General features: G+C 38.7%; 4 protein-coding genes across 7 annotated transcripts; all 4 read left to right on the top strand.

The window, feature by feature from the left end:
• The first annotated feature begins 3185 nt into the window (after positions 1–3185).
• On the top strand, positions 3186–13944 carry xpc (xeroderma pigmentosum, complementation group C). Its single transcript, XM_027134036.2, has 14 exons — positions 3186–3499; positions 4650–4913; positions 5020–5131; positions 5654–5738; positions 5936–6093; positions 6673–6793; positions 6920–7009; positions 7117–7926; positions 8223–8383; positions 8649–8730; positions 9030–9161; positions 10343–10512; positions 11269–11362; positions 12412–13944. The coding sequence occupies exons 1-14, from the start codon at positions 3385–3387 to the stop codon at positions 12730–12732; spliced, it is 2715 nt and encodes a 904-aa protein (XP_026989837.2). The 5' UTR covers positions 3186–3384; the 3' UTR covers positions 12733–13944.
• A 2887-nt stretch (positions 13945–16831) lies between these two features.
• Positions 16832–31855, top strand: arih2 (ariadne homolog 2 (Drosophila)). Of its 2 annotated transcripts, none has more exons than XM_027134033.2 (15): positions 16832–16989; positions 18555–19013; positions 20592–20659; positions 20753–20825; positions 21897–22038; positions 22354–22475; positions 25379–25488; positions 25978–26095; positions 26215–26265; positions 28826–28847; positions 28948–29099; positions 29554–29697; positions 29797–29865; positions 30375–30488; positions 31127–31855. In XM_027134033.2, exons 2-15 carry the CDS (start codon positions 18765–18767, stop codon positions 31196–31198), a joined length of 1506 nt encoding a protein of 501 aa, XP_026989834.2. In that variant the 5' UTR covers positions 16832–16989; positions 18555–18764; the 3' UTR covers positions 31199–31855. The 2 variants fall into 2 exon arrangements, with proteins under 2 accessions (XP_026989834.2, XP_026989835.2); XM_027134034.2 differs by lacking the exon at positions 16832–16989 and adding an exon at positions 17132–17154.
• A 3289-nt stretch (positions 31856–35144) lies between these two features.
• Positions 35145–46447, top strand: impdh2 (IMP (inosine 5'-monophosphate) dehydrogenase 2). Of its 3 annotated transcripts, XM_047799876.1 has the most exons (15): positions 35148–35503; positions 37122–37170; positions 37527–37628; positions 37795–37869; positions 38573–38779; positions 38872–38959; positions 39720–39919; positions 39997–40087; positions 40773–40868; positions 41974–42045; positions 43894–44037; positions 44250–44394; positions 44715–44858; positions 45012–45095; positions 46114–46447. In XM_047799876.1, the coding sequence occupies exons 1-15, from the start codon at positions 35406–35408 to the stop codon at positions 46133–46135; spliced, it is 1617 nt and encodes a 538-aa protein (XP_047655832.1). In that variant the 5' UTR covers positions 35148–35405; the 3' UTR covers positions 46136–46447. The 3 variants fall into 3 exon arrangements, with proteins under 3 accessions (XP_047655833.1, XP_047655832.1, XP_026989831.1); XM_047799877.1 differs by lacking the exon at positions 44715–44858 and having other exon boundaries at positions 35145–35503; XM_027134030.2 differs by lacking the exon at positions 41974–42045 and having other exon boundaries at positions 35151–35503.
• Positions 46448–53673: 7226 nt separating this feature from the next.
• On the top strand, positions 53674–62012 carry dalrd3 (DALR anticodon binding domain containing 3). Its single transcript, XM_027134037.2, has 13 exons — positions 53674–54075; positions 54611–54915; positions 55048–55343; positions 56331–56389; positions 56637–56738; positions 57031–57095; positions 58449–58507; positions 58617–58699; positions 58880–59006; positions 59437–59495; positions 59612–59728; positions 59905–59973; positions 60199–62012. The coding sequence occupies exons 1-13, from the start codon at positions 53839–53841 to the stop codon at positions 60316–60318; spliced, it is 1698 nt and encodes a 565-aa protein (XP_026989838.1). The 5' UTR covers positions 53674–53838; the 3' UTR covers positions 60319–62012.
• Positions 62013–71257: the final 9245 nt, after the last annotated feature.

Below are 71257 nucleotides of genomic sequence, written 5' to 3'. Positions count from 1 at the left end.
TCTGCCAGTCGAGTTTACAGACAGCTCTCTAAAGTAATCCTAACACACACACACACACTCTCTCTCTCTCTCTCTCTCTCTCTCTCTCTCTCTCTCTCTCTCTCTCTCACACACACACACACACACACACACACTCTCTCTCTCTCTCTCTCTCTCTCTCTCTCTCAGGAGCCGGACATCTGCTGCAGAGCTGCATAAAGACAGATGTTCATTTGCATCAAGCAGCACCAGGTACACACACACACACACACACACACACACACACACACACACACACACACACACACACACACACACATACCAATTCTAATAGACCTCACTGGCTGTTGCTGAGCTTTTAATGAGTAAAGGTGCAGCCTCTGGCTCAGTGAAGCAGACCTACAGGGAGCTGATTCATGTCAGTGAGAGTTAGTTTAACAGACAGAGACATTGCTTTTAGCACCAAAGCCACAACTGAAATTTCAATTTATTTGCACATAATTTATGACATTCACCCACTCATCTGTTCTGGTGGATTATTTCAGAGCATCTGATTTATAGCACAATGCAAGGGTTTTTGACTCTTACTATTACACTTAATGACATTTAAACTAACACTGAATATCTTTTAAAGATCACAGAAGTGTAAATATATATGCGACAGGCTGAAACCTGTTTTCTTCAAACCCTGTAGCCCATTTCACTATAATTGTATCTCTGATACACTTGACTGGGTTGAAAAATACATGTTATTCATTTAGCACAATTATGGATATGGATATTTTACTCATCTTCATTCCTTATATACTAAGGTATTAATTGTTAAATATTAAATGTACTTTAACATTATTAAAATAGTTCCAGCTGACAAATCACAGGTTTATACTGATGCACTCATAATACGTTATCATTCCGGTGGTAACACTGTTTTCACAGAGACTTGCATAGCAGATTGTTCACAGAATGTGATTTAAAAAATGTGTGATTAAAAAAAATTGTGTGATTGTTTATTCCACATTTTTTTTTATGGTTTTTTTTTGTTGTTATTGTTTTTTTACATTTTTGGATGCTCTGGATTTTTGGAAGAATGTGCACTGTCAAAGTTTTGTAAATCTATAACTTTACATTTTCTCCACAGGAATGTCAAAGCAGAGGAACTTGTGCTTTGCAATGTCTCACTAACATTACACTATGCAATCTTTTGCCTTATTAACCTTAAGAAAGAAGAAAAAATGAGAAAAATAACTGTTTATAGCTGCTCTAATGTGTGTGATAACAGAAACGTATCTTGTTTCATGGACCTTCTACATCAAACATAACTTTAAAACAGATTAAAAAAGGAATAGAATAAAAATGTTAACATTGGAAAAGTGTTGTGGTATAAGAGGAATAAAACACTTCAGGGTGTGCTGTTTTGGAAAATAATCCCTTTTGTTTCTTGTTGAGTTTTATTCCTTATTTATTAAATTTTCTTAAATACAATCAGAAAATTGCTTTCAATGTGGATCCCTGTTATGCATATACTGTACAGTATATATCAATTCATGCATTTATTTATTCTATTAATACATTACAGCTTAATGCATTCTGGAAAACAGTCAGTCTTGGAGTAAACCGTTGTTAATATTTTAGATTTTATATAGTATAGTTGAAACTGTACTGAAAGGATTTAAAATGAATTTCTCCCTGTGCCCAGAAAATACAACCTAATGTTCCTCTGTACATAAAGCTTTAAATATTTACATGTTTATCTTATTTACATTTTTTTCCAGCTTAGTCTGTGTTCCAAGAACAACTATATAAAGCCTTTATGATCACTTCATCATCATGGGTATTTAATTCACAGTGACATCTGCAGGTAAACAGACCTGACAAGATTAGCTGAAATAACAAGGCAGTGCGGAATAAAAACGCAGCTCAAACACAACCGAAGCTAGAGCTTAATGTGTCCGTGGTCTTGCATGTATTTCTGTGTCTCCTTTTATATCTAGTAATTTCACAATGTCAAAACAACACCAAGATTTGAGTTCGTTTTGTGAACTTTATTCAATGTGCAGCTTTTACTGCTTTAATTGTTTTTTTTAGAACATTAAATAATAAATATGGACGCTATCTGTTTGTGCTCCAAAGTTCAGATCTGCAATCTCCCAGCATCATATTAATTAAGTTGCCAAAAAAAAAAAAAAAGAAGTGTGGGTGTTCACACATTTTCTCTTGACTATTCTCATGCTGGTTTGTTTTATAGGCAGATATGTAAATTGTACTTCATAAACAGTTTATCTATTGTCACAGACGTTTTCTCTCAGCCAAATGTGGCAACATGTAACAGTGATTTAAACAGAGCTAAAATTGTTCAAAGGTCAGTTTCATAATTACATGTTCATTACTGGATAAATGAAAGTTGTACAGTTCGGCAAACAGCATAAGGCCTCACTTTTTGGATGCAGTATTGAAGTACAAAATATCTGAACAACAGGAACAAGGAGCATAGATGTTCACACTCTCAAAACTACTCATCTTGGACCAAATGGAGCTTGATGTGTTGACAAGGATTCCTCTGGTGTTAATAAAAGTATAAAGTGTACTTTAAAACTTTAGAAGAAATGACAGACGTGTGACCTTATGAATGAAAGCTTGACCATGGTTTGGGTTCATTTCTAATCTAATTAGTTCATCTGCTGAATACAGTTCATATCATTCTATATAAATCCTACTAACATTTAACCAATTTTTCATCACAAATCACATCAGACTTATTTAATTGGACAAACAAGACTAGAACAGGATGAATCATCACACAGTTCCCAGAAGACATCAAATACAGTATAAAGTTTGATTACAAGAGAATTAAAACTATTTATTACACCTGCTACAGCTTCAGACACGATTATAAACGTGTTTTATAACTGTATTTGTGTATTACCTAATGGTGTTTTTTCTTTCTTTTTTTTTTTAACTAAAACATGTCAAAGCGAAAAAACTTGTGCAGACAAAAAATAAATAATGCACAACATCGCACTCTAGCGTTTTAGTAGTGACTTCCTGAGTCTGAAGTCTACTGCCTGGTTGCGTTATAATAATCAACTCGCTTCTTATGTACAAGTGCACTACACTGAGTGTGGTAAAAAAAAAAACGGCACGTGCGTCCCATGTAGTGCACTATGCTGCGGACAAGAGGCTAATTGGGATTTGGCCGCTGTGCCGAACTGGAAGTGACGTACGGCGGCATGTTTCAGTGTTATTCAACAAGACTTGCCCGGCGTTGTATAACCGTGGTTACTGATTGAAGTTACATAAGCAGCTACACACACACACACACCACACACACACACCCTGCACGCTGAGCACGCCACGCTGTTTAACTTTAGAACTTTACAGGAAACGGATAACTAGCCGAAAGCTAACATGGCTAAACATAAACACAGGGCAGGTGCTGTTGTGACTGAAAAGGAGCGCACAAAGGAGAAGACTCGTTGTGTTAAGAAGAGAAAAGCTGCTACAAAAACGCCGGGCATCAAAGGTATACAGGAAAATTTAACTCGGGCCTTACAGAGTTTTAGTAAACCTTGATTAGAAGCTAGCTTCATGTTATAAATAGCTGTTTACTTGCTAGATGATGTGCAGCTGTTTGTACATTTCAGCAGCTGCAGTGTGCAGATGTGCACTTTTGCATGGCTGCTCTTGTAGATCTGACTGTATTCGATAGAGTAACTGGTGCACCATATGCGTGCAAGTCAAATTACACTCTGAGCATGCAAGAGATAACTGAATAACGGGTCTCCACCTTCCTCTGTTACAGTTCAGTAAGATGTGTTCAGGACAGGCCCACTGTAGGAAGTGAGAGAGGGTGTGTCCTACTGAGCGGAAGGGGAGTGAGAGAGGGTGTGTCCTAATGAGGGGAAGGGAGGTGAGCGAGGGCGTGTCCTAATGAGGGGAAGGGAGGTGAGCGAGGGCGTGTCCTAATGAGGGGAAGGGAGATAAATATGATGCCAACAAAATGCCTATATACCATATTATCTTATACTGTACTATATTACTTGCTTACTTGGGATGTAGGTGTTGGACTACTAATCAGAAGGTCATGATTTCGAATCCCGGGTCCACCAAGCTGGGCCCCTGAGCAAGGCCCTTAACTCTCAATTGAAATAGCCCAAACATGTAAATAAAATGTATGTCATTCTGGATAAAGGTGTGTGCTAAATGCCAGAAATGTAAATGAAATCTGCTAATTGAATAACTGATGCCATGGACAAAGCACATGTTATACTGTGTATTGTTGTGTATGTGACAAATAAAATTTGTATTTGAAGTTTCTCTCTGCAAGCTTCTGTTACTGACGTATGTTAAGCATTGGTTTGGACCGAAACGTGGAACACACTAAAATGAGTAAAACTCATTCCTCAGTAAACCAGCAGAGTTGTAGTGAAGTAAATCGAATATTTGTTAGTACTTTCATTTAATCAGGTACATCTTACTGAGTAATAATAAAATCAGGCAATGTTATAGAAGTTCCGGACTGAAGACTGTCTGTTGCTGTCTGTTGCTGTTTGCTGTTGCTACATTTCCCACAATGCCCAGAAAAATAGATTGAGATGTTCTTTATTGCATTAGAGTCTGTATCCTGCTATATGATCACTAACATTTATATTCCTGATGCATGTGTTTATCAGACAAGGGTACCAGAGCCAAAAATATTGCCAAGTCCACCAAGCCCAGAGGCCAAGCATCAAAAAAGGCACATAAGCCAACGGATGGACAGAAGAGCAAATACTTCAGTGAGCCATTAAAGGAAGAGCCTGAGGACTTTGAAGATTCAACCATGTCCCTTCCAGAGAGTTCTGTGCTAAAAAGCACCGATTACAAGATAAAAGAAGAGAAAAAAGAAAATGAGAGTGAAAAGAGTGATGAAGATGAGGATTGGGAGGAAGTGGAAGGTGTGTGTGTTTAAGTAAAAGTGTGATTGATAACTAGTCACAGTCCTTTTGAGTTATTAGGTTCAGAAATATTTATTTGTGTGTGTGTGTGTGTGTGTTTTCTCAGAACTGGCAGGACCATTAGGACCAGCAGTGGAAGACCAAGAACCTGCAGTTCCTTCTCAGCCTGTGGAGATTGAGATTGAGACAACTGAGGCCAGACACAAAAGACAGAAAAAGTGGGTGCATGCGTGTGTGTGTGTGTGTGTGCGTGTGCGTGTGCGTGTGTGGCTGGTAAATGAGGCATCTCCTAATGTGGTTTCTTGAGCATTATAAATTAAGGTTGGGTTGATTAAGTGTCAACCAAAACCTGTTTCGAAAACCATAAAAAATCAGTATTGAATAATAAATTACTTTAGAAAACAGGAAAAGGCACAGAAGCAGCTCTACGTTCACCTTATCTACGTTCCATTTATATTCTATAAATATGCAAATTTAAACAATTATTTTAATGGAATGTATTTGCATATTGCAACATGATTGAACAAGGTATCTTATGATGCAGTAACTTTTGCTTGCTACATTTTTAATGCTAAGTCTGATGTCCCAGTAAGGTCTTCAGCCCTTTTTTTTTTACTCATTTGTTGATAAAATGTTGCACTCAAATGCAAAGTGTTACCTGTTACACTGTCGGCCAATCGATTGAGTAGTTGACAGTGATTGACAGCTAGAATTAACGTTACTATGGTGATTCTTTCCAGGGAGAAGCAGAAAGCTGAGTTTGAGACTTACCTGCGCAGAATGATGAAACGTTTCAACAAGGATATACAGGAGGATACACACAAGGTGTGTGTGTGTGTGTGTGTGTGTGTGTGTGTGTGTGTGTGTGTGTGTGTGTGTATGTGTATGTGCACAAGTTTGTGCATTACTGCCATTGCTTGTCTCAAATTTGACCTTCATAATTATGTACATTTTGTTTTACATATTCGTGATGTTTACATATCCATGTTTCATCACGTGGTTTTCATTTCTCTGCCACTCAGGTCCATCTGTTATGTTTATTGGCTAGCGGACTGTTCCGGAACCGCATGTGCTGTGAGCCTGACCTACTGGCCATCACCTTGTCCTTAATTCCTGCCCACTTCTCTGTGATTATTAAAAAACGTATCAACACTGTCTTTCTGGAAAGTCTTCTGAAGTGGTGAGAACATGGAGGAATTTGTTGCAGAAACATTAAAGGGGCAGTTTGTAATTTTCTGCGAGGTCAATCGCAATTACAATGAAACCACTGGTTGACGTTGAAGTGGCACCAAAGTAAAGTGTTCACACTGTTGTCTGGAGATCGCAAATCTAGATAGAGTCAATGCCACAGCTGGGAGTCCAGGAGAGCATAATTGTCTGTATGCTGTAGATCAGTGTATCAACAGTCAGTGAACTCATGTATGTAGAAGAGATCGGTTCTTCCAAAGTTGTCTGGCGTCAGGTGTCTCACTAGCTTTCATTTTCACTGGTGGTAGCTGTTGTGTAAAAGGTAGAGCTAAATAGTGGGTGGGAATTTGGAGAAAAAGAAATAAAACAAAATTTGGAGAAAAAGAAGTAAAATTTTCCTCTTTGCAACCAAACAAGTTGTTGGTTGATGAAATCCCACCAAGTTGCTGCCCGTGGGTCCTTGAGCAAGGCCTCAACTGCTAAGTTGTATAAAATAAATGCTGTAAATGTAAAATGTCAAGTCTTCTGAAATATTTGAATAATAAAGCGAGTATTACATGTTTGCTTCCAGGTTTAAAGAGACGTTCACACTAAACCGTGCCCTCCCTGAAGAGAAGGACCTGGGACTGCGAGAGCTGCTGGAGAGACGTTTGGGAAGTCTGTCAGCACGTGACCATCAGGAGATGACCTATGTGAGAGACCTTTCTTGTCATAGTTTTTGATACTTGTCATAGGCTTTGATAAAAATATTAAGGTTACGTTTATATTGCTCACACACATACACACACACACACAATAAAAGTGATTTGGTTTTCTAGCTGTTCCTGCTGGTGCTGAGATCACTGCACATCTACTGTCGATTGGTGCTGTCACTACAGCCATTACCCTTCAAGCCACCAACAAAAAAGGTAGATTTGTGTGTGTATTGACTTTTTGGATGGACAGCGATGTGTGAGCTCAATTGGATTTTGGCATTGCTTAACTAGATACGTGTGTTGTATTTTTTATTCTTCAGGGAAAGGCAGAAACCTCCAGCAGTCCTCCTTCTAAAGAGAAGTCAAACGAAGCTGATAAAAAGCCACCAGAACCCAAAGTTTCCACAGGGTCCAAACGCCCATCTGCTTCCAGTACTGGGGGGCAACCGAAGAGGGGAGGAAAGAGACAGAAAAGGAATGTTGAGGATGGAGGTGACAAGGAGAAAGAAGCAGGAGTGGGACAAAGGCCAAAAAACACCAAAAGAAGGAGTACTGCATCAAAAGTGTCATATAAAGAAGATAGCAGTGAGGGGGAAGAGGAGCTTAGTGAAGAGGATGAGTTTCATCTGTCCAGCGAGGATGACAGCGATAATTCCGATTGTGGTGGAAAAAAGTCCAACAAGAATTCAAAGGCTAAAGGAAAGGGCAAAAGTCCTGCTCCACGACGATCCAGCAAGATCAAGAAGAGAACGAAGGAGGAGGAGGAGGAAGAAGAAGAAGAAGACCTAGAGGAGGAGCTAGAATGGAAAAAGCAGCGAGGGAAAAGGAGGCAGGGGAAAGGAGATGATGAATGGATAGAGGTGTACCTGAAAGGGGCAAAGAGATGGATATGTATTGATGTTGATCAAGGGGTGGGGCAACCAGAACTCTGCTCTAATCAGGCCACTCATCCAATTACATATGTAGTGGGTGTAGATGAACACGGTTACCTGAGAGACGTGAGCAGCAGATACGACCCTACCTGGCTCACAGCATCACGGAAACGACGCATCGACTCAGAGTGGTGGGAGGAGACGTTGCGCTTTTACGAGTCTCCCGATTCTAAACAAAAGAAGGAAGAAGATGAAGAGGTACAAGAAGACAACAAGAATGTGCACATATTCACACAGTAATTGCTTAAAAGATTTAGATTTATTATTGCGTTTAAACTGTGGGAACATTGCTTTAATGGGTAGCTAGTGGGTAGTGAGTGTCCTGCACAACTGGAATTCCCATCTAGTAGGACAACAAATTTAGTATTAAAAGAACCATAATTTATATCACAGACTGCTTATGTACATCTACATATTCTGAATTCAATTGTTCTCCTCTCTTCTGCTTTGTCAGTCTCTATCTGTAACCCCACATGCTTGTTTCTCCACCACAGCTGCAGGAAAAGTTGATGGGTCAGCCATTGCCAAAAGCCATATCTGAGTACAAGAACCATCCTCTGTATGCACTGGAGAGGCACATGCTGAAGTACGAGGCCCTGTACCCTTCCACTGCTACCATTTTGGGCTACTGTCGAGGAGAAGCTGTCTATTCACGGTAAAGTGTGTGTGAATGTGCGAGAGCTGCTTGGATTGTCAAATGGTGTCACCTTAACTTAGTTCTAGTACAGAGTTCATGGACCTGGGCAACTAAAAACCTCCAGAAATAATCAGGACCTTAATGGGATTTGATTTGAGTAACAGTTCAGTGGTGTAGTACAGCACGTGGGTGGTAATATTTATTTTGTATAACCAATGTAGAGGAACGTACATGTATTTAAATCCATTAATCCTCTGTGATGAAATTCGTGTTGCATTTTCAGGGATTGTGTTCACACACTGCATTCGAGAGACACATGGTTAAAGCAAGCGCGCACTGTACGACTCGGGGAGAAGCCTTACAAGGTGAGAAAACAAGCAGGATTTCTAAAAAAAAAAAAAAGAAATAAAAGAAAGTGCAAAGTATAAAGGAATCTTTGTGTTAAAGGAGAAGATACCTTTTTACTTTTGCATTCGTGTTCATGTTTCGTCACTGACTCACAGAGGAAAAGGGCTTCATTCATTATTAAAAATTAAAAAAGATTATAAATCTGATCCAAATGCCAATACCAAAGCAGGTATTCAGCCCTGTACTGCAATTTAACTTGGTAAAGGTATGTCAAGTGCTAAGGCTAAAACAGTGTGTGCACCCCCTGTTGGTTCAGATGGTAAAGGGATTCTCAAACCGGTCCCGGAAAGTCAGGATGTTGTCTGAGAACAAAGATGAAAAGGACCTACCCCTGTTCGGCCCCTGGCAGACCGAGGAGTATCAGCCCCCAGTAGCCATCAACGGCAAGGTGAGCATGTCAGAATGAGAGAGAACTTCATTAGTCAGGAAAGATTTCACCTACGATGAATTTGACCTGGAAGTTACTCCTTTAACTCCTGGCACAGCAGGTAGAGTTACTGCCTCTGAGTAGATCTTTTTACACTTGACTAAGTTTAAACAAGGTTAATGAGTTAATCATTCACATACAGGAAAAAAAGTTGAAAAAAGTAAACATTTGGACATATGTATTAAGATAAAACAGATGGGTAAAGACCCATGTTGTTGTTCAGCAGCTTGTGCAGGTTTATATTAATGCAAATGATCTGATAAGTTCCCCTGCATGGCAGCCACTCTGCATGGTCTAAGCCTTATAATCAACAGATTTTTATTTCAAATGTGTCGTTTAATAAAGAGAAATATGAAATCATTTAAGTTCTTTAATCTTTGAAGTTTTTTTCTTAGGAGACGTCTATGTAACGCGAACATGGTGGACCTTGTCCTTCAGGACAGAGGAGTTTATCCTTTTCAGTTTCTCAGTAAAATGACAAGTTGTGGGATTGTTTTGAGAGAGAGAAAAGAAATGCCGGTGAGAAAATGATTATCAGTGCTGTAACATAAGCGATAACAGGAACTAACTTCTCACAGACAGTAATTAAATAGAAAAGTGTGATGTGTCTCACAAGACATACATTTGTTGTCGTCGTAAAACGTCTGACGTGTGTTGTATAAGTGGAACAATATAACCACGCTGTTATACGGAAATCCGACGTTTCAGGATGGTTTTACTGCACAACTTTATTTTTGTACAACTGCACAATCTGTCATGTGTTTATTCCTCACGTATCATGTAGATATGTTCAGATGTAACAATACGTACATGATTTATGAATCCTGTGCCATATAATGTGTGAGAGAGTATTAGTTTGTTACCCAGTGTGATAATTCAGCAGTGTGTGGGTTGGTGTTAATGTAGTTTTTCCAGAGAGTTATTGAGCTTGGGGGAAGAAACCGTTTCTTTGTCTGGACGTTTGTTGTTTTTTATAGCCGGATGTCTGGACCCTGATGGAGATGGATGTCAGCGCTGCCGATCTGTAGTCATTTAGATTTGTGGGGGCTGGAAAATAATGGCACCTTTGGAACAAGCTGTAACAATGCACAGGGCTAAAGAGTGGTGGTGTGTGTGTGTGTGTGTGTGTGTGTGTGTTGCAGATTCCACGTAACGACTTTGGAAATGTGTACATGTTTCAACCGTGTATGTTGCCAGTGGGATGTGTGCACCTACATCTGCCTAATCTGAACAGAGTGGCTCGAAAACTCAACCTGGACTGTGCTACTGCCGTAACAGGCTTCGATTTCCATGGAGGATATTCACATGCTGTGTAAGTGTGTGTGCATGAGTGTCTTGTTCAGTGGCAATGTCTCAGAGTATATTAATTGAAATGACAGCCCACACTCTGCAGACATATGGAAATTACAGAAATGCTAGTCACAACAGAAAGGAAGAGGTGATCGAAAGTGGCAGAAACCTATATTTATGCCAGACTTTCTTTGCAGTGTGAGTTTTCTCCTCTTTACACTGACATTGCATTTACATTTATGCCATTTGGCAGATGCTCTTATCTAGAGAGATTTCTGGAAGCGCTTGTGTAGTTGAAGAAAACATCTCCTTATGCTAGTGCAGTTCAGCCAATTAGACTCAGTTGTATATTATCTTTATACTGCTTTTGGCAACGTCACCTTGAAAGTTTTAAGGAAATCTGCACTTAGATCCTTAATGAGCAAACCAGAGATGACTGTGATGAGCAAAAACTCTGAGTCCATAAGAAGAAATTTTTAATAGGAAGCAGCCATAAAAAAAACTACTCTTTTTCTACTGGTGAGAACTTTACTAGCATTACTTTACTTTAACATGAAATAAGTCCTCAAGGAGCTTAAAGTACAGTATTCATGTACTATTTCAGCCAGTTTATATGTTCATGTAAATGTGAAAATAGTTTGTGTTGTGATTGTGTTTGCAGCTAAATTTGCATTTGTTCTGTCAATGAATTTGTATTTGTATGCGTATGCAGCATGTTGGTAAAATGTTGCAGGAGTTTCCAAATGCATGGCATCTAATCAGTGTCATTGTGCTGCAGAACTGACGGCTACATTGTGTGTAAGGAACATGAAGAGATTCTGAAAGCTGCCTGGGAAAACGAGCAAGAGATTCAAAAGAAGAAGGAACAAGAGGTGTGTTTGTGTGTGTGTGTTTGTGTGTTTGTGCCTGCCTGTGTGTTTGTGTGCCTGTGTGTGCCTGTATGTGTGTATTTGTCTGTGCCTGTGCGTGCGCCTGTATGTGTGGCTCCGTGTGTGCCTGCCTGTGTGTATGTGCCTATGTCTGTGCCTGTGCTTTCGTGTGCCTGTGTGTGTGCCTATGTGTGTGTTTGTGTGTGCGTGCGTGCATGCCTGTGTGTGTGTGCTTCCCCGTGTGTGCTTGCCCAAGTGTGTGCTTGCCTGTGTGTGTGCCTGTGTGTGCCTGTGTGTGTGCTTGCCTGTGTGCTTGCCTGTGTGCTTGCCTGTGTGCTTGCCTGTGTGCTTGCCTGTGTGCTTGCCTGTATGTGCGTGCCTGTATGTGCATGCCTGTGTGTGTGCATGCCTGTGTGCATGCCTGTGTGTGATTGTGTGCATGTGCCTGTGTGCGTGCCTGTGTGTATATTTGCTTGCCTGTGTGTGTGTGTGCGTGTGCATGCCTGTGTGTTTCTGTGTGTATGTGTGTGCCTGTGTACATGCCTGTGTGCATGTGTGTGTGTGTTTTTAACTAAACTGTGATATAAGAGCAGTTTTGTGCCAGTCTGTAATATATGAGCGGCTGCAGAGACTCTGACTGACTCATCCTTTATGAAGGTTCATTATTAAAATGAGAACATATGGATTATTTCAGCACACAAACTAATACACACAGTAATATGGATTACTTTGGGACTCTCTGCTTTTCCTGTGTGTCTTTGATGAATGTAGTTTTATCCACCACAGCCTTGTGATGTATTATAATGTCTACACAATAGAATCTATAAGCAGTATGCTGTTTAAGAGATTAATGGTGTTTAACTAAAGACTGGGAGCAATTATTGAATCTTTTATCTAATGCTTGCACTGAATATGTAAGATACATATGATCTTTATTTTGATGAATCTAGACCAATTCAGACATTTTAAAATGTTTTGACTTTTAAACTTTTGCTTGTGTTTGTGTCTACAGGTTGTTTAGTATACTGTTTGTGTTTTGTCTGTCGAAACAGAAGCGTGAGAAGCGAGCGCTGACTAACTGGAAGCTGCTGGTGAAAGGGCTGCTGATAAAAGAGCGGTTGCAGCAGCGTTACGGACAGCAGGGCATGGCCAAGGACACGGGCATTGCAAAAGGCGGAGAAGAAGCAGCAGAGGGATTCTCATCTGGAGAGGAGGATGAAGGTGGAGCTCAAACGGCTCCACCATCTCTGACCGTTTCATGGCCACAGAATAGGCAAGAGGAGCCGGAAGAAGGAGGAGCTAAAAAGTCTGTCAGTAAGAGGGAGAGACGTGGCCAGCAGAAACATCTCTTCCCTTTTGAAAAACGTGTGTGATGTGATTACTATTGCTTGCTTTCTCTTGCCTCTCTGTACATCAGTCTGCTTTCTTTTTTATCTTTGTATACACAACTAAACACATGGATTTGTTTCCTTTCCACAGCATTGTGTCTAACAAGTGCGTCTTTTGTTTCTTTGTCTCTGTCCTTGCCACTTATCCAGCTCAATCAAAAGGAAACAAACCAACCAAATATCCCATGCAAGAAATTTTATGCATTTCCATGAACAGAAAAGCTGTTTACCTGAAACTTATTTACAGGGAAGGGCTAAGGGCAACCGTTGATGAAAAATCTAATTCGTAATGGTTATATTCCAACAATAAATGTCTTCAGACGAGATAGAAATTTAAATAGCATGTAATTCTGATTTATTCAGAGTTTATGAAATGGATTGGTGATCCATGTGAATGAAACTTTTTAAAATACATTGACAGCATTCATAATTTCCTCTGAAATGTGAGCCCCATCTCTAAAAAATAAGAGAATTATACAGACATAGATCCTCACTATTAGAAAAACTTGCCCCAGAAACTGAGCAATGATTTCCAATACTAGTGAGATTCAACTAAACAGTTTTTAGTATGTGGAAGCTTGTAAAATTTATTGTTTCTGTTAATTGCCCATATATTTTATGTGGTTAATAGAGGGTAGGTTTAAAAACTTGAGTGTTTATGTAAAGATCAACTACAGACCTCTTAATCCAATGGCACTTATTTGCCGCTATTGTTTCCGGACCTCAAAAACTGTCGTGTTACGAGTCTCAACAATTTAAACGATTTAAGTCATTATTTACAGTGATTACATGCTGTCTGATTGGCTGAGTGCACAACATCCAACTTCCTCTTACTTCCCCTAATCACTGCACTGTGCCAGTGACAGGAGGCCAGTAATATGTCTATATTTCTTATGTCTAAGAAACCTGATGGATGATTCCTCCACCAAAAATACTGTATAACTGTTTAGGCTTTGACACTGAGTTCTTATAATAAATATTCATAGCTATTTTACATTTGAATATTAAGTTTTCATCTACAACCTGTACTGTTAAATCTGCTTTACAATCCATATCCTATTAAGACTTTTACTGTAATAATCTTGTTAATGACATGTTTTTTTACTCTTAAAAAATGTTTTTTATTCAGGGTTATTTTCTAGAAAACATTTATTAAAAAAATGATAACCTTTTTAAGAAATAAAAAAAATGATGTTAGTGGCCTCTGAGTGCTTAATTATCCCATAATCTAACTACATACAAACATCAGAAATCTTGACACCCTCAATTGTGTCTGCTCTAAGAAAAATAAGTTCAAATAAGAACTTGACTGTTTTAGTTAACGACACTAATATATACTTAAAATTATATGTAGCAAAATGATTGACTTATTTGAGAACTTGAAGCCACACACTGCTTTTAAATTTTTCATGATAAGCAAGGCACATGGTTATTGACCTGCTCAATTGAGATAATGGATATAAAACACATAAGATGTTAGAATACTATAATTCCAGAAATTCCGGCAGGAAACAACAGGTGAGACTGGGAGGTGTCACCTCCAGCATTCGGACAATCAGCATTGGCGCTCCTCAGGGATGTGTCCTTTCCCCAATTCTATTCTCCCTCTATACTAATAACTGCACTTCAAGTGACCAAACTGTTAAACTCCTGAAATACTCATGAAATACTATGCTCCATCGGTCTCATCCAAGATGGCGATGAGTCTGCATACCAGCAGGAGGTGAAGCGGCTGGTGCTATGGTGCAGTCAGAACAGTCTAGAGCTAATTGTCCCCCTCACAATATCCAACAGCCCGGTGTCATCTGTGGAGGCCTTCAAGTTCCTGGGCACTACCATTTCCCAAGACCTGAAATTGGAGTGCAACATAAACTCCATCATCAAAAATGCCCAGCAATGGATGTACTTTCTACACCAATTAAGGAAGTAGGGTCTGCCACAGGAGCTGTTGATGCTGTTCTACACTGCAGTCATTGAATCTGTCCTCTGCACATCTATCACCATCTGGTTTGGTGCAGCATCAAAACAGGACAGGAACAGACTGCAACGCACAGTAAAAACAGCAGAAAAAATAATTGGTGCCCCCCTGCAAACTTCACAGTATGACACAACAACCAGAAACCGGGCAGGAAAAATCACCACTGACCCTTCGCACCCTGGACACCACCTCTTTCTGCTCCTCCCTTCTAACAGATGCTACAGAACTTTGCTTACTGACTGCCAGACACAGGAACAGTTTCTTTCCCCCAGCAATCACCCTGATTAACAACTCACCATAATTATATTTACTGCTTCATATCTATAAATACTGCATTATCAGGACTGTCAGTCATCACATCATCTGTATATATTACACACACTACTGCTGCTATATATTTTACAAAAAGCATAATATTGCACAAAATTGTTATTTGCACTTCCCACACTTTATGTACATAACTGATCAGTCATATATTCTATACTCATATAATACTCATTCTGTCTATATTGTATCTCATCGTCTGCATTGTCTTGTATAGTTTGTATAGTATACTGTCTGTACTTTTGAGAGTCACAAACAACTGGAACCAAATTCCTTGTATGTGTCAAAACACTTGGCCATTAAACCTGATTCTGATTCTGATTCTGAAAATACTATTAAGCATAGTTGTGCCCATGATGGGAAAAAATGGAAAATATGAAAAGATTTAAATATTTTAAATAAATGGAAGCACACAGTGTATAAAGATTTGGGTGTTGTGTTCATCTGCATGTGTGGGGAAAGTTTGAAGATCATATACAAGGTAAAGTCCTCAAAGTTGGAGTAATTTTAGGATCTTACATAAAGAATGAGGACAAAATTAATTTTGCTGGGCACCAGAATTATTTAGTCTAAAATCTGGTTTAATAGTTGCCTTATAGTTGAGCTTAAGTTGGAGGGAACTTTTAATAATAGTTGAAAAGAAATGTCAATTCAAGAGTCAATTCAAGAAGCTTTTACCATATATAGCTGTTGCAGTATACAGTGAAATGAGACAGCGTTTCCCCATGTCCATGGTGCTACATAGAACAAAGACAGAGCTAAGGACTTAAGTAAGTTAATCCTAGTCACATAAAGTGTGTCTGTGCAAACTGGTGCAAACAGTGCAAGACAAGACAAACAAGACAGTGCAGGATAAAAGACAAAAAGACAGTGCAGGATAATAGACAGTGCAGGACAAAAGACAAAAAGACAGTGCAAATAAAAAATACAAGACAATACACAAAAGACAATACACAAAAACAGTATTTACAAGACCAGTGTAAATACTGTATATCCAATCAATATTACATGTGCAGAAATATTGGAATGAACACATTAGTATTATGGCAGCAGTTACATGAGATATTGTGAAGTATTTTGCATACAGCAATCAGCTGAAATGTGAAAGACAGCATGTGCAAAGAGCAAAAACAGTGTGCAAAACAGCATGTAAACAGTTTTATATGGTGGTGGTGTAGACATGGATGTATATTGTATTATATGTCAATATCAACATGAAAATAGCACAAATTTTAGAGTTAATTCTACTTAATAAGTGAGTGTCCTAGACAAAAGTTTGCTTATTTTCTCCTAGGGATTTGTCTGATAAACAGTCCAGACTTAAATTATACTCCAGCTGTACAATTATACATTAGTGTGTTGTGAGTTTTAGTATGTTGTGAGTTTTAGTATGTTGTGAGTTTTAGCATGTTGTGGGTTTTAGTATGTTGTGGGTTTTAGTATGTTGTGGGTTTTAGCATGTTGTGAGTTTTAGCATGTTGTGGGTTTTAGTATGTTGTGGGTTTTAGTATGTTGTGAGTTTTAGCATGTTGTGAGTTTTAGCATGTTGTGGGTTTTAGTATGTTGTGGGTTTTAGTATGTTGTGAGTTTTAGACAGTCACTTCATTTGACTTCTAGAGATAATCTTTTATGCCACAATGAGTTAAACTATATTCTGTGCCTTTGATATAGTTCTCGGGTTCCATCCTAAATTGCTGTCTATGTAAAACCCAGTACACTACATATTGTACAGAATCCTTATCATCCTGTCAGTGCACCCATTAGTCATGCGTTTGATACCGGGCCGTTGGCTCAGGGGGACCCGGAAGTGACGCCACGAACTAAGCCCCCGCTTGTATGTTCCGCTGTGCGTCGGCTCTGCTAGCTGAACAAGACAGGAGCACTTCTACCGTGTGAATATTTCATCCAGCAGAAGTCGAGCGTTTTATCGTATCATTCTGGTAGGTAAAACCAATTCGGTGTGTTAGTAGAGAATGTGGGTTTTCACGTGTTTTACACGTGACTTCACGCAGAGTTGTAAAATGGCCTTGTTTACATACGAATCCTCGGACTGAAGTGCGAGCTGGTGACGGCGTTCGGGTTCATCTGGGGGAGGAAATGGTTTTGTATGAAAAAAAAATCTTACTTACTCGAGCTAACAAATGATACAAACGCTGGAAAACATCTATGTATAACTTGTAGTTTTCAGTAGATCTGATACAGACTGAAAACAGGATAGTTTACACGTTTAACTAGCAGCCAGTCTCCTGCGTATCTGCTGCTTTAGCTTTAGCTTGCTAAGCTAGCTTTTATTAAGTCAGACAACAATGCAGCGTTCGCGAGTGTAAACAAACCCAACTAACGAGTTCAGGTCAACGGTTTACAGCCTCCCATCGCTCCCCGCTTTAACTGTCTGAAACTGTAATCTCCAACCAGGCACTTTGTGTGTTATTATGCGTGTGCTGTGGGTTATTAATAGTAGTAAGAGAAGAGGAAAGCACAGCGAGTTGTTTTTCGTATCTGGAAAAAGTGCAGTCTTGAGCTGGACTGGTGATAGTCTTCATTTCAGACACATCTCTTGGTCTATATATGGTGCTTTTGGCACTGATTCAACAGTGTCCAGAGTCCCAGTGTACACCGAGACATGGGTGAGATTTGGCAGTGGTCACATCAACTAACAAGAGCTAATCTTTCTTGTGATCTCTTGCCCTATGTTTAATCCGTTAAACCTCAACAGAAGCCTTTCATTCCAGCGCAGTTTTGTCTTTGCACCATTTGTTCATTTTGACCATCTGTGACTTGAGCAACATGGGGTGAAAAAAAATCAGATGTTTGGAAAACGACCTCCAAAAAGAAATGACCCATAACACCCACACTTTTAACCTCAAAGTGTGAATATCCAAGGCCTGTGTTTCTGTAGATAAGACTCCAGGCCACCTTGACCAGCAGATGTGGGTTAGTGAAGTCGATCCAGCGAGATAAACACGAGATGTGGTTGTGCACCAAACCAGTTATGAATTCCCAGAATTCTTTCCAAGTATTTTATATGCGCTTGTGTATTATGTTTACGTGTGCTGACGTAGTTTATCAGCCAGACTTGATACTACCACTATTGGGCTTATCTTAGAGTACTAGGTAAAGCGATCTTAATATCTATTTACATCTCCTGATTGCACATGTACACTGTTAAATCTATTTGATTCGAACCTGGTGTGTGTGGCTGTGCATTTGAGAACACAGCAAACACATTCAAGTGTGGACCAAAATAACCAATAAACCATGACAGCCAGGCGATCTCGGTCCACTTCCAAGTGCGATTCAGTTACAGCAATAAAAGAGATTTGACTCTGAATCAACTCGCCCGCAGCAATGAACCCAACACGCCTTAATTGTAGAGGTTTAGAACTGTGATGAAGAATTGAAAAACGTCCCTACTCCAGTCATATATTGAATACACTTGCTTTAACTTGTGTAATAAAAATACATTACTGATCAATAACACAATTTTTTGACTGTGTCCCTTCAGTGTCTCTCAGTTCTCTCAGCTCGTCCCTATTTCTGATTTCCTCATGAGTGACGGGGAGTGCGACTTTTTCTGCTTCTTCCGCTGCTGCTGAGTTCGGCACAGCCCCCCTGGGATAAGCAATCCAGTCTGGGGCAGACAGCGGCAGCATCGAGGGCCGCTTCCTGGTGGAGAGCGGCATTTGAGTCGGCGCACGGATAAGCCCCAAGGGCTATGTCTGTGGACATGAGCAGCCAAGCGTCCGACAGTAATGAGGAAGATTTTGAAGAGGAGGAGAATGAGGGCGCTGAGGAAGAAGATCAGGGTGATATGACTTATTATTATGAAGGTGTGGCTGGTGACGTGGAGCAAGCGGAACCAGACACTTTTGACCCGGAAGAATACCAGTTCACATGTCTGACCTATAGAGAAAGCCAGAGACTGCTGACTGAGGAGGTCAACCATGTGTCCTCCTCCCTTAAGGTTTGTATTGGTTGTGTGTGTGTGGATTCTTTCAGAAAGCTTATTAGGATGCAAAATGGCAGATGTTTTCTTTTTGTTGCATTTTGATTCGAATTGAAAGCCTTTCCCATGTCATGTTAAATGAAGATCTATATGGTGACATGCTGATGGGTTATTAGGTTACTTCCACTGAGTAGGTTTTAAGTGATCTCTCTGCACTTAACAATGTCTTTTAAACAATTAGCTCCTCTTAGATAGCTGATTATTTATATACATTGATTCTTGGGTCAAAATAGTTTTTTTCTCAGTATTTTCTCAGTACCTCAGATTGGGGAAGTGCTCCATATGAGCGCAGTTTGTGAAGCAGGCTTACACCTGCCTTGTTCAGTATGCAAATAATTAGATCATAGTGTATTCTGACAAAAATCTTGCAGCATTTCACTGATAAAGCATGCATGTATGACAATGCAAATCAAAACGTAGATACTTAGAGAAGCTGGTCTTTGTGATTAAAACAAGCAGTTTAGTAGCTGTTAAATTGGTTTATCTGCGTGTGGTACAGCAGAAGAACGTTTATATATAAAACGGCGTACAATACTCGTTCTGTAAATGCTATCGAAAAATAAAGCACCAGATTCCGTTGCGATCCATTAAAGTTTCATTTATTTATTTACCCCACATGCTTCAGCACTGTGGGTGGGCAGAATTGACTCACTGAACCGTCTGAACTAAATTCACTGGAAGGAAACCCTGCTGTGTTCATGCGTGTGAAGGAGAGAGTACAGGGAGAAAAGGCTGTGTGGTTCTGCATAGTTTAATGTGACCTGGCACTGGTGTGACTGTGTGGGCTGCAGTGTTACAGCTGCTTCTCCTAAACCTGGAGAATCATTATCGGCCTCAAATCTTTCACGGGCAGCATGCAGAGAGATGCTTCCTGAAGTCAGCAGCCAGGCTTTTACTAAGGCTACATTAGTGCGAGCTTTTCTTCATCCTGTCTGTCTTAAGAAATTGCACACTAATACTCGGATTGAGTTATTTTTCTCAGTAGGTCCTAAAGAGCAACTGTCGAACTTCACAAAAATGCATTAGGAACATAATTTATTTTGTGTCTTATTTTTAACAAAGGTAATGTTGTATTCCAAGAAGGTGGGAGTTGGTCCTGGGGTCATTTAAATGTACTGTGACGAGGTTTATTTGATTCACATACAATGAATTCTCGTCTTTGCTCTGGTCTATTACACACACACACACACACACACACACACAACACACTCTTCTTCCCAAGGTGAGTGAGAATGAGGCATCATAAACGTGTAGATTGTGTAATTGTGTAAATATGGGAGGCCTAAAGGTAGGCAATTTTAAAATCTCATCAATGAAAAGGGCAAAGGAATGAGCTGATTGTGTTTATGTAGTAGGTGCTGTTTTTTTTTTTTTTAATTTAATTTATTCAGATTTCGGTTGGTGTTGTGGCTGATCATTGCTTTAATTGGCCAAAATTGGTATACCAAATGACTGTCTTTCCTACTGCTTTACTAAATGCATCATTAATTCTTTAGTCAGAAATGATTCACTTGTATTGTTTTTTTCTTTCACTAGGTGTCACCGGCTGTGGCCAAATTGGTCCTTGTACATTTCCACTGGCAAGTGTCACAGATACTAGACAGGTAATAGAACACGCACATAAACTACCCTGATTAAATATGGGGCAAGTTTACAAACAACGAAAGGGAAGAGCTGATTTTCTCTGTGTGTTATAGGTGCAAGTCAAACTCTTCACAGTTGCTTTGTGAGGCCCAGGTTCAGCCCATAACCACCTGCCGATCTCTCACTGTGAGTATCTTTTTGTTGTTGGAGTTGTTGTTGTTGTTTTCCAGTTTACTTCAATTCACTGGCACGGCATTGCAGTAGTTCTGGTCTCACTAGCACTAACTCTGTTTGCATATTTTTTTTTAAAGTTATAAACAAAAACACAGCTGTATGGAAAAGCAGCAGCCATCAGCTGGTACCTAAACTAAAACCTGCAGTCGGACATGCTTTCAAGTTGGCCGCATCTGGGACATTTCTGCTTCCTCGAAAGTTGTATTGTTGTTTACAAGTATAATGATTGAGTGTGTGGTTGTACAGTGCGTTTCAGAAACGTACATCACAAATCTCTTAGGAATATTAAAGTGTGTGTGTGCTTGAATGTCGTCATTCTGGCTAAAGAAAGGAATCCATATAGTTATAGAGATCAAATATTTATGAATAGTAGAGCAGTGTGGTAGGTCTGCATGGTAATGGCTAAAATGAAAATCAATGTTTTGTTCAATATTGAAATCAAATTATTTATATTATATTCATTCAGCCAGTTTAATAACAAAGCCGTTTTATTGCACTTTGTCTTATCTCTTATTATCATCCAAAAAACCCTAAAGGTTTTCACACAGTAGGCTACTGTATATTCCTTCAAATGTCTGTCTTCTCAATCAATACTTCTCAGTCCCATTAATTGATCGTATCTTCTGGTGCGTGTCTAGAGATTTTTAGTTTTGCTTGTAATGCTGAATGAAATCGCCGTTCCCTGCAGGCTTACTGTGTTTTAGATAGCAGGCATTCAACTAATTTCAGAAAAGCTCAAAGGTAACTGATGTTGATTATGATCAAGTAGTCTAAGGTTGGGTTGTCCAAGGACTGGTGTGGGTGCAGGTACAAGGCTTTCAGTAGACTCAGTCATGGCTTCTGCTTGGCTAGAATGAATCCTTTACCCACACTGGACCTTTGTGGATTAAACTGCTCTTGGAAAGCAAAAACTGAGGACAGGATTATAATGTGACTAATTGTTCAGCCCTTCTGTATGTGTTTTGGGTAATACTGTTCTCTCATGACTAAAGTTTTCATACTGTATGTTTACTGTGTTTTTAGGCCATGGCGTCATTGCAGTGCGGTGTGTGTCTGCAGTTTGTACGGAGAGATGCACTGCTCTCTCTACCCTGTCAGCACTCCTTCTGCAAGTCCTGCTGGGAGCAGCACTGTACTGTGCTGGTCAAAGATGGCATAGGAGTGGGTACGTACACCCACAGATCTATATGCACAGATGAGGTTAGGAGTTATTGGCGTGTGTGTATTTCTCTTCTGGTCTTTAACGCTTTAACACTTACAAGAGTGTATTGTTTTGTAAGAATGTCTGGGTAAGTGAGAAATGCTAAGGCTTTCATTTGTTTGTTGTTTGTTTGTTACTAATCTGATTTTATATAGAAGTTTTTACTCCGGTAAATAACAATTCCTTTCTTTAAATCAAGGTAAATTTGAACGTAACAAGAAATTTCAGTTTGACCTCGGAAAAATAAATATTGATCCAACCGTGTGTGCATACTTGTAGGGATCTCGTGCATGGCTCAGGACTGTTCTCTTCAGATGCCAGAGGATTTTGTCCTGCCACTGCTTCCCAGTGAAGAACTAAAGGACAAATACAGACGCTACCTCTTCAGGGACTATGTGGAGGTATTGCATGTTTGTTTTGTAATAAAATACACACAGAATTACAAGTGGACAGATTAGGGATGTCATGACACCACAATGTTGTTATCGCAGCTCTGGGTGAAAAATAAAATAAATAGGTAACTAAATAATTTAAACACGTTTTTTTTTTTTTGTTTTGGTAGTGTATTAGGCACTTGGTGTAGACCAGTGGGGGGCAAGATACTAGTCTGGGTGGGGGAATGTTAGAGATGCTGTATGACCTGCGCTAATAACTCACAGCTATGTGATCAAATTGCAGGGTCTTGTAAAACTGAATTTGCAAGATGTGTGTTCTTTATTTGTTTTTATTTATATAAAGAAAACATGAGTGAGAAGGCAAAACAAATTTAGTTTATTTCTTAAAGGACACAATTTAATATGTAAGGCATAACAGAATGGTACAATCATCAAACAAAATAAGGAAATAATCCCTGTTAAAAATTTTCACACATTTAGAATCAGAATCAGAAAGAGCTTTGTTGCCAGGTATGTTTTCACATGCGAGGAATTTGTTTTAGTGACAGAAGCTCCACAGTGTAACAGAATGACATACAATATACAATTTGTATGTACAAGTGTGAAATGTGCAATTGAAATATAAATAGTATGTGTTTTAAGTAAATAACGTGTAAGTATAGTGTTGTGTGTTCCGTGTACGTTAAGTGTTCATCAGATGGATAGCCTGAGGGAAGAAACCGTTCCTATGTCTGGTCGTTCTGGAGCTCAGGGCTCTGTAGCGTCGAACAGATGGCAACAGTTCAAAGAGGGAGTGTGCTGGATGTGAGGGGTCCAGATTGATTGTCTTTGACTTTTTGCTCACTCTGGAGAAGTACAGATCTTGGAGAGTGGGGAGAGTTGTGCCAATGATTCGCTCAGCAGTCCGGACTACCCTCTGTAGTAGGGCTGGGCGAAAAAACGATAACAATATGTATCGCAATAGACACGTGATCGATAGCGATATAAAATGTGCTCGATAAGACGATAGATATTTTTTATTCTTCGTCGGAAGAAAACAGAAGTTGCGAAGCAATTTTGGTTGCATTAACAAAGGCACGTATCACGTTTGCTGGTGCTGGATTCCTCTTCAGTAACCGGCGAATGATGAGCAGAAAATGAGCGCCGCAGTGAGCGAGGAAAGTGTAAATAAAAGAGGAAAAGTCAGCTCGCCAGTATGGCAGTTGTTTGGATATTATAACTAGGGCTGAAACGATTCCTTGAGTAACTCGATTACAAAAATAGTTTGAGGCAAATTCCTCTGCCTCGAAGCCTCTTTTATTTAATTTTAAAGCTCACATCACGTTATTGTGCAATTATTTTGTGGGCGTACGCGCACGCGTGTGTGTGTGTGTGTGTGTGTGTGTGTGTGACAACGCACTTATGTAAAAGCGTAAGGAGACGCGTGGAGTTAGCGGTCTTTTTATTTGAGGGTGCGTGCGGGCTGCAAAATGGAAGGGCGCGATATCAGTCAATGAGCAAAGAGAAGTAACAAACAGGAGAAAACGACAGAAAATGTCCAAGTTTTGGGACACTATTAGAGCGTCTGTTTTCAGCAGCAGGAAATATTTCTTCAAAGCGCAGGGCAAGCCTCAATTCTGAGCATGTTGATACCTTAAACTGTTGCAATCACATGCTCCCTTAAAGCATGAAGGGACTTCACACAGCTCCAGTGATAAGTTGAAGATCCATGTGAAAATGGGGGCCAGTTGATCAGCACAGGTTCTCAGACAGGCTGGTGAAACGCTGTCTGGGCTATGTGCTTTTCTTCTCTTGATCTTCCTGAAGACCTGACACACATCATCCTCACTGAACTGAATTTTAGGTGTGGCAGAGTCAGGGGTTCCAGGAGGTGTGAATTGGGCTTTTTCAAACCTGCAGTAGAACTCGTTCAGGTCGTCTGCCAGTTGTTGATTCACCACAGTGTGGGCGGATGGTGTCGTGTAGTCAATTAGTTCTTATTATTGTGTAATAATTGTGCCTGAGGTCCTTAATTCTCTCAGGTCATAAATGTCGTATAGCTGCCCATTCTACTTGGGAAATGCCTCCAGTTGCTCCAGTTCCTCCAACCAATTCTTTTGGTTGTCTTACACAAACTGCATGTTTGTGGACTCCCCAAAGTGCAATAATGATATTGAGGTCAGGAGACTCTGATGGCCGCTCCAGAACCTTCAGCTTTTTCTGCTATAGCCATTGGAGGGACAACCTTGTCTTGTGCTTTGGATCATTGTCATGTTGAAACATCCAAGAGCGTCACATGCGGCGTTTTTGTGCTATAGAAATGCAAATGGTCTGCCAGTATTTTCTGATAACATGCTGCATTCATTTTACCATCAATTTTTACCAACTCCCCTGTGCCACTGGAGCTCATCACCATGCTTTACAGAGGTGATGGTGTACGTTTCCCCGTAGGCCTTGTTTACTCCTCTTCAAACATAGCTTTTATGTTTGTGACTCAAGTTTATCTCATCACTCCAAATGACTTCTCTAGAAGCTGTGAGGCTTGTCTAGGTGCCGTCTGGTGTACTGAAGGAGGGCCTTTTTGTGACCAGCATCTTTAAGCATCTTGCTCATCAGTGTCAAATAAGCAGACACACTTGTTTTTTTTCCTATATGCAGGATGGTATGTTGTTTACATAGCAAGTATTTAAAAATTATAGTTTTGGATTATATACTAGGTTGTGGTATTGAAAATGCATCAACCTTTCAGTTCCTCACACAAGTCGATCTTTCTGTCCTGCTTTATGCTTCAATGATAATTAATTTTTAGGCTTGCAGTGTGGTTTAAAAGAATATTTTTCCATCATGGATGAACATCAGGATTTGATCTGAGGATCTGAACTCAGGATTTTATAAAATAAATAATTGTACTGTTCCGTTTCATTCTACAGAGTCACTTCCAGCTGCAGTTGTGTCCTGGTGCAGACTGTCCAATAGTCATAAAGGTGCAAGAGCCCCGAGCTCGCAGAGTTCAGTGCAGTCGTTGTGATGAAGTCTTCTGGTAAATATAAAATCATTCAAGTATACAGAAACCCCACACTCAATCACTCTAAACGTAAACCGACATGTGCAGATTTGCTTGTGAATACAATTAACGCCTTTAATATAATCTTGTCAAGTCAAGAAGCTTTTATTGTCATTTCAACCATACCTAGCTGTTGCAGTACACAGTAAAATGCGGCAACATTTCTCCAGGATCATGGGGCTACATAGAACAAAGACAGAGCTAAGGACTTAGTAGGTAGTTCTAGTCACATAAAGTGCAACTGTGCAAACAGTGCAGGACAAAAGACAGTGCAAACAAAAAATTACAAGACAACACACAAAAAACAATAATAAAAAGACAATAAACAGACACAGCGCCGACCAGTGTAGATACTGTATGTTCAACAGTATTGCGTGCAGTAATACTATAATGAACACAGTTTCATAGCAGCATCCTACCTGATTAGTGGCAGCTCATTGAATGTGCTACTGTCTGTCTCTCAAGTTTTAAGTGCAGACAGATGTACCACGCCCCCACAGACTGCGCTACCATCCGCAAATGGCTCACTAAATGCGCAGACGATTCAGAGACGGCCAACTACATCAGTGCACACACTAAAGACGTGAGTAAATTTACCAGCTCTAACACATCTGCACACGCATGCAGCACATTTTTCGTACGGATGCCACTTGTGGTTGAGTTGTTTGGTGTCGAAACTGATATTTTTCTCTTGGATTGCAGTGTCCTAAGTGCAATATCTGCATTGAGAAAAACGGAGGCTGCAACCACATGGTGAGTAGCGTGCACTCTGGCTGCACTCCATTCTAATTCCTGCATCTTCACGGCTATTTAAAAACATGTTGTGCATACATTCAATTGCACTTTTATCCATATACGCACATAGACAAAATTGTTTGTACCCTTCGGTCAATGAAAGAAAAACTCACAATAGTCACAGAAAAAACTTTTATCTGACAAAAGTAATAATACATAAAAATTCTATGAACGTTAACCAATGAAAGTCAGACATTGCTTTTCAACCATGCTTCAACGGAATTATTTAAAAAATAAACTCATGGAACAGGCCTAGACAAAAATGATGGTACCCCTAGGAAGGACTGAAAATAATGTGACCAAAGGGACATGTTAATTCAAGGTGTGTCCCCTAATTAGCATCACAGGTGTCTACAATCTTGTAATCAGTCAGTGGGCCTATATATAGGGCTCCAGGTAGTCACTGTTTTGTCTGGTGACATGGTGTGTACCACATTCAACATGAACCAGAGGAAGCGAAGGAAAGAGTTGTCTTAGGAGATTAGAAAGGAAATTATAGACACGCATGATAAAGGTAAAGGCTATAAGACCATCTCCAAGCAGCTAGATGTTCCTGTGACTACAGTTGCACATAATATTCAGAAATTTAAGATCCATGGGACTGTAGCCAACCTCCCTGGACATGGTGGCAGGAGGAAAATTGATGCCAAATCAAAGAGACGGATAATCCGAATGGTAACAAAAGAGCCCAGAAAGAGTTCTAAAGAGATCCAAGGTGAACTTCATGCACATGGAACATCAGTGTCAGATCACACCATCCTTCATTGTTTAAGCCAAAGTGGACTACATGGGAGACGACCAAGGAGAACATATCATAAAAAAAAAAGCTAGACTGGAATATGCCAACCATGTTGACAAGCCACAAAGCTTCTGGGAGAATGTCCTATGGACAGATGAGAGAAAAATGGAACTTTTTGCCAAGGCACATAAGCTCTATGTTCACAGATGGAAAATGAAGCATATCAAGAAAAGAACACTATCCCTACTGTGAAACATGGAGGAGGCTCTGTTATGTTCTGGGGTTGCTTTGCTTCATCTGGCACAGGGTGTCTTGAATCTGTGCAGGGTACAATGAAATCTAAAGACTATCAAGGGATTCTAGAGAGAAAAGTGCTGGCCAGTATCAGAAAGCTTGGTCTCAGTCGCAGGTCATGGGTCTTACAACAGGACAATGACCCAAAGCACAGCTAAAAACACCCAAGAATGGCTAAGAGAATGCCACATTAGAATAGTTCAATGTTTTCCTATGAGCCCTGACCTCAATCATATTGAGCATCTTTGGAAGGAGCTGAAACATGCCGTCTGGAAATGACACTCTTCAAACCGGAAACAACTGGAGCAGTTTGCTCATGAGGAGTGGGCCAAAATACCTGCTGAGAGGTGCAGAAGTCACATTGACAGTTACAGGAATTGTCTGATTGCAGTGATTGCCTCAAAAGGTTGTGCAACAAAATATTAAGTTAGGGGTACCATCATTTTTGTCTAGGCCTGTTCCATGAGTTAATTTTTTTTAAATAATTCCATTGAAGCATGGTTGAAAAGCAATGTCTGAATTTCACTGGTTAACATTCATAGAATTTCTATTTATTATTACTTTTTAAAAGTTAAAAGTTTTTTCTGTGACCGTGTTTCCGACCGAAGGGTACCAACAATTTTGTCCACGTATGTAGGCTTTCAAATATGACCGCCTGTCAAGTCATGGAGATTGTAGTTTACAAAGAGGAATTACTGGATTTAAAAATCTGTCTGCCCTATGATCCCGAGTATTTGATTGATTGATTGATAGATAGATCTATAGATCTATATATATATCACACACATTTCATATAAATATTTAAATATACCAGGCATTTTTTAGTTTAGACAATTAATTATTTCCTGATGCTTGATTGCTAGGAATGGACTATTACCAAATTAATTATAACAGTTATAATAGTCATAAAAATACACTACGGCTATAAAAAAAATCTGAAAAGTGCATTTATAAAGTAGGCTGTGAGTTTACTGCATAAAGGACAAACAGGGTCAGGTCTGACGAGCGGTGGCTACAATTTGATTGCAAGAAACACCTTCGATCAGAAAAATGCAGGAGTTCTGTGCTCCTGCCTGACATACATTAGATAAATTAAAGCTTAAACAACATAAACATTACAAACAAAAAGCAAGATGCAATTGGCCAAAATGTCAAATATAAATAAGAAACTTTGTGCAGTGCTTGTGCTCACTAACTAAGGCTTAATTGGATTTGGTTTTGGTCAGAATAGATCAAAAATGCTTTTGTTTCTTCATATTTGATTATGGTCAAATTATATCAAATATACTTTTAATATCAAATTGATAGAGGATGAGTTTTTAAAAAGAAATCTTCACCTTTTTCCATACTTTTAAATAAAGAAATTAAATCTCGGCCTCAAATTGTGAACATTCTTAAATTTGTTATGTTATTTAAGTGTTGTTTTTAGGCTTCCTGTAAGTGTTTATAAGTGTTTATATTTTTCTCCTCTCTCTTTCCATGCAGCAATGCTCCAAATGTAAACACGGTAAGAGCCTAACCGCAGTTCATGTAAGATTACCTAATCAAATGAACGCAGCTAGAACATGCAGTTTTCTGGCATAAATTCAGTGCATGTTTGTGTGTAGATTTCTGCTGGATGTGTTTGGGAGATTGGAAGACTCACGGCAGCGAGTATTACGAGTGCAGCCGCTACAAAGAGAATCCTGACATCGTGAACCAGAGCCAACAGGCGCAGGCTAGAGAAGCCCTGAAAAAATACCTCTTCTACTTTGAGAGGGTACAACATGCATACATGTAAACAAAACGTTTCAGAGAAGCTGTGAACAGCCACTAGCCTAGTTTTAGGTTATTACCCTCATGCCTTTTGTGTCTTATAAATGGTCCCTAAAACCCAAGAGTTGTGTTTAGTAGTGCAAATGGGATTTTTTTGAACATTGTTTATTACTGTCAATTTCACCAAATCTGTCAAATTTATACAGGCTGATTCTTTTGACCAAGCAATATATAGATTGGGCCCTGATAAAATTAAACACTAAACAAATGGGGACCGTCTAATGCATTACACAATAATAAAGAATGTCTGAAATATTTCACAAGCTCATATTTGGTGCTTTTACCTGCAGCCAAACTGAGTTACAACCAGTACAAACCTTAGAGTTCCAGTGAAGTTTGTATTCTTTCTGATTGGACAGCAAACGGACACTAAAGTGTGCGTTTGTGAATGTGTTTAGTGGGAGAACCACAATAAGAGTATGCAGCTGGAGGCTCAGACGTATCAGCGCATTCAGGAGAAAATTCATGAGAGGGTTATGAATAACTTGGGTACCTGGATCGACTGGCAGTACATGCAAAATGCTGCCAAGCTACTGGCCAAGGTATGTACACACACTGCACACATTCTTTCTGCAATGTTTTCATAGGTTATGCTTCACAACTGTTTTTGCCCTGTGCTTCTCTGTCGTTTCTCTTCCTAGTGTCGCTACACACTGCAGTATACTTACCCCTACGCCTACTACATGGAGTCTGGACCCCGCAAAAAACTGGTGAGTGATCTTACCAGCCATGTGCAGATTTACATTCAGACTCGTGGACAGGCTGCACATTTATTACTTATTTTAATGTTGCTTTTCTGTTGTCAACTGATGTGATGGTGGAGATCATGCTCAACTACAGTTAGTATTTTTAATTTTTTAATGAATAAAGGTAATCCCATTCAACTAAACTTTGACTATTAAAGTGAAGAACCTTATAGAGCTGTTGATACTTTGACATGGCATAAAAATTTTTTTGAATGACTGAAAATATTTTTCCCCCACAATGTCTTAAAGTTAGTACAGTTTGTGTGATTTTAAATGTTTTGAATCTTTTAAGATGTTCAGAAATCAAAAGCATGAATAGCATCATTAAATTAATAAAGTACATACAGAAAATTCATAAAACTATTGACTATTGTAGAAGCGTAACATCATTTAATGTTTAGCAGTTGTTTACATTGTCTGTGTGTGTGTGTGTGTGTGTGTGTGTGTGTCTGTATGTGTGTCCTCCTGTGCAGTTTGAGTACCAGCAGGCGCAGCTGGAAGCGGAGATCGAGAACCTGTCATGGAAGGTGGAGAGGGCGGACAGTTATGAGAGAGTAGAGGGGGAGCTCAATGCCACTGATAGAGGGGTGAGAGGTTTTTGTTGTTGTTGTTGTTTACAGCACCATCTGCTCCTACCACACACAAACCATCATGCCTTTACACCTTCAAATGATGACTCCCAGCCATAACTCCCTATTCTTACATTCTTACATTACAGTGCTAGATTAAAAACCTCAATACTCAAGGGGGTAGAGTAAAGAGCATGTGGTATTGTTTCACTAGACACGTTAATAAAAATGCTTCATACTAGATTTCCACTCTAGTTTCATCTTTATTTGTTGACTTGATGCCTAGGAAAAATCCTTCACATGGTCACAATAATAATGTCGTCTATATTTAGTCGTCTATATTATAAGAGGGACTAAGCCTACGAGTGAATGTAGCTGATGTAGTCACATGACATGACTATTCTCAATTATTATTGTACAGTGCTGTGAGAAATAGTACACAATATTCTACAGTATATAATTTAGCTGTACACTATGCTCATCAGAAAGAAAAATTAATAGCGATGATCTCCTGTAGTGTGTAGCATTTGTAGGGTTTTTTAATGTTCCTTTTCTGTTTTGTTTATTCTTATTTGATTGATTGATTGATTTGATTGATTGATTAATTAATTAATTGTGAATTGATTCTTTTTTTTTCCTTTTTCCCCCCTCCATAGGATTTGGAAAATCAGATGCACATCGCTGAACAGAAGAGACGCACACTGCTGAAGGACTTTCATGACACTTGAACGCTTGTCTGATATGATCCCAGCATTTGGCTCTCTTTTCTATCATCCTCTCATCCTTCTCCATCTGTCTCTCGCTCCAAAGATCCCCTCACCTCCCCATCCGTCACTTGTTTCTTTTGTGCTGTTTCTCATGTGTCTCTCTTTCTCTCATTCATACATTTGGTCATATTTCTTGTATTCTCTCCTGTCCATGCGGAAACCTCCCTCCCCCCATCCCTCTTTCTATCCCTTTCTCTATTTTTCCCACCCATCTGTCTCTTAGCTCCAGAGTTTCATCAGAGCGCAATTGTCATAGCATGATTCATGCCCCAAATTATTTAATTTTTTTTGAACAACTCCATATCAACACACAAATACACACACAGTTTAAAATATACATAGTCAACACTCCTGAAACCTGGACTACCTGCTGCTCTTCCAGCTGAATCCTCCCAGTAATCACTTTTTGGGGGGGTTCTCTTTTTGTTTTGTTTGTTTGTTTGTTTTATCTTTCACCCTTTCTTTTTTCGCTTTTCACTCTAGGTTGATTTATTTTTTTTCTTCCTGAAAATGGCTGTTGATAGTTAGCTCGCTTAAAAACAAATGAAACATGCTGTAATTTTCAACGGTTGTACATTAATACAGAAATAGTTACTGAGAGAAGGTTTTTAAACCAGATATTGAGTCCTGTGTTCTGTACACACACACACACACACACACACACACACACACACCTGTCACCTTATTGTAATTTTATGTTTTTAAAGTAATGAAAATGTTCAACAAATTATCAAACTAATAATGTTATTCTCTACTGCGTAATGCTTACCGTTCTTACATTTATCTTTTAGAAACTTTCATGACTGTTATATGTGCCTTTTACTCATGACCACTTCTGTTTGTGTGCTCACATGCTTATTTGGCACATGTAACCACTGCATGTTCAGGTCTGGACACACAAACCAAATATAGCCAGCCCTGTGAGCCAGAGATAAAATTAACCCCATGGGGTGGCCCATACACACATGCAACCAAAAGATAGAGAAAACACAGCTACACCCAGAACATCGCTGCACTATACCTATTACGCAAGAGAGTCTGTATTCTGAAAATTAGCTTTTTTTTCCTGATTTGGAGAACTGAGAAAATGGTTCTTTAGGAAATAGAAGATTTTTAGGAGCACTCGGATTACAGCTATAGGTGTAGGATTACTGTTATTGTAGTTCAGTGTAAGTGAAAAACAGGCTATGCCTCAAACTGCATACTGTAATTATAAGTATTAGTACTCGAGATATATATATATATATATATATATATATATATATATATATATATATATATATATATATATATATATATATATATATATATATACTATTGGTTGTAAACTTTCCAGACAATACGATATGACTTCAGTTCTTAAGGCATTTAGTCGATGTTGGACAATACCACAATACCTGAATCCTCTAGGATAATACAACAGAACCAGCTATAATACAATACCATACTTTTATATTTAATCTCTGTTCATTCAAGATTCATAACTTAGTGAAGGACAAATTTAAGTATCTGACTTAATGAGAAAATAAGCTTGTAAGTTCATTTACACATCAGTTTATAAATATTACTTAATGACTACAGGAATGTTTGTATGCATCATTACTCTGGCCCAACAGGCAGTTGTATGACCGTTGCCTCTGTTTATTTCAATGTTATCTCTTCAATTTAAATCCATTATTGAGTACAGTTGTATGGTATTTTAGGGGTGTTCTGGGGGAAGACAGTGGGCTATAAAGCATGATTAAATAGTGTTGGTTATATTACATCCACATCAATTGTAGATGTAACTTGGAGAAATTAAACAACTCAAAAAGTTCATATATCTTTAGTTTTCTCATGGTCCGGGTTGTTGGGAATATGGTAAAAGCAAGGCATTCACCCAATCTTTTCACATGTGCTCAAGTCTTTCTTATGGAAAAATGCATCTCAACATACTTTAAATATGCACTTGCATAATTATTCAACCCTTACATATGTATAACACAAAAACAAATGTGGTGAATCCCATAAACTATAAAACCACCAGCTCTACAGGAGAACAATTAGCATGTGAAAACTAAGTATTCTTTTTTAAAAGTCATGTGAAAATAACACATGAAAATTTCCCAGTTCATGGAAAAATGTGAAGTGTCACAACCCATTTGAATTTGTCATACGTGAACGAATTGTGTTTTAATGATCCGTGTTTTTACAAAGAGATTTCTATCTATAGTGAAAGAACCTAATCTTCAGTATGAGTGTCTCTCCACCTTCATCTCAAGTCAAGTCAAGAAGCTTTTATTGTCATTTCAACCGTATATAGCTGTTGCAGTACATAGTGAAATGAAACAACGTTTCTCCAGGATCAAGGTGCCACATAAAACAAAGACAGGGCTAGGACTTAGTAAGTAGTCCTAGCCACATAAAGTACAACCTTGCAGGTTGCAAGGTTGTACTTTATGTGGCTAGGACTACTTACTAAGGTGCAAACAGTGCAAGACAAGACAGTGCAGGACAATACAGACAAGACAATGCACAAAATACAAAAAAGACAGTACACAAAAGACAGTAAGAAAGTAAACAAAAAACAGCGCCGACCGACCAGTGTCAATACTGTATGTAAATACTGTTAAGTTCAGTATTCAATATTCCGTGCAGTAATACTAGAATGAACACAGTTTCTTAGCAGCAGGTCCCTGAGATAGTGTATAAGATTGTGCAAAAACAGCAACAACTGAAATATTGTACAGTATGAGCAAAATGACTGAAATGTTAGACAGTGTGTGCAAAGAGCAAAAAAGAAAAAAAAGTGTGCAAAACAGCATGTAAACAGTTTGGTGAATGTAAGCAGCATGCAAACAATTTGATAGATGTATATTAGAAGTGTGTGTATGTGGTGTAGGTCTGAAAGATTTGGTTCAATGATTTCTGTAAACTGGCTACTTTTCATGTAGGACCCAGAAAACTGTGGTGTGGTCTGGGTATGATGGTCTCTCTCTCTCTCACACACACACACACACACACACACACACACACACACACACACACACACACACACACACACACACACAGTATTCTAATGTGTGTAACATCACAGGGATGAATCATTACTAGTACTACTACTACTAGTAGTAGTTATCCTGGGAACAAAGTGTTCGTCGGTGGTTCCTTTGGAAAGCGACCATTAAAATGTCACTGGAGGTGAATTTTAATGAGAAACGTCCAAAGTCGATTTTCCTTCAAATCGCCATTTTAAGGCCCTCATTCCAGTAATTTATCATAAATTCCTGTTCCTAACTTTAGTAATTAAAGCAAACTCAAAAAGTGTCTAGAAGTCACAGATTATTATTCTGCATTATTTATCAGACTTCAAATTACAGTTCAAGAAGAGGGAAGGATTATTTAGCTTCGGATATAATACAATATAAAAAATATATAATATATTATAATATATTATTATAACATTATATTATCTAATTATATATATACACAGTATACAGAAAATGTAGAGAATAAAAAATCTAAATATCTTTGTTCATGGCACTGTGTTTACAAAATACATAGTTCTTATTAAGAATGCATTGAACAGTGAGCAGTAAATAAGAAGTGAAAGGTGAGAAATCATGAAGAAAAAAAATATTTGTTACTTTAATATATTGTTATAACAAGAGTTTTAAAGGACCGAGTAAAACAATAATTATCGGGAATTGGTCGATTCATTAATGTGCTTAAAAAGTTTCTAGATTAGTCATTAGGCTTTTTATTTTATTTTACTATTAAAAGATCTAAAAATATATATATATATATATATATATAATAATAACTAGTATGTAGCGTTAAAATCTGTTGCAACATTGCAAAGGACCACGGGTTTGAAATCTGGGCGTGGCCTAAAACAGGAAGTGACGACAGCCAGACTTTATTTATACCCGCTGACCACAAGGTCGGTCTCCAGACAAACACGTGCTTGTAGTTAGCACCACGGAGCCGAGGCCGGTCCTCAACCTGGTGAACGGATGAATAAAGGAAGCCCGGTTCTGAGTAACAACCATCAGTTAACACGACCTGATATCGGGGGTTAATTTCCAGCGATCTGTAGCAGTGAGTCCAGCGCAAGCTAGCTGTAACGTGACTGTCTCACATTGGGACACGTTTCTGTTCCGGAGTTTTCACCCTAATTTCCTGCTCCATGGCGGATTACCTGATTAGTGGACAGACCGGCTACGTGCCTGAAGACGGTCTGTCCGGACAGCAGCTGTTCGGGTGCGGTGATGGCCTCACATACAAGTATGTAGCATGCAGTCGGCTAATTCTACACAATATACACTGTTATACATCAACATTGTGGACAACTGGCTTCTGTTAGGAGCTGAGACAGAAACCGGTGACGTGAAAAGCTTCAAACTTAAAAAAATAACTTCCAGAGGTTTCACTTGTAAATGAATTATTTAGTTAAAATAACCTACCAGGGAAAGAAAAAAAAACAACGAATCTGTAACTCGATAACACAAGATAGTATTTCTGTCTCTATGGTGACAAAATAAAGTAAATCCGTTTCACCTGAAGCCTTTTTCTTTATTTCTTTTCACACAAATAAATTCATAATGACTTCTAAACGTATAAAACTCACCGTCTGTGACACCTAGAACAGCTTATAAACACTTGAACCTATTTAAGGTGTAAACTATTTATCACTTTCCACTGATGTGCCAGTAATGGACCAGTGGTATCTCCAATACAGGTGGTTACTTGTGCTACTGTAAATCCCACAGCAGTAAAGGCAGGTCAGAATAGTGAGTTACACCACCCTACAGTGACACCGTGCAGTTTTAAGTTACACATTCCAGGTTTATTCCAGAAAGAGCTTCAGGGCTTAGAGACACCTTGTTCCTCTCACACATAGACACTGTGTTCCAGACACACCAAGTTTTTTTAAAACCACATACCCAAATCTCCACACTGTGGTGTCAAAAAGAGAAAGCAACTTTTTTTTTTTTAATCAGTGTCCATTTATACACTTAAATATGGCTACACCCTGTGGTTACGCCATGAAGTTTTGCTCACTGCTCCAGAAACCACACAAATGGGCAAAGTTTCGAAGCATAAACAGACTTGCTCATCCCACATGTGAAAATAAAATTCCTGTGGTCTGTGTTTACTTTGACGTCAAACTGAAAGGTTGGCAGCAAGATGAAGTACCAAAAATTGCCTCTATTTTAACCTCCAGGCTTATTTTTTAACTCCCAGAACTGTTTTTTTTCCTGATTTACTTTAAAATGAATGAGCAATGAGGGTTTAGTTAGGTAACAGTTTTGCATATCATTTTATTTTCTCATTACGACTACACGTTGGAATATCAATTTATTATAACAAACTTACGAATGTAATAAGTCAGTGATCATTTGGTCCCTACTTGTAGTGGCTGACAGGAGCCTTTTGCCATCACTGCAGTTTGTCAACACTAAATAAAATGTAATAAAGTCCATGTATAGAAAGCTACACCACATCAACGTTTCAGTGACTTTCTTTCAATCTGTGTATTATTAGTGTTGTATCGTGTGTAGCATCCACCATGACAAGGTTGCAAAAAAGTAATTATTGTATGCTTTATAAGCCTTACATCTGCCACTACTGTCTGAATTGCTGTTATTGAAAATGAAAGATGAATTAATGAACACATTCAAGTGCACTTTGATGAATAAAGAAGTGACTACAGAAGCTGTATTGCAGTTGTAGTGTATGTGTGTTATTTAAATGAGAGGTGGGGGCATGTTGGCTTGGTGGTTATTTGCCTCACACCTCTGGGCTTACAGATTTGAGTCCTGCCTTCGTTGTGTGTGTGGAACGTATGACATTTATTTTGCTTATTCACTTGATTCACACGATTATTTTTTTTCTTTCTCAGTGACTTCCTGATTCTTCCAGGCTATATTGACTTCACAGCTGACCAAGTGGTGAGTAACTTCTAACTCGGACATTACGGAGCAGGATAGTGGGTATTATAGTTAATCCATGGTACACAAGGGAAATAAACCTCAGTGATGTGCGTTAATGACCGTGTTGTTGTCGCAGTTGAACGTCTGATCCGTTCAGGATACTCATTTGTGTTATTTAAAATGTCCCGCTTTTTAATAAACAGGACAAAGCTGTACTTTCACCATTGTGTCGACTATATTTCACTCACAAATATCGCGGTTACAAATTCACCATCATACCCGCATGCATATCGGTAAAAGTGTCATACAGTGAAATAGGTTGACTGAGTCATTTTATTCATGTGTATTTTTAAATTTTGTTTTTAATCTTGTAGGACTTGACATCAGCCCTGACCAAACAGATCACTCTGAAGACGCCGCTGGTGTCATCTCCCATGGACACGGTGACCGAGTCGGGGATGGCCATTGCTATGGCTGTAAGTGACATGGTCCTGCTTATATCGCCAATTCTATTATTATTTTAAAGACCTGTGGTATGTTAAGATGTAATTGACAAAAGGCGATGATATTCCTGCCTTCACTTAGCATTTTATATCTTTTAAGATGATCTAGTGAGTTGAATTGTTGTTCTGTGACCTTTAGCTCACCGGTGGGATCGGCTTCATCCACCACAACTGCACACCAGAATTCCAGGCCAATGAAGTGAGAAAGGTCAAGGTAAATCTCTCCTCTCCTGTCACCTGCACACTCATAGCTGTGTGTTTGTGCTTCATGCAACTTTTGTCTTCTGGGGCCATGGGTGATAGGACCATGTAATGTAACGTGCATCTGAGGCTAATCCCTGTCAAGCGGTGGTTTCTGATCTTTTGGACGATGTTTGCGATTGCAGAGAAACAGATTGAAAACTTAAGACGCTTTTAAAATAGGCCACTCTTACCCAAAATATTTACATTTAATCTACGGTTATCATCCAATTATGTACCAGAAATGCTCAGAATTTCACCTCTAATGGTTGGTGTAGTTTTGCAATAAATTATTTGGCAGGCCAGTTAAATCAACTCCTAATGAAATTGTCAGTCTCATTTGAAAATTGTGTGCCCTCTGCTGGGAATGACGTGATCCCGACAGTGCTGCACAAGATGATGCACACTGATGTTGAGTGTTGGGCAGGAAATAATATGAAACCAGGGTGAACAATGAGAAGCAGTTGCCATGACAACCATGCTATAAACAGAGGGGAGAGTTCAGTCCTCTCTGGTAGTCCTCTCTTCTGAGTCTAATTTTTAAACTGTTTCATTCTTTGATTTACTGTTTTAAATCTCAGATTTAAAGTAAAGCCATTTCCTGCTGTTTTTTGTCCTTCATCACACACACTCTTCCCTGTTCCTCTTTCTCCCCTTCTGCCCTGTGCATCTCTCAGAGATACGAGCAGGGTTTCATTACAGATCCTGTGGTGATGAGCCCCAAAGAGCTGGTTAGAGACGTCTTTCAGGCGAAAGCACGCCACGGTTTCTGCGGCATTCCCATCACAGACAACGGACAGATGGGCGGACGCCTGGTAGGCATCATCTCATCTCGAGACATCGACTTCCTGAAAGAGGAGGAGCATGATCTTCCACTCAGTGAGGTGGGTGGAGCTTAAGATTCTGTTCAGACTTCTGTACATTGAGTTTTTATCGTATGAGGCTTCACACGGATTGACGCTTTAAACACATATAGGTGATGACCAAGCTGGAGGACCTTGTTGTGGCTCCCGCTGGTGTGACGCTGAAGGAAGCTAATGAGATCCTTCAGAGGAGTAAAAAAGGTAAAATCAGTGTAAAGTTTCTTTTCTGAGAAGAAAATGATTAAATGCATTGCTGTTTTGTGCATTTTAGTCATTCTTATTAATGTTCCTATGTTAAAATTTCCTTTTTTTGTGCAACATTCTGCCAATGATTCTCCAGCATTCTTCAAATGTACAACATTTTAAAAGTGTATTTTAGGTTTTCAGCGTTTTGTAAGAAATCCTAAAAAATCTGTACATTCAACGTGAAAACAAATTGTGAAAAAAGTAACTTATAAATAACTTTTATCTTTACTAATTTTACTAAATTTTACTGACCCAAATAAACATCAATCTAACTTGTATTAATAAAATAAAAAAAATCAGGTGTACATTATATTTGTGCATTTTATTTTAGTACCAATGAAATCCTATGTGAAAATATCTTTAGTTCACCCAATATTATACATAACCTGCGTTTTCTGTGTCTGAGTCTGCACAAAATGCACAATTGAAATCCGTTCTAAAATAAAGTTCTTAAAGTAAGAATGCATTTTAAAAATAACCCACAAGGTCTAAAAATCAGAATAGAGACTTGAATTGCAGTGAATATTGCATGATCTTTATTACCTGCTGAAGGAGCTTGTGTAGTGTACAAACACATGTACTGTAGGAATACAGCAATGTGATGCCCATTCCTTTATAGTGAGTAAAATACGGCAGGTTTTATTGACGTATTAAATTGGGCTTTTTTTCTCTAAAACGTCTGCTTAACACTTCACTGGCACTAATGTTCCCTCAGGTAAACTGCCCATCGTGAACGAGGAGGGCTGTTTGGTGGCCATCATCGCTCGCACAGACCTGAAGAAGAACCGAGATTTCCCTCTGGCCTCCAAAGACTCGCGCAAGCAACTGCTGTGTGGTGCTGCCATAGGAACACACAACGACGACAAATATAGACTCGACCTGCTCGTGCAAGCTGGCGTGGACGTCGTCATACTGGTGAGTGTCCATGTGCACTTTGACTTTCTTTTTTTCTTCTTCTTTTTAAGCCCTAATGCTTATTTTGTCTCTAACAGGATTCTTCCCAAGGAAACTCCATTTTCCAGATTAACATGATCAAGTACATCAAGGAGAAATACCCCAACCTGCAGGTTATAGGAGGCAACGGTAGGTGTCGCCCAAAACAAACACATCTGCACACACACCATTTGACCTATGTCAGGGATTCACTGTTCCTGCTTCACAGAAAGCCATAATTTCCAATCAAGAGAACAAAAACAGGGCAGTTAATGAGTTACTTATCCATCTTACGCAATCAGAAATTGGAAAAGGTTTGGAGACAGTGGGGTGATCCAAACGCATGACTCAAGTTAGGGTCTGTTATTTCTTCTTCTTTTTCTTCTTCTTCTTAGTAGTAGTAGTAGTAGAAGTATTCATAGTATTAGATTTTTTTTTAAAAACTTATTTACAGTAATCTCAATCAGGTACTATTAAGTTATTGCAGTCACAATGTTATAATAAAGTTTTTTTTTTGTTTTAGTTTTTAAATAATACAATGCTTAACAAGAGACTGCTCAGGACAGCAGTAAATAAATACAATTGTTTAATTGTATTTAAAAACTGTGTTTTGTGACGACAAGGGGTGCATGAGAAAAGTGCAAACAACTCAGACCCTGAATTACAGACCTGTGCTTCTATCCAAAAGCAAGGTCATACATTGCATTAGCACAGGATGACCACTAGAGGTCACAAACGTCAATCTCCTGTATAATAGGTTCAAATTAAGGGTCTTAATAAATCAGTATATTGCTAAACAAAAGATGGAATTTTCTTCTCTCTCTCTCTCTCTCAGTGGTAACAGCAGCTCAGGCGAAGAATCTAATCGATGCTGGCCTGGACGCTCTGAGAGTGGGCATGGGCAGTGGCTCCATCTGCATCACACAGGAAGGTGAATCCAGCAATTATACACATTGTTCATTTCTTTTCAGCTTTTCCCAAACCTTGAATCTTCCATCCTCATCTGATTAACCATCTCAAACCCAAAGTCTGTCTGTCTGTAGCTCAGTTATTTTAAACTAGTAATCTAAAAGTGAAATAGTTTAGAATGGGTAAACAAGTGGCTGCATTCAGGGCTTCAGACTGAGCAGCACGTGATCGGGCGCTCTATCCAAAGTCGCTCTGGGGCGAAATTATGCTGCTCTTTGAGTCTGTTACACTGACAAAGCATGGTCTTGACGGCATAAAAATGTCAAATTTAATGCAGTTATCATGTATTTACTCATAGGTGTGACAGTCTTCTGTGTTGCATGTAGATTTTGTTTTTACTTTTTGAAGGACTGTATCAGAAGGACAATGCCCAAGTAAGATTATAAAGTAGAGAAAAGGTAGGCAAAACACAACTCCATTAGTTACTAAGTAAAGGCTGATGTATTTAGCATAGTCCCTTGTTTTGGTTGCCCAGTATAATCATGTGTAGTGAGCTCATGTAGCACATTATGTGGCCCATCACTGCTGCCTACCTCAGGAACAGAAACTGTTACAGCATCAAGGTGTGTCCCAACAGTGACGTACATTTAACCTGAACAAAAGCCTACATACCAAATGAAAAACTTTCTATTATAAAAGTTAATAAGTAGTTTGAATCCAGCTACTGTGAATAAAATGTGTAGCCTGGCACAAAACCTCACAAAGCAGAAGTGATGCTTCTCTCTCTCTGCTAGAAAAAAATTCCCCTGCACTACTGCTAGCAGAGGCAACAGTGCTTTGTTGAGAAGAATTGGAACATGTAGGCAGGTCTTCACTTTCTAGGGCACCTTTATTTGTTCCTGTTTTTGTATCTTCCTTTTTTCCCCCCCAGTTTTCTTTCCTTGTATCACCCTAAGCTTTTTTCCCCCTTATCCTATAATTGCACTTCTCTCCCTCCACCAATCATCCATCTGTCCTTTGTCCGTCTTTTCCGTTTTTTTTTTTTTTGTTTGTTTTTTTTAACTCTATGTTCCTCAGTTCTTCTTTCTTGATTTCAACCCCGCTCTCTGTGTTTAATCTCTCTTTAGCTCCTCTTACTATTCCTCCTGATATAAAGCTCCACAGCCCCAAAGCCCCAGCCACTGTAACGGGATACTGCAGTAAGTCCGTCCCCCTGACACAGGGCTCCTATTGGCTCAGTGCTCCCCTTCTTCACCCGCCTACCTTTCACAGCCCGCTGCACTGATTGGCTAACGGCTCTGCATCGGTAGTAGTAGTAGTTGTTGCTGTGTTTGGGTGTTTTGGGGTTTTGGATGCTTGTACTACTGCAGGTGTGTCAGGCTCCAGTCCCGTTGATATTCCTACAGAGGATATATATAATATCCCATCTGATTCGACGCATGGAGGTTTCAGTAAATAGTCGGTTAATTGAATCGGGTGTGTGCGGTGGTTCTAAAGGACTGGAATGTGAAACCCCTGCTGTAATCTGACTAACCTGTCAGTCACAGGCTTTGGCAAACTCTCTGACTCCACCAAATGAACAAAGACTTCAATTCAGGAAAAAAAATATATAAAGTAATAAAGAATGCAGTTTGCAGAGATCAGAGCCTTACAAGCATATCTAACACTGATCTAACAGGGCTGTTTCACATTATAACTCATTGTATAATTTTTCACTTCACTATCCCTTATGAGTGTATGTTTTTCCTTTAAAATCCAGGCTGGTTTAAACAGCCCGCTCTAATTTTTTATTTATTTATTGAATTTTTTTGAGTAGACGTTGCACAGAGACTTTTACTGCATGCTGTGCATCTGTGCTTTTAAATCTGAAAAGCACGTAAATTCAGTACGATAAAATCTGGTGAAATTTGAGCAGTACGAGATACAGCATGATTCAGTATAATTTCAGCTAGGTTAAATTTGTTTTTCTTTCATTTTTATAAACAAATTCAACATATTTGAAGTGAACTTTTTCCATATTAGAAACAAAATAAGCAGGCAACACTAGTCCAGTGAACACCGCTCATTCGGCATTCTCCTTTTGTCCACAAGAGGGCGCACAGTGTAGTTGATCATCCAAAACTTGTTTTCAAAGGCATGTTAACTACTGTGCGAACAGCAACATAAAGCAGCATGCACGTGTTGAACAATCTTCATCAATTTCTATACATGAGTACATACATAGCCTGGTTTAGTTTTTACCCTAAACTTTTTGTTTAAGTTTTTGTTGGTTTGTTTATAAACAAGTGGACAATATAATCCAATCCGTCTCCAAATGACTGAAGCTGTGAACTTCTTCAGTACAAGAGTCTTTCAGTCATTTACTCCCTATTGATTAGATAACCATCAGAAAAGAAATGATTGTACATTGTCATTACAGTATGTAGCTGCATTATATGTGTGTCTGAAAAGTCAGGAACCAGTGAGAGTAAAACTAAATGTACTTTGTTTTGTATTTAATATTACAGCACACGTTCACACTTACACACTACACCTTTTCTGTTCTGCTCAGTATCAGTATCATGTTCTGGTTGTTTCTAGACTTTTCAGACACCCTGTAGTTTATATACAAGCGCACACTCTGTCAAATTCTTTAAGATGTCTACTCACGACCTTTTCCAGACAATGCTTTTTCCCCTCCGAGTCCACTTTCTTTCTTTCTATTTTTTTTATTTTATTTTTTTTTAATTTTTTTAGAAATACTGGCCATGAGACTGCTAAAGTACCAATTCATCCTCAATTCCCTTCTGTCTATGCACACTTCACACCACACTTCACACCCCAAGTTCTGGCTTTTATAACCTCATATAACCCACACCCTTCACCCAAATCAGTCTTCACATATGGAATTAATCATTACTGAATGATTAATTTATCAGAACTAAAGACAGTGCAGGCTGTGAAAGAGGTCAACAAGATATGTTTTCCTCTGAGCATGTAGGTCTGACATTGTGGTGTTGAGAGTTTATGGGAGTGAAGGTACTAAATACTAGATTTTTCTCTGTCAGTGCTGGCGTGTGGCAGGCCGCAGGCTACAGCCGTGTATAAGGTGTCGGAGTACGCGAGGCGCTTCGGCGTGCCAGTCATTGCCGACGGTGGCATTCAGAACGTGGGCCATGTCGCCAAGGCCCTGGCTTTAGGAGCATCCACAGGTGAGGTCCTTTATTTATTGTCAGCTATATGGTGCACTGTTGAAGTAGGAATGGTGTCGTAACACTGAAATCTGATTAATTAGTGATGTGATCAGCTTTGGTTTTGCAGTTGAACCTTATAACATCAACAGTAAAGCTGATGAATTTGTTTACTGCTTTGTGTTTCATTACTATTGGTTTTATTTATTTATTTATTTTTGTCTCTCTCTTAGTGATGATGGGCTCATTGCTGGCAGCCACCAGCGAAGCTCCAGGTGAGTATTTCTTCTCTGATGGCATCAGACTGAAGAAGTACAGAGGAATGGGCTCACTTGATGCCATGGACAAGAACCTGGGCTCCCAGACCAGATACTTCAGGTAATTCCCCCACATTTGCATGAAAAATCTCTCTATGTTGCATACACACTCTAATTTAAGCATGATTTTACTCACTTTGCTTCTCAGGCCCTTGTAGCCTTGTGCAATCTAACATCAAACTAACTTCTAGTATCTTAAATGTTAAACAAGCCAAATGTCTAGTGATGTCACATGATCATGTGACCAGCTGATTTGATTTATACATTAGCTCCTCCCCTTTCTCTCCCAGTGACGTCCTTTAGTACGTGACCCAACTCTAACTCCTGTGTATAAATGTGTTATCGATGCTCATCCTCACTGTGTGTCTGTCTGTCTTTCAGCGAGTGCGATAAGATTAAAGTAGCTCAGGGTGTGTCAGGCGCCGTACAGGACAAAGGCTCCGTCCATAAGTTTGTCCCCTACCTCCATGCTGGAATCCAGCACTCCTGCCAGGACATAGGAGCTAAGAGTCTTACACAACTTAGGTACACATGACAGCCGACCCCAAGTTGAAATATAAAACAGTGTTGCACAAACATACACAAGCAGAGACTCACATGAAGTGTGTGTATATGCAGGTCTACCAGCCTGGGCATTGTGTGTTTACTGTTTCTCTTTGTCTGTGTTTTGTGTTTCAGAGCGATGATGTATTCTGGCGATCTGAAATTTGAGAAAAGAACCGTATCTGCTCAAGTGGAGGGAGGAGTGCATGGGCTGCACAGGTATACACACATACATACATGAATCTGAACCGCCACGCATTCTGAAAGGATCGTCGTGTATAATGCACTGAAATGTCAATCTGAACTATAGGTTCGTGTGCGTAATAATATAAAGTGTACAGTCAGGAACTGCTTGCTGGAAAACTGAGCTGTATGGTGGATTTTCAGGTGATTCTGCAGTGATGTGCAGTAAAACAGAAAAAAGAACATTTTTCAATTTAATGTATTTGCTGATTGTCCAACATTTTACCAGCGAGGAAAAACCACAAGCTGAGAGCATGTAAGATTTAAATATGGGGCGGGGCTTCCAGATGTCGGTCAATATTAGAAAGTTCAAAATACCTGCAACCTGCTGTTATCCCAAGGATTAAGACTGCACTTTTCATTGGTTTATAAGTTACTACTAGTAATAGTTATAGAAAATGTGTAATGTTTGGCAGTTCTGGTGTATATGATGTATAATAGCACTGGTGGCTCAAGTCGTTAAGGCTCTGGGTTGTTGACTGACTTTGCTTGCTCCAGGGGCATTGTATCATAGCTGCCCCTGCTCTCCGACCCCAACCTCCTCAGTTGGGATTTGCAAAGAAAAGAATTGCACTGTGCTGTAATGTTTATGTGGCAATAATAAAGGCTTCTGTGCCCCAAATTCATTCATTTGTTAATTGAATAGGAGTAAATGTGACTGATCTCATGGCAGTGTGAATAATGTCAAGATGATCAAATTCAGGTGCAGGAACCATTGTTTGTTGCTGACATTTTATTACAAGCAAGGACTAAGAAGAGGAAAATTTTAAATGAGTACTAAGAATAATGCCAAAAAAGTGTGATTTATAGCGGCGTTGTACCTTAAATTCTGAACGAGACGCGATCCGGGTTTAATACAGGAAGATGAATAAATGTAAACTATTCTAAATAACCTGAAATATTGAACTGTGCTATTACTTTTCTTATGTTGCTATCTTTGCTATTACAGATGTTCTTGTTTGTATTATACACATTGTATTTTTCTGTCTTTCAGCTACGAGAAACGGCTGTTTTAACGAAGACGCCGAACATCAAGAACATACAACACAATACATTACCACACAGTCGTACTCCATCGTTCTGTTGTGTAACTACTAAATCTGATGAGTGCACAGATGGCCACCTTACATTGATGTATCCAATGTCACATCCTACACTTCCTTTTTTTTTTTTTCCCTTCCAGATCTTTGTTGAGCAAACCAACGGAGTGTGTCAATGTGTTCAAATTTACGCACATACTTTTCTGTTTTTGAAACAAAAGAATTAGAATTTCGCTGTTATGTTCAGAGGCATTCATTAATTGCAAATACATTTTTCCAGTAAAATAATTTGTCTCGTTTCTTTTTTCTTTTTTTTTTTTTGCCGTTCTGAATTCCACCTCTTCCAAACACACACAAACAGCACACATGTGAAACTCTTCGTCTGAGAAGATTTTTGCAGTCAGTGTTCACAAAAGAGGAAGTAATGCAGTGGTTGCCTTTTTTTTTTTTTTTTTTTTTTTGCACTGCAGTAAATGTTGAGACGGAACTCGACTGACTTCCAGACATTTCAAACAAGCGTTTATTTTATTTAGTTATTTATTTATTAATAGCGGAAAAGTTGCAGAATCCGTTCATAAGTGGAAAAGATAAATACGCTAGTATTAACACTAGTGTATGAGAAATATAGAGTAGGTCGTGCATATTTAGATGGTGAACATTTAATATGTATAAAGAGTGTCAGATTTCCACAGCAGGACGCTCTTCCTCATTTAGCCTGCGGGTCCTCTGGGGAACTGCACCTCCAAAACCACCGGACTTTCCAGACATGGCCTTTTGTACATACACACCCGGAGGAGGGCAGAGACATGGGTACACACACCTGGACAGGTTCGGTTCAAGACACCAGGTGTCTCATTGAAAGAAACCTAATATTTAACTGATTTTTATATATATATATACAAATATATAATTGTGAAGTCTGTTCACATCACGATCACCCAACACCTCCACCACCATCAATCCCCACCCACCCCACCTTCGTTTAGACAGATAATTGATGAATCGTGGAATTTTTTCAGTCCTGGGTACCATGATAAGAAGAAATGGAACTATAAACATATTAATACTTGAACAGGATAAATCTTTGATTTCAAATCATTAAAAAAAACTGCAATCATTAGCAAATCACTGTAGTACTATATGATTAAAGCATTTCATGGTGTGTGGACATTGATCATGGTGTCAATGGTGTTTTATTCCTTACTTCCATCACCACTCTTTGGTCACAAGGTGTTAATGGACTTTCTAGAACAGCAGCTTTATCAATAGTCCAGACTGTAATTTAAATCATAGGTTTACATCAATGTGATCGGTTCTAATACCTGATCGTTTCCATAGTAACATCTCGTACACACTGACTTCTTTTAGTGGATCTATAAAATCTAAGCCTGGTAATGAATATGGATTCTTGTTTAACTATGTTTTACTTGATATAGTCTAATAGGTTTTCTATATGGAGTTGTTTATTTCATAAGAATAAGGAGTCTGTGGTTTCAGCACGGATTTACAGCGCATTCACACACAATATTCCCCTTGCACCGAATGATCGAATGCAGTTGGAACAACTAAGATGGCTAATGTTTTGTTTTTCTTCTGTTTGGATCCTATATAATCGTATATAATATATAATCGTTTATATCGTAGCTAAGACAGAAGCCTGGGAAAGTTAAGTAGTCTGTAAAAATACAGTATGTTTGTATGTACAGTAATTCAGCAATTTCTCTAAAACTAAAAAGTCGAACTCTTATTCTGTTAAAGACATCTATACATTACACAGAAGTAATATTTCACCAGCAGTATAAGCACACAAAGGCAGAGAAAACATGACATATTATTTGTTTCAACAATTTCATTGCTATTCCGAGATATTCGATCACTGATGAGATCTGTACAGAAGTTACACAGATAGAGTTTCATTTATTTCACTTATGTCGATTTCTATCAGTTAAATTATAGGCACAGATTATCTGACTCTGATACAACAAATGTCGACAGGTTTAACTCTTCTTGAGCTCCAGTTTTAATTTCAATTGCCCAATACTTGTAAAAAAAAAAAAAAAGCTGAAAGTCTGTACTTTTTATAATTTCCATGCCTTTAAATTCCTGCGTTTTGGAACGAATCCACATTTAAATTAAGTAAATACTGAATCAACAGAATCAGTCTCTAGTGCACAGGCTTTTTCGTTCCGGTGCTTGGAAAATCCCCTCTTCTGTAAAAGTTTAGTGTTTTCCCTGCTCCCAGTAGAATTAATTCAATTTATATTAACACACACATTCACAAACCTCAACATTCACAAACACATTCATAACCTATCGTATATATAGTAATGTTACTTTAATATTAATATGAATGGAAGGAGTCTGCAGTTTCAGCACTTTGTACATTTTCCATCACAGGAAAGGTTAATGAATGAATTAAATTAACAGCCCTTTCGGAGTTGAGCTGAGTGTGTTTGAGCAGAGGGTTTAGCTCAGTGGTTAAGGTGTTCGACTACTGATCGGAAGGTCATTAGTTCGAATCCTAGGTCCACCAAGTTGCCACTGCAGGGCCCCTGAGCAAGGCCCTCAATTGCTCAGGTGTATAAACTGAAAGGAAAATGTAAGTCACTCTGGATAAGAGTGTGCTAAATTCTAAATGACTGTAAATGACTTAGAGCCTGCAGAATATGCAGAACATGAGTTGAGGTCCAGCGTAAACAACCTTCAGAGTAAAAAAATAAAATGTTCTTAGAGACTGAGGGCTAACGGTGTGTTTGTTATGTGGATTTAAACACCACAACAGTTTTCCAAATAATGCTCACATCACATCACACACAAACAGACTCAGGAACAGTTTCTACTCCAGAGCCATTAGAGAACTTAGCACAAAAAAAAACTCCATTACTGAATCTTTCGAACAATTTGCACTACACACACTAACGTCGACACAATCCACAGACTCCTACCTCGTATTTATTTCTTCGAAACCGCAAATCTGTACAGAAAATGCACAATACCTCAATATTATGTAAACAGAACTTTTATTGTTGTAAAGATAAAAAATAAGAGTATAAATTGATAATATACTGTTCAGTACCTCAACTAAATAGTATTTTAGTCAGACCATTTACATTAATGTTTATATTGTGTATTTATGTTTATACTTATTTTATTTAAAGAGTATGGCGGTCTTTAAGAACTGACACTTAATTTGGTTGTACCCTGTGCAATAACAATAAAGAATCCATCCATCCATCCATCCAGTTTTCATGAGTTTGTTCAAACATAAATGTATATGTCCCTGGATGCAGAGAATGGAGTTATGGGTAAGTATATCTAGGTAAGGAGCAACCGCTACGTGTTATAGGAAACTGTATATTTGGTATTGTTTTTTTGTTGAGGCCCAAATAAATCATCAACCCTAAAACTGAACAAAGTGGGCTGTGTAAGTCGTGTCATCTTTACTAACACTCTCATTTTTTCTAAGATTAAATACAAATGATTAAAACAGCTTGCTGTAAAATATATCAGTGTAAGGTGTTATGGGGAAACTAATCAATGACACGGTGGTGTGATGTCCTGATAAACAAAAGGGAAGTTATTGTTATCATCTAAGCATTGAATATTTAATTATTTTATTTTATTTTTAATAACTGAAGTGTTTTATTCCAGTTATACCACAGTAATTACACATCAATTACAATTTATTAATGAACAACAAATCATACTCTTAGGACATAACCCTTTAAGGTTAGGTTTAATGTTGTGGAACATCTGGAAAACAAGCTCGGTTCAGTGTCACTTGTCTTGTTCTTTCGTGAATATTCTCCTGTGTCTTAAAGTTTACTGAACATTACAAATCATTGAAGACTTTTTCCCAGAGAATAGTAAATAAGCACGTTTTCTTTCTTTCTTTCTTTCTTTCTTTCTTTCTTTCTTTCTTTCTTTCTTTCTTTCTTTCTTTCTTTCTTTCTTTCTTTCTTTCTTTCTTTCTTTCTTTCTTTCTTTCTTTCTTTCTTTCTTTCTTTCTTTCTTTCTTTCTTCTCAAAATAACAACCAAAGTAAATCCATTTAGCATTAGACTTAAAAATGTGAAGTGTCTACCATACTTGTATTTAAGATTTCAAAAGAGATGTGGTATGACAGTAAAACCAGTCTTACGATTAGGAAGAGCGATTAGGAAGAGCAGTCAGCTGACACTGATTTTCTGATGGGAAACAAAAAACACTAACCTGAGCTTCTTCTAGCTATTTACTACAATGCAACATCAAACTTTTTTTTCTTTCTTTTTTTTTCTATGCATCCTGGTTTGGTAAATGAGTTTTGTGATGGTCACATTACTAACCTGATAAAACTGAATTTTAGGTGGTAAATTCTTAAAATAAAAGCTGCAAAAAGCTGCATATGTCGAACAGCAAACACCAAGCTGCATTTGAAAGTGAGAGAAAAACTAGCAGATTGTTCCTTTACCGCTGAGCTGCGTTTGTTTCATGAGTTTGAGATCTGCAATCGTTCTCTTAAGGACACACTGTAACTTGTGGAACAGTAAAAGAAAGGAAGTCGATTTGAAAAGCTAAAAACTGAGACGTTTTAAGGATATAACAAACAGAATGGATGAGAACGAGGAGAGGGGCAGAGGAAGAGAAGGATGGTGGGAGTGTCTGTGGGCAGCACAGTGAAGAAGTGAAAGTGAAAATGTTTCTCAGTTTTCTGAAGAGGAAGTGAACACTTATAAATACTCACACATATTCGTATGAACAGACAGAACTGAGCAGCACAGGCGAGAGAGAGAAGTGAGAACAGCCAGGATAAGGGTAAGAGCTGTTGTACCTTCAAGGTAACACTCTTAGTTTTTTTATTTATTTATTTTCATCTTATATTTCTATCCTGTGGACTTTATGCTTAGCTGCAATCTTTTATTTTCTTTTGGTGTGTTAGATGTTCTTTTGTCCTTTCTCTTTTATTTGCCAATTCGAGCATTTCCCTTTCGTTTTTCTTCACGCTTGTACACATTGCTATTCAATAAGCTTCTGCTTTTATTTGCTTCCCTACAGGAACTCAAAGAGAGTCACTTATAGGAAAAGTAAATGAGATTCATCCAAAATGGCAATCCTGACTACTAAGGGATGTTTCATCCCTGTTGGTTGTGCTTTTGTCCCTTGTTGTTTTCTGATTTGCAAAGTGAAAGTGAAGGAAGTGTATGTACAGTGACTGTATGTAAATATTTTTATAGTTTACGCTGTAAATTTTTTATTATAACTCCTTATTATTTATTCTTTCTTATAGCGTCTTTCTTAAATCTGTCTAGTAAACTGTCAGACTTCAGCTGAAATACTGGTCGTTTTATAGTGGTGTGTTTTTGGTAGGGAAACAGGTTTTTCAGGCCCCCTGACTTTAGATGAAGGAAGATAAATAAACAGGATTGGCTTCATCCATGAAGCCACTGATGCCAACAAAGTTAAAACAGTCTAAAGAACGTTTGAGATTTCATCAGATTTTTCAGTGTGCAGAACTTTGATTCATATTGAATCCTCTGTGCGGACGCTTTATTTGTACATCATCATGTGCTGTTTAAGGATTATGAAACAGGACACTCATAATCATGGATAATGTTATTTGTAAAATACTGAAAAGATTTCCAGTTTCATCGTGTGTTGTGAGCCTCGAACCCGGATCCTTTCCTCCTGGCGGCTGGGTGGTTAACGGAACCCATAATGCAGCTGATTGGTTCATGAACAGCTGGATATGGTTTCCGTTTCCCACCTTTCCAGCAGTAATGTGAAATTTCACATTCTCTGTAGCTGAGATGAGAAAGTGGGTTTTTATCTATATTTTCTGTGAGTAAAAACAGTATTATATTTGTTACAGAATATAATAGACAATACATAAAAGTAGGTGAGATGTATTATTGCTGTTTAGGATTACACAGGAAAAAATCACTGACAATTTATTTCACATGAACATGAGGAGAAATGGTAATGATGTTGCTGCAGAATGACACGTTTTCTCCCGGATTGCCAGATATGCTAACCGCCACCGGGAACTTCGTGTCAGCCAGCAGTGATATCCGAATCAATCCGATCAAATCTCCACCAGCCTGATTATTAAAACCAGCCTCTGTGTGTCTAAGTCAAAAGAAGAAGAAAAAAAAAATCAAATATCTGAATTATTTTATTTATGTTGTTTAATAAATAATGTAGAATGTAAATGTTATGTACCTTCCTTTGTCTTTTGTCACACACACACACACACACACACACACACACACACACACACACACACACACACACACACACACACACACACACACACACACACACAGAAGTGGGAAGTAACAGTGTGCACTTATGTCAAGATTCATACTTATATTGTTTCATTCTCTAACGGGAATTTGCATAAATTGATTCTAATAAGCATCTGATCAGAACGTAATGGATTTAAGATTATATTTTACAAAATTGTTTATTGTGTTATATACCCCAGAGGTCTGTTAGGTCCATTAAACCTCCATTAAACTATTCTTTATTTCCCCCAGATACCATTAGAGACCACAGGTCTCCTGGAGGACCTTTGAATCGCATTTGTTTTTAATTAACACAACACTAGTTTCTGCTAAACCACATATAAACCATGGTAAAATTAACAGGAACAAACATAAACCTGTAAAAGTTGCCATTGTATTTTCAGGACATGAACTATGTCTGTTGTAACTGAGGGATTATGAGCATTATATGGTTCAAATCTGTTAAAGGCTAACTGCAGGCTAACTCACTTTCTGGTTTAGTAGAATAAGAGTTTATTAGACAGTAAATGTGTAAAACTGCCAAGAGTACATTCGAAAATAAGTGAAAATCATTTGAAAATTTAACAAAACAAATCCTGAAAGATCCTTACTATAAGTACATAAATTTACTGTAGAATTCATTATAATACGTCAAATGCTTGGTTGAAATAACCTACTGCCCGATGAAAAAAAACTGCCCAATTAAAATAAAAATATATAATTAAACCATTCCTTAAACTGCTAAAAACATGCAAGTATGTACATTGGCTATGCTGAATGACTGTGTGAATATGTGTATGTACATGTAGTGCCCTTTGGACTAGCATCACACTGTCTATTCCCACCTCATGCTCCATTCCTGGCCACCATGCTGACTAGAACAAAACAGTTACTGAGGATTAATGACTGAAGCGTACTATTTGAAGAAAAGCGACTTTTACAATATGTTATATATTTATTGTTCTAAAAGGTGTGAGGGTGTGAAATGGTGTTTATATACCGTGATGTAAGCACCTGTCTGTGGACGTTTGAGTTTCAGTAAAATTTTATCTACACAATATGTATGCTTAAAGTATTGTTGGCTGCTGAGTAATCAAGTACATTCAACAACAACAACAATAATAATACTAATAATAATACTACTACTACTAATAATAATAATATTTTTTTTTTTTAAAAAACTGGCCTGAACCTGCCACACTTAAGATGGCGTCTTTCCAGAGCGTGTATGTTTCAGTGAAATGCGCCGTAGTTGAGCCTTTTCCTTACTATATAGTTCCGGTTTCAGGGATTTGCTAGTGATCGATGTGCGAGGAAACGAAAGCGCGTGGGTGTCCATTAGAGGCCTCATAGACATAATTAATCACACCGGGGTTTCGGCTGAATGATTATAATGTTCACATTGTGAACGAGGTGAATGATGGAGACCGCGGAAACGGCGCCGTTCCGCATCGGCTCCACTGTACGGGCGCTGCGGTGTGTTCTGCGGAGGGAAACCGGACACGAAGCCGAGTCAGAGCGCACCGACAGCGGAGAGAGGAGCACCAGCGAGCCGGACAAGCTCTGGTTTAAAGAGAGCAGCGCCAAAAACCTGCGAAACCGAGACTTCCTGGCGCCCAACACGGTCCTGGCTACACTTTACTCTGACGGACAGGTGAGGTTCAGTGTGTACAGACATGTGTTACTGCTGCTATGCTGTTTATGTGCTTTAGTGACTGATAACAGCTGACATTGCTGTTATTGACCCAAACATTTGAGCCCTGAGGCGGATGCTTTCGTCCCTCGAATGTCCTCAATATCCTGCAATAATAACATGGTGTAAAAAGGCACTTAACTCAACACACCACAGCTAGAAACAAGACTTTGGGTTATTCATTTCATTTTCTTGGACACATTACATCAATAAACAAACTGCTTGAGTAAATATGTCAACAAGTTTGCAACTTTAAGCTCCTCCCACGCTGCACGATGACGTCACAACATTTACAGGTCAAGTTCCTCTATACATCATACAACTTCAGTGGAAACCCAATAAATCATGTATTTATAAATGTGTGCTACACAAACTCAGCTTTTCAGTATTCAGAACCACACTCTGATTTTTAGATGATCTGCGTTCATGAAATTCTAAATGGATTGGGATTTCTATCGATACTCAGACCCCTGTGTATCTGTGTGTCTGTTTGCAGGTTCCTCCGGCCGTTATGAGGCGTGTCCTGTCTCTTCGTGGAGGTGGTGTGCTACCACTTGCAGGATGTGACATCACAGCGGAGGGGCTGCGTGTAACAGTGGACCGTTGCACAGCATTCCGAGGTGTTCTGTGTGGGATAAACACTTACCTGAGACCAGCCAGTCAAAGACAGGGGTGTGTTCTGATCAACTGCCCCGCACTGCATGCCAAAAAAACTCCACCCACTCCAGACACTCTGACACTGGGGCAGCTCCGGACTGTCCTCATCGCTGACCATCTCAGAGCAGTGCTCCTCAGACAAGGGTGAGTAAACCTGTGTGTGTGTGAGAGAGAGAGAGAGAGAGAGAGAAAGATAAACAATGACATAGGCAGATAGAAAGAGATGAAGTGTATAAGTAATAAGTCACTTGTGTGTTTTTATAATCTTTTTTGCAGTTACTCTGTGTCCTTATGTCCTGCACTGCCTGAGGAGAGTGACATCATCAGCTTCCTCCAAATCCTGGGCATTGATTGGCCGGCGGCATCTGTGAGCTGGACCAGTGATGAAAGAGAGGAAAAGATTAGAAACACCCTGGAGAACTGTTCCTACAGAGAGACAGATGGAGAGAGAGGGAAGAGGACGAGTAAGGGAGATAATGGAGGGATGACAGAGGAGGTCAGGATAAACCTGAAGCGAGTGATGGAGAATGTAGAACTTCAGGGTTATGACCCCACTCTTGGCACCTGCACAGGTGAAGACACGTGTGTGTGTATGTGCGTGCGTAGTGCGTGTGTGCGCGTGTGGAGTAAAATACAGACCCCCAGTCTTCGTGTCTATTTTTTTTTACTCATCCAGGCTTTCAGCCTCACACTTCACATTTTGTGTCAAGTGTCATTAGTGTGAACAGATGGCTTCCCTGAAATACACAACTGCATCATTCACAATTATCAATTAGCAAAAGACACTATATTTATAAGACAGTCCACATTAGCAGTGGCTATAAAAATGAATAAAATGTCAGGTCTAGTTCGCATGAAGGTGAAAGAAACATAGATATACAGCCATAGATACTTGTGCTGCTTCTGCACATATTATTGTCACTTTAGCTTGGGTGTGGGAGAAGAGGCAACTTATTATCCTCATGAATTTCATTGCCATACTTCCCTTTACAATCACGTGGCCTTGTGTCAGATGCCGAGAGGTGATAAATTAAATGAAGACCTAGTGACTCGGTTATGTTGAAGGAGGCATTTATTTTTATTGCCATGGTTTCACCTTTATGCTCTGATGGAACCTTTCTGTAATGATACTTAGATGGTACTGTACATAATAAGATATGGCACTTAACAGTCATTAGAACCCAATCCAAGTGAACTCCTACAAGAGATTTTGGACAATGCATGTGTGGCTCCGAGTAGGTCAGGGCAGGTAAAACTAGTTTGCCACCATCAGGAAGTTTACCCTTGATTATGTTTTATATAAGGATAACACCTGACTTAGATATAAATGCATTCTACTTAGACAAGGGCTTTGAAAACTGAAGAGGTTTTATGCAAAAATAGAAGATACAGGTTGCCAAGTACTCTCGACTCCTCACTTGCCTCCACGTTAAATTCAAATCAAATGTTGAATATTTCTGATGTCATTGAATATGATTTCTTCTTAAATCTACCATATCTACTATGTTTGTAATTGGAATAATAAACATGAATTATCTTCTTTCTCTCTCATCGTACAGTGCAGCGAGAAGCATTGTGTCATCTGGCTCAGCTGGACAGAGCAATGGAAGACTTTCCTGTAAGGCTCAAATAATTGATATTATCAAGTCAAACGTGATGATATTAGCCTAATTTTCACCTGCACTTGACCACATTTGTTTTAATCATATATTGTGTTAAAATATAACAAAATGTATTTGTTTACTATTAGCAGTAAACTACTCTTCTTGGACTTGGATGACTTTGTCCATGTTTTAGTATTTATTAGCAATTGTGGTCCTGTGTTTGCATTATGGTTGATCTGTAGGACCCTGTCGTTCCTGCAGGCATCCACGGCTACAGTTCTACACGTGACTTCCTGTCAGGACGAGTTCCGCCAGCAACAAACAGCCATGCTTTGGAGAGCCACCAGTGCCACAGCAACGCAGGTTTCTTATATATGCTCACAATAACACTTAAAAGGGGAATACTGAAATTAACACAAAAGGAACTTCATATTGACAGTCCGTGTGAAGCTATACAACCACATGCACACAGACAACACTGGCTTTTCTGTCTCTATTACACACACACACACAGTATGTGTGTGAAGTGTAACATTTTCAGCTCTTACTTACACTTAGCTAAGATGATGACTTTAAGGAACATTAAAGAGTAAAGGAAAATATTTTCACACATGTTTTGCATTTATTTCTGTCTGCCTGTATGTCTGTCTGTCAGAGGCTGGTAGTGTGTGGTCCAGTAAAGACACCAGGCACTCAAATGAGCGCAGCTCAGTACCTGCAGTAAGTTATGCACTCTTCTATACATACAATCTTACTATATATGTAGCTCTGCTGCATCCTGTCTGTCCATCATTAGATAAGGACTGCCACTGGACTACTGCTGACCTGATGTTATTTGTGGGCTGTTCTGCAGTCATGGTGACATGGCGGTATGTGTTGCACTGGTATGACACATTGTAGTCGATAGCTCGATACTAGCACAGTTTCTTCATACATAGTTTGTGTTAATCATCCTCTAGCCACTCGTCAGCATCATCTTCTGACAACCAGATGCTTTGTGTTTGTTAAACGGTTCTCAGTTCTAAGAAACTTAAAAACCTCAGCTGTATTACAGCACCTGGTACATTCGAAGCACTCAAACGACCACTTCCTGGTCAGTGTTTCCTCTGTGCTGAGAATGGTCCACCGCCCAAATAACACACGCTTTCATGTAGTCTTGTGGTGGTCGATATCCTCTGATAGACAGGGGGTAAAGAAAATGCGCATAGCAGCAGATAAGCCACAGTTAACTCTACCTATTGAAATGGCCACTGAGTATAGGTGAAAGATAGGTGTTTATACTCTATTTCTGTTTATATTAGGGATCTTATCTAGTGATCGTGACCTCTATCTCTTTATTACTCAATATTTGCATGTGCATCTATATTCAGAATTTAACTCACAGTCGGTGTAATCTAAATCAAATGAGTTTTTTGTTGTAGAATTAAGCATGTATCTTACCACTGTGCACCAGAAACACATAGCAGCGTTATCAACATAGTCTGTATAATCTGACTCTGAAAAACAGCCCCAAACCATTGTCTCTTTTCCACCACATATTACTGTGTGCACAATAGGTAGCATCCTCGTGGCATCCACCTAATGCAGATTTGTAATGCTCTTGGTGGAGAAGCATGAGATAACTCACAGTTCTTGTGTTGATGTTGCTTTAGGAAGCAGTGTAGACCTCTGCACTGAGAGATTTAAAGAAGATAGGAAATTGTTCCATGCTACACACTTCAGCAATTAAGTTCACAAAATATAGCGCTTATGCTTGATGGAGCAGGTCTACCAGGGCAGAAATGTCACTATTAACTTGTTACAGAAGGTGCAATTCTATGGTACAAAGTTTAAAGTCAACGAGCTCTTCAGTATGACCCATTGTACTGCCAGTGTTTGTCTATGGAGATTCATAGCTAAGGTGTAGCTATAACACCTGAAATTAGTACTTTTGCTTATATAATGTATATACAGTATTTCTCTCTCTCTCTCTCTCTCTCTCTCTGTGTGTGTGTGTGTGTGTGTGTGTGTGTGTGTGTGTGTGTGTGTGTGTGTGTGTGTGTGTGTGTGTGTGTGCGCATAATTTCTCCTCAGATTAAGAAGAGCTCAGATGAAAGAAGCTTCTGAAGTGAAATACGGTGAGCAGGTGGAAGGTAAGTACAGGTGTGTGGTGAGACAGGAAGTGAGCTTGTGTGTGTGAAGTGTGTGTAGTAAAGCTACATGTGTGTGAAAGTGACTCGTTTTTGTCTGGTGCCCTTGTAGGACAAACTTGGGAGGACATCATCAGAGTGATGACTTGTGCTACAGTGCGATTTGAGCTGCTTTCCACAGCACACACTAGCCCAGTGAGTGTGCGTTTGAGCACATATGCATGCATGTATGTCTGCACACACAGTAACATTAACGTGTGACCTAAGTGTATTTATGTGTGAAAGTTTGAGTTTGTGTTTGTGTATGGTATGCTTCCGTTTAAGGAGGTTTGTAGCAGTGATGACTGCAATCTCTTTTTGACATTGTCATATTAGGTGACTCTTGATGTACAGCGTGAAGTGGGCGTGTCCACAAAAGGTCCTAGGGGAGGAGTCTTTGTTATGTATAACTGTGCAAGATTACACACGCTGTTCAGCAGCTATGAAAAAGGTGTACAGCAAGGTAGGACACACACACGTACAAAATAATATATTCACTGTTTGAATACTATTAGGAAATGTAATCATATTTACATTTTTAAAGGCTATTTAAATCAACATTTAAATGTTTAATATCCAAAATGTGTTTGTTTTTTCCTCTTACTGCTTCATATAGGAAAAGAGAATTGAATAGGAATACACTAATTTCATTTTTTGCAATATATTTTTAGTCGTATACATTTTTAGTTTTTAACAGGTATTTAGGAGTCATGTTTTATGATTGGCTGAATCTCAGATTGGATCTCCTGTATTGCACACTGCACTCAGTAGGGTCTATGTGAGCACCTGTTGTGATCAGTAGAAAACTATTTGTTAAATATCAGCAGCACATGTGAATATAAACGTGTTAAACTCACCATGATGATTTGAAAGACCTCTTGACTGTTTGGCAGGCATCTACCCTGAAATCCCTGCAGGAACAGAACTGGATTTTTCCTCTCTAAAAGAAGAGGTAATTCAACAGACCATTGATTTTTTTCAGTTTTTCAGATTTTTTGAGTTCTAAATCAATTATTTTGGGAATCAATAAAACACTTTAAGTCCTAACAGTAAAACTGTCTCCACTAGGGGGAGTGGCTTCTTCTTTTCAACTATCTCATTCCATTCTCTGAGCTTCTGGACCAATCAGGACAGACTCTGGAGCTGGAGGGGGCGGGAGCCAGAGTTAATTTAAGAACAGAGCAGGTTTGTTTTTGTTGTGTACACTAGATGTGTACATTTTGACAGTAACACTTTGCTACATGCAAATACATTTCTTTATTTTGGCTAATATTTGAATATTTTTATATATTGTCTTGCATTTTTATGTTAATTGAGGAAATGAGTTCGCTTCAGTTTGCTTTTTCTGTTGTATTTTTCAGGTCTGCAGATTCCTGGTGTCTCTCAGTAAAGACTTTAGTTCGTATTACAACAGAGTCCATGTACTTGGGGTATGTCTCACTTTCTGTGCGTGTGTCTGTCCATCTGTCTGTACTATGTTGTGTAATGTAATTTAAACAGTTCAAATGGATTTCAGTGACATTAACCTACTACCTTTTCTTGCATTGTCACCCTTTTTCACCCATCTCTTTTTACACCCATTATCCGCTTTGTATTTTTTTTCCTCAAACCTTTCTTTACTGTCCGTGTCCCTGTCCTTCTGTCTCACTCCGTAGGAGCCGTTACCTCATCTTTTTAATCAGATGTTCTGCAGGTTGTTGTTGCTGAAGGCTTTGAGGGAACTTTACCACAGCGCCTTGGATTCTCTAAATCTGCCCCCGATTCCACAGCTATAGCTCTGAGTGAGATGTCAACACCAGTACATCTACACGAACAATCCATATTACAGAGAAACGTGCCAGAAATGTTTAAAAGTAACTAGAAATATACCTGGAAATTGCTACAGAGCTTCCATGATCATCATAAAACCCACCAAGAAGTATTAAACAATTTCCTTAATTGCACACCTAAGATTCTATAATACTTGCTTTGGTTCTCAAAGTTCCCAAATATTTCTCTTATTCTAAACCGTAGACTTTGAATGCAGCTATAAAGTACGAGTTTGAGTTAGAAATCCTCTACAGAAAACCACTTAACAACTACAACAAATGATCTTATTCTGTAATAAATACTGCACCGTCACTGTCTTTTGTTCTTATGTGGTTTCCATTATACCACAGAGCATTTTGTTTCTATAGTAACAGCTCATTTACAGGGACCTGTGTAGTGGACGTTCCACATAACCAATAAGACATGTAACAAAGAAAAAAACAGGTCCCTTAATGTGTTTTATATAATACAAAGAAAATTGATGGTGCAGTTTTCTGTATATAGATCTCTATTTCATATTTATGGAAGGAGTCTGTAGTGCCAGCGCTACAGGACAATCTTCAGGACAGAGGACACTTTGCACCTTGGGGTTTCTCTGTAACATGAAAAACTGCATGTTTTTGGTCTTAATGACTTCAAGATAAACAAAAGCCCAAGCACTGTCACTGTCTTTAAAATTTATTCCTTCATTGATTTTATTTTACCTCAGAGGTGCTGACATTACTCCTGACATTGTTTTGTACTTCTTGGTGCTTTGTCATGTCAATATGTTGTCCAGCGTATTGTGTACGAGAACTAAAGATGCAAATACACACTGTTCATCAGTCTCAGTTGTCCATTAGAAAACGTGGTTTACAAATGCTTTATATTAAGCTTTTATTAACTAACATTATTTAGTTAACATTAACCACTCATGAAGTGTTCACCAATGTTTGTTTAAATGTTAAGTGTTATAATATATAACAGGAGTATAAATACACTCCTACATCGACTGTATTTTATTCAATCCATAAGCAAAAATAAAAGCCATGTATAAATTAGCATAATATAAAATTGCAGTTCCTAAATGTTCAATATTTCCTGGTGTAAAAACTGGAACTTGCTTTTCAGAATTTGTTCTGGGTTTTTGTCACCTATCAACCTCAAAAAGTGTTAATTAAGGTCATTCTTCTGGGCTTTGTTTTACTCATTGACTTGAAGTAAGTCAGGTGTTGATTATTTGTTTTAATTGGTTTATTATTTTAAAAAACTTTTAATTTAAAAATGTTAATTACTTTGATAATGTGTTTAGGATTTATTAATGCTGAAGGTCATGGTTTGTTCATGCTAATGACTACGGTAAATAATGTTAGTTAATGAATCTTTAATGAAAAGCATCACAGAGTTTTAAACATGCATGAAATTCACACACTGTAGAGCATCATCATCATCATCATCATTAATCCCCAGTTACTTACATGCCATAGAGAACAAATTCCACTCTGCTTATAGTCTGGCTCTGTATATCTGTCCCCTACATGCTGTCGCTTTATGTGTTTGTATGCACATGTGAAGAGAGGGAAAAAAAATAAAATAATAATTTGTCAGTTTAAACGACTATATTATTAAAAAGAACAATCAACTCTGTTTTAATCAATAAATGAGTATGTGTTTGACCAGATATTCTTTTGGGTTTCTGTTATTTAATGATGCATTTGACAAGATTTGTCAGACATTAGGAGAGTTCAAGCCCTGATGATGCCAAATTCATCCAAGGCCAGGATTACAAGTGAGAAAAACTGGCTGTGTTGTCTGTGTGAGAGCGGCTGCATACCCTGTCTCTCTCTTTCCCCTGTCAGTCACAGCCTATCATGCACTATCATAATGTCATGCATGCTGATAGCAAGCAGATCGTGAATGGCACTTTCCTCCAGATGTGTTCCACCGCCCTGAGGCACAGCATAAGCAGCAATTGGAAAAGATTTTTGACTGGCTTCATGTCTCAAAAGAGATGGGCTTTCTGCTGTGATTGCAGTAATTCTCTGCCGACTGGTAAAATCCACAGAAAATACCCCTCAATTAGAAATTTCAAGACTTGGAGTAGTATTTTACACGACATATACTGTACACGGCTTGGAGTAGTATTTTACACGACACATACACGACTTGAAGTAGTATTTCAAACGACGCATTCCTTCCAGTTTAAAGTACACACAGTGATTTACCTGATGTACAAAAACCACGGGCACTCACATTGAGAAGCTTGTGAGGTAGTCCTCCTCTGAATTATGGTAGTGCTGGCTATAGAGCAGTTATTATACAGACACAGTACTTGGTTAGAAAATTGACTGTACCTAAACACTATTAGCACTGACATTACCCAGCAACATTTCTCTACATTTTAGGTTACATGCTATTGTCTGCTGTTGTCTCTGCTGCAATTTTAAGTCTAAAATGTTGCTCTAAGTTCGCTATAGTAGAACAACAGTTACAGTTTTCACATTCAGGCTTGTAACTGTGTAAAAGTGTAGTTAGATCTTTTGAACTTTACCTTCTTTGACAGATTAAATAAAAGAAACACTCTTGATAACTTGTGAGGAGGAGAGAAATTGTTATTACAACTTACCATTTACAAGACACCATAAATGCAGCATTAGCCTACCTGACCCCATCTCCCCTAGCCTTACTTAGTAACTGTCAGATGGAGACTGATGGGTGGGAACGGGGCAAGATTAGCAAAACCATGCATGATTTGGTCTCTAAAAGCTTTTCCTGCAGATGTAAAACACTCAGGCCCCAGAACATGTGGTGGGTCAACAAGAGCTAGCATGTTAACTTCAGTCAGCCTTAACAAGAATATCCTGTCATGACATCACTTTGGCTTGTGGCTGAATGGCCAGATCCTCACAGCAACCATAATCATCTGGAACATTTTACCTTCCCAGAAGACTGGAACAAAGGAGAACCTTCTGGGAAGGCAAAATGTTCCAGATGATTATGAAAGGTTGCTGTGAGGATCTGGCCATTCAGCCACAAGCCAAAGTGATGTCCTGCTTATGAGTCAGTTTAGAACATAATCTAAACTGTAAAAGAACATTTATTATTATATATATATATATATATATATATATATATATATATATATATATATATATAAATATATATATATATATATATATATATATTTCAAAAATACACAGTACACTTTTATTCAATTCAGTATAATCCTTACTGGTTCTTACTGGTCGTTTTAATATCTGGTAATGATTTTAATCAGATTTTAGATATTGCCGACAAAATGCAGAAACCGGATAATGATTATTACTGTGTTATTACTGTGCACCGGTTTATTAGACTTGTGTGTATATTATTGATTAGGCTGGAACTGAAGGTGATTAGACAACAATAATCTCTGGGATGACTAAAAAAAGGACTATTGGGAATGTTTCAGACAAAGTAACAGTGCTCACTTCCTTTTTCATCCTTCAGTAGCCTATCGAGTGGTCAAACACTTGTCGAAAACAAGTGAGAGAAGAAGTAGTTATTGTCTGCTCCAGTTATTTTCTTGCTAAAGAAAGTTTGTGTTTTTGGAATCTTTTTAAAACTTAAAAAAAAAAGCCTGCACTTTCTCCAACTTGAATATTTCTGTCTTAAACTTTTGAAAGTATCTTCAATCTGGTAAAAAGCCGTTTGTGTCTCTGCATGAAAGCTATAAATATGCCTCGAAAATACGGTGAGAGATTAGAAGACTGGAGCTGGAGGAAATGTCTCACGGTGATAAGTGCAGGGGGAAGAGAGAGATGTGAGTCAGAGGATCATCGACTTATTTCATGCCCCTCATCTGCAGACACACTGAGCTGCTCAGGTGACCGCAATAAAGAGAACACAACCTGGCAAGCAGAACTGACAACTTCCTCTGTGGGTGTTTTTGTGTGTGTGTGTGTGTGTATATGTGTGTGTATTCTGATTTCATGCCAATTTACACTGGCAAATTTCCACAGCTCCATTGCTCATTCTGGTCATGTAGCGAGTTTTTCCCCCCAGGTGTTACTGGAAGAGAAATAGCTATTGTGTGCTAGGAGAGCATGTAAAAGAAAAAATAAAATAAAATAAATCACATTATCTTTTCCTTAGCATGAGCTACTTTATCAGCCTAATTTCAAACCTATTTATTTATTTATTTATTTATTTATTTATTTATTTATTTATTTATTTATCGATTGCTGTCCTCCAGCAAAATAGAAATTCAACACCAGAAGCATTAACACATATAAAAGCATTAAATAAGTTTCAGGGTGCACTTTTCCTTTAACCAGTTTAAAACTTTCATCTTTTCCGAACGTGCATGAATCTTGATGAACCCAAATCCTTTTGGCGTCTGTTGCGATTACAAATTTTGATAAGGCAAAAATTTTGTTACCAATATTAGCCATAACATATACTAAAATGATTGAAATTCTCCTCTAAATAGATAATTGCTGTGCTTAAACTTGTGTAATATCTCACCTTGTACACCAGAGTGCAATCTTTAACCCCCTTTCACTCTCATTCATGCCGTTGTGCTTTGGGGACTGTTAACCTGTCAATCATTCCCGGAAGGCCTCCTTTGATCCGAGACAAAGGAAAAGAGAGCGAGAGAGAAATCAAGTGTAGCATGAAAGCACGAAGCAGTAGACAGTGTACACGCTGTAATCGCTACAAGCGAAACTGGCATCTTTTGTAAAGAGAAGAGGAATAGATGGAGGGAGATGAATGGGGTCAGAGATGCCCAGGAGAATGATCTGAGTCTTTGTGGTTGCCAGCCAAGGGTAGAGATGCAGAAACAGGTTTGTAGGGGGAAGCTTTCATTGTATTGATGTGGTTTTAAGTGCTGTGGACAGCACTGACAGCGTGAGAGGTAGAGAGAGAAAGGCGGGGCGATTACATGTAATGGCCACATGATGATTGTGTGTGTGGCTCACAAGGAAAGCTATTATTCAGTGCTGTAGTGACTCACTGAGATGGGTTACAGAAAGATGCATCGATGTGAGGGGTGTGTGTGTGTGTGTGTGTGTGTGTGTGTGTGTGTGTGTGTGTGTGTGTGTGTGTGTGTGTGTGTGTGTGTGTGTGTGTGTGTGTGTGTGTGTGTGTGTGTTTGGTGTTCATCTGTTCACCAGAGAAGCCAATTATACATTTTTGGCTTTCTATTTACTATCGGTTGTTTTGTGACATCTTAGGCTTCTGACAGCTTGAATCATTTATCCTCCACAGCATTATGAAACATTACCTGACAATCTCACAAAAGCATTTCCCCAATTATTTATTGTCACTAAGCAATTTATCCCCATCACGATGGCTTCCTGGTGTGAGGCGGGAATTCATTCTGGACAGAACGCCAGTTGACTCACACACTCTGTCACACAAACACATACACAAACACACACTTGACTCACACACTTTTACAGACGTTGGGGAAATTAAGTTAAGCTAATTATTGTAATGTTTTTGGAGGTGGGAGGGAACCCTGAGAAAACACAAGGACATGTGGAGAACATACTAATCTCCACACAGACATAAATCTGAGCACAGGATCAAATCAAAGAGTTCAGATCTGTGTGTTTCACTGGAGCTGGTTGATTCATAGTACTCTATACAGATTTTTTTAACACTGGGCCAACCAAATGTCTTCTATGATCATATTTCATTTCACATTCTGTATTGTTTTACTATTATCCATTTCCCCAAATTGTTATTATAGTAATTAGCATATTGGTTAATTTCCTGGATGAAATGATGACAATGCTTCTATTTGGCAACCCACTATATAAACCTGGTGTATATGGGGTTAAATAAAAAGTTTGTTTTGAAACAAACTAGTTAACCTTTAGTTAGAGTTCTACAAACAACCTCTGAAAGGAGCTCCCTGGTCGAGGGAAAAACCCTCTAATCGAACCTTTATTTTGTATGGAATATCAGAAGTTTTTTTTTTTACTCGTTTTTTGAAAGCGATTTGCATCTTATGGAATCACTGAAGTCATCATGTGTCACAGTAGGTGTGTGAAATAGATACTTCCTAAACGGTACAAAATGTTGTCGTACCCTTTAGGAACAACATTTCTCTATATTTCACTTCTACTGTTCCAGAGCTGAGTGATTGACATATTGAAGTTTAAAGTGTGAGATAAAGTGGCAGTGTGAGTGTGTGTATGACTGAGCTCACACACGATTAGATCCAAGACAAATATCCCTCAGCAGAAGGTGTGATTGAGGGAGTGTAAAGAGAGAATGAGGCTTGTGGGGGTTTGGTGGTGTTGAACAGCAATGGACAGATTTAATCAGATCAGTGCTTCATTCAACAGCTGTCACTTCCTCTACTGTCTGTGGCCAGTTTTAAAGTGAAGTGGTCATGATGCCCTACTTCCTCTAAAGGCTACAGCCTTAGCAGTGAGAATGGTAAAGTGTCCTCATCGGTATTGATCAGCAACTGTTTGGAAAGCACATGAATAGCATTTTTCAAAACCAAAGCCTATGTCTCAGTGTTGCACAATCACAGACATTCGTGAACATATAGAAGTGTCTTGATTTAGTAGTAACTTTTTCTTCAATGCCAGATACAAATCTACAGCTTTGGGCTTATTTGCCATTTCACTCATTTAAGTTGTTTTATTCTGTGACGATGTTCACATAACTAAAGATAAAGCGTACGCCCTGTCATTTGCAACATTAATAGATAGAAGGAGAATTCTTTTGGAGTAAAAATCATCAAAACTGTCATCATGGCTTAATAATTTAATGATGTTTCTGAAAACTGAGAAAATCAAATACTTTCTCAGGGAATCACCCAGAACATTTTATAAGACATGGGACCCTTTAATAGTGTATAGAGAAGAATGTACCCCTTCCTTTGTGAGAGCCCCCTCATCAATTTATTTTTATAGATTTTTTTCCCAAATATTTATTTACTTATGTATGTATGTATGTATGTATGTATGTATGTATGTATGTATGTATGTATGTATGTATGTATGTATGTATTTTTTGTATGTATTTTTTATGATCGGGCATGTAGGAGGTTCAGTTGGGGTGGGAATTTGTGGGAAGAAAATGTGAAAAAAGGAATACTTTTGTATATGTCTTTTTGCCACTGAATAATTAAATAATAATAATACATTATTTTTAGATCTTTTCAAAATGAAATGCATGGTGGTTTAGTGTGTAGCATTGCTATGTTCTGGTTCTAACATGTTCTGGTTCTGGTTCATTCCTGAGCTTGGGTTACTGTCAAAACAAAATTAATCAGGTTCTCCCTAAGAACCAATGGCCCCTGGATTAAATGGGAGGGTTGTGTCAGGAAAGGCATTCGGCATAAAACCTATGCCAAAACAAAAATATGCAGATTGGCTGATCTGCTGTGGTGAACCTGAACAAAAACAACTTGATTGTCAGCTACATTTTTATCTAGGACTTGCTGGTTGCTGCAGCCATTTTTTTTTCAGGAGTAAAAAGCTTCTGGGGAGAAATGTATTCATGAATTGCTGCCTTCAAAAGCCGTCAAACTCAATTTCCCCTTTAATTTGGTCATTTCCCAACCTTTGGACATTTCAACAATGTTTTGAAATGCTCTTTGAATGAAAGTTTTTGAACACTTGAGTTTAACACAAGACCCTGTGGCTCTGCTGCAGGTGGTCCTTCTCAGAAATGCCCTGGATTTTCTCTTCTCTCTCTCATTTCTTCCACTTAACTTTGAAAAAGTGTAAACTGAAAAATTCTTATTTATGTGACATACTGTAGGGTTTAAGGTCACTTGATATTCACACTTTCAGGGAGACATCACTTACTGCCACCCACTCTCCCTTATGCTTAATAAAACTGCTTCTTTATTTTTATCTTTTATTTTGTTCAGTGTTCATGGTGACTAATAGAGGAATAAGGGTGAAACTGGAACCTAATTTCTGGTTCAATTACACAATATAATTGTTAGCCTAAGTATTAGCATGCAATCAAACCTGCATAATACTATTATTAGGCTAATTTTAGCACAACAACTAGTGGATTTTATATTCCAATGGGAGCCCATCACAGTATAGGGGGTGTATTGTAGAGCCCTGCAAAGGAGAACCTATAAACCCGCTCCCGCTGAATTTCTGACCAGGACCGCCCGTGCCCGCAAGCTGCGTGTTCCACTCCCACCCGCACCCGCAATGTTTGTGTCCACACCCGCTCACTCCTGCAGATTTTTTCTTGAGAGCTTGTGAAAATTTTGATTGTATACAAATGATCAGACTAATTATTAGTTCAGGCTAATGTCCAGAATAACAGAATAACGAGATTTGCGTTGGGTCCCGCGGATCCCGCGGGAGCGCAATCCCAATGCAGCCCTCTAGTGTATAGTTTCCATCCATTTTGTATAAAGTATGGAAACCTTTTGTACTCCATTTTGTAGAAAGTAACCTAAAATATATATGTAACTGGGATGATGTTGAATTTTAAGCTTAATCTTTTTTAAATGAAAAGTCAATAAAAGAACATCCTTAGGGACATTAACAAATTGTACAATATTAGACTATTAATTAATACTAATAATACAGTTATTGTACAATATTAATTTTATATATTTAAAATGAACTCTTGGGGGCACGGTGGCTTAGTGGTTAGCACGTTCGCCTCACACCTCCAGGGTTAGGGGTTCGATTCCCGCCACCACCTTGTGTGTGTCGAGTTTGCATGTGCTCCCCGTGCCTCGGGGGTTTCCTCCGGGTACTCCGGTTTCCTCTCCCGGTCCAAAGACATGCATGGTAAGTGGCATGGCATCTCTGGACAATTGTCCGTAGTGTGTGAGTGTGTGAGTGAATGAGAGTGTGTGTGTGCCCTGTGATGGGTTGGCACTCCGTCCAGGGTGCATCCTGCCTTGATGCCCAATGACACCTGAGGCACAGGCTCCCCGTGACCCGAGGTAGTTCGGATAAGCGGTAGAAAATGAGTGAGAGAGTGAAAATGAATTTATAAATTGGTTTATACCATGAAAAAGACCAAGAAAAGAAAATCTATTTTCTACAGGAACTTCATGAGCCATTGTACACAATATCATAATTAAACTACAGTTAAATAAACTTCAGAAACTTAGCTAGCAAAACTAGATAATGACTTTAAAAATGTGAACAGCCACATTTTTTGCTAATCCTAACCTAAATCTTTAACCCTTAAAATTGTACACAAAATAATTATTAGCCAATGCTAGCTGCCTTGTGTAAAACTTATTTACTGGCTTATAATAACTTATATAATATTTATCCTAGCATTAGCTAGCTTGTAGTAGATTGTCTATGTGGTGCTAGAACAGTAAGTTGTTGAGCTAGCTAGATGTGAAAATCAGCACATTGCTGTATTTATGTAGCCCACTAGCTTAGCTAATGTTGTTTAATAGGGAATGGCAGTAATTTCCTCTGCGCAAATAGACATGCTATAAAAAGTAGCATTTGCTTAGGTGTATGTGGGAAAAGACACAGGTTGGAGCCTGTGAAAATCTGTCATCGGGTCCTTTATGTAAATGGGTTAAATTCACACCAGAGTTTTTTTGTTACATTTAGCAGATGCTTACATTTTATACACCTGAGGGTTACTCAGTGGCCCAGCAGCAGCAATTTGGTAGACATAGGAATTGAACTCACAACCTTCCAATTAGTAGCCCAACACCTTAACCACTAGGCTACCACATCCCAGAGTTCAGTAGGATGTGGCCCAAGAATGTATTGAAGACTTGCCTACTGTGTTCTTAGTAGAGCACATTAAATAGTGATGTATTCACAGTCACTACAGGTCACGTATATTCACTGAGCACTTTATTAAAAACACTATGCTATGCTCTCAAAACAGCAATTCTTTATGTTATGCATTCCCCCAAGATGTTGGAAACGCTTGTTATTTGAGATTCTGGTCCATGTTGACATCAGAAAATTCCTGCAGATTTCTCAGCTGCACTTTCGTACTGTGAATCTCCTGTTCTGCCACATCTCAGAGGTGTACTACTGCACTGACTGGGAAGCCCACTGATGAAAATGTAACTCTTGTTAAGTTCATGAAGGTAGTTTGAGATGAGTTTGTGACAATAAATTATTGTGCTAGAAGATGAGTAAATTGTGGACATGAAGGGATGCACACGGTCACCAACAGCAACAATACTCAAATAATCTGTGACATTCAGGCAATGACTAATTAGTATTAATGAGCCTAAAGTGTGCCAAGAAAACATTCTGCATATCATTACACCATCTCCATCAACCTGGACAAAACCTGGACTGTTGACAAAAGGCAGGTTCGTCCACAAAAATCATGCTATTGGTGCTAAATTTGGACCCTACCATCTGTGTGCCTCGGCAGAAAAAGAGCTTTATCAGATCAGGCTGTTTTTCAAGTCCTCACCTGTCTAGAATTGCTGAGCCTGTGCCCACTGCAGCTTTAGCTTTATGTCCTTGGCTGGCCAATGTGAAATGTCTGGCACCTTGCACAAAACTAGAACACTTACCTATTCTTTGTGGTTGATGTAAATAATACTCAAAGCTAGTGTCCAATTTATGCATTATATTATGATAAACTGCATGGCTCTATCTATCTATCTATCTATCTATCTATCTATCTATCTATCTATCTATCTATCTATCTATCTATCTATCTATCTATCTATCTATCTATCTATCTATCTATCTATCTATCTATCTATCTAGGCAAACCAAATTCCCTCTTTGAGTTTATATTTTATACATGCTTTGATTTGGAAAAACACTAATAATATTCTTTAAGTGCAAGTTAATTTAACCTTAGAGGTGGTTCCGGTTTTGGTTTAAGCTTTAGGCTACAGATCAGAAAAACATGAGTTTAAATCCCAGCACTGCCAAGCTGCTATGGTTGAGTCCTTGAACAGTTGAGTCCTTGACCTTCAATTGCTCAGTT

The sequence above is a fragment of the Tachysurus fulvidraco genome, chromosome 14 (genome assembly GCF_022655615.1).
Source record: "Tachysurus fulvidraco isolate hzauxx_2018 chromosome 14, HZAU_PFXX_2.0, whole genome shotgun sequence".
NCBI lineage: Eukaryota > Metazoa > Chordata > Actinopteri > Siluriformes > Bagridae > Tachysurus > Tachysurus fulvidraco.
Note: the sequence above shows the minus strand (reverse complement) of the source record. Positions and strands in the feature narration are given on the sequence as shown.

Coding starts and splice junctions, on each gene's coding strand:
- xpc (XM_027134036.2), top strand. CDS start 3,385: ATGGCTAAACATAAACACAGGGCAGGTGCTGTTGTGACTGAAAAGGAG. Junction 7,927..8,222: donor AGAAGGAAGAAGATGAAGAG/GTACAAGAAGAC, acceptor TCTCCACCACAG/CTGCAGGAAAAGTTGATGGG. Junction 8,731..9,029: donor TCGGGGAGAAGCCTTACAAG/GTGAGAAAACAA, acceptor CTGTTGGTTCAG/ATGGTAAAGGGATTCTCAAA.
- arih2 (XM_027134033.2), top strand. CDS start 18,765: ATGTCTGTGGACATGAGCAGCCAAGCGTCCGACAGTAATGAGGAAGAT. Junction 22,476..25,378: donor TCTTCAGGGACTATGTGGAG/GTATTGCATGTT, acceptor TTCATTCTACAG/AGTCACTTCCAGCTGCAGTT. Junction 29,698..29,796: donor CTGCCAAGCTACTGGCCAAG/GTATGTACACAC, acceptor TTCTCTTCCTAG/TGTCGCTACACACTGCAGTA.
- impdh2 (XM_047799876.1), top strand. CDS start 35,406: ATGGCGGATTACCTGATTAGTGGACAGACCGGCTACGTGCCTGAAGAC. Junction 40,869..41,973: donor CATCTGCATCACACAGGAAG/GTGAATCCAGCA, acceptor ATCTCTCTTTAG/CTCCTCTTACTATTCCTCCT. Junction 44,038..44,249: donor GGCTTTAGGAGCATCCACAG/GTGAGGTCCTTT, acceptor TCTCTCTCTTAG/TGATGATGGGCTCATTGCTG.
- dalrd3 (XM_027134037.2), top strand. CDS start 53,839: ATGATGGAGACCGCGGAAACGGCGCCGTTCCGCATCGGCTCCACTGTA. Junction 58,508..58,616: donor ATACGGTGAGCAGGTGGAAG/GTAAGTACAGGT, acceptor GTGCCCTTGTAG/GACAAACTTGGGAGGACATC. Junction 58,700..58,879: donor CCACAGCACACACTAGCCCA/GTGAGTGTGCGT, acceptor TTGTCATATTAG/GTGACTCTTGATGTACAGCG.